The sequence below is a fragment of the Odontesthes bonariensis genome, chromosome 1 (genome assembly GCF_027942865.1).
Source record: "Odontesthes bonariensis isolate fOdoBon6 chromosome 1, fOdoBon6.hap1, whole genome shotgun sequence".
Lineage (NCBI taxonomy): Eukaryota > Metazoa > Chordata > Actinopteri > Atheriniformes > Atherinopsidae > Odontesthes > Odontesthes bonariensis.
The window spans coordinates 38,369,096-38,441,184 of NC_134506.1; the positions used below are offsets into that span (position 1 = coordinate 38,369,096).

Below are 72,089 nucleotides of genomic sequence, written 5' to 3' on the forward strand. Positions count from 1 at the left end.
GCTAACTGTTCTTTTTTTTCAAAACCGTAAGATTAAAGTTGTGTTCTTCATTATGTCCTTGTACACTTTGAAAGGCAATATATTGGTGCAAACATTTTAAATAATTTACTGTAATGACTGTCATATACCCTCCAGGTAAACAGCTATCCCTCTTTTTTCTGGAATGCAATATGGGGTAAGCTGGCAGATCAAAACAGGCTGCTATCCAGCCATCACAACATGATATGGAAGAGTGCACCTTATGCAATGAACAACTTTTAACTTTCGTTTTGTAGTAGCTTCTTGTAATCTTCCATCCCATCCACTGAAGCAGTTCATTTGTTGAACTCTCAAAGACGGGCCCATGTCGTCCAATCTAATAGAATGGAAACTGTAGCTCAAATTTTTGAAAAAGCTCATGTTTGTTATTGTGACTGAAAGCACAGTGCAACTCATTTTGCCTGCGCTGACCAGTGTCAGTAGGTGAGCATTAAAAATGGACCAGTGACCAATGGAAGAAAGTGGTCTGGTCGAATTAACATTTTCAATTACATCATGTGGACTGCTGGGTCTATGTGTGTACTTTACCTAGGTAAGACATGGCACCAGGATGCTCTGTGGGGAATAGGCAAGCAAGAGGGGCCAATCCTTTGTTTTGGACAATGTCATGCTGGGAAAATCTTGGGTCCTACCATTCATGTAGATGTCACTTTGACATATAGCATCCACTTTTACTTTATTGCTGCCTAGCTACACCCTTTCATCGATAAGCAGTGGCCCTTTCATAAAGATATTGTGTCCTGCCACTGTGCAAAAATGGTTCAACAATGAGTTTAAGGTGTTCAGTTTGGTGCCAGCGCTGCCCGGTGTTGTAATTAGCATTGCCATAAGGCTCACGGTACCCCGTGCAAATCTCAGCTGGAGCCTTTCTATGTGAAGTTTGCATCTTCACCTCCATAGTAAGATTGTGTTTTCTTCAGGTACTTTGTCTTAGAACTTTATATTTTTCATTGACCTCAGAAGTGAGTGTGAGTGTGCATTGTTGTTTGTCATGTTTGTCTATGTGTTGGCCCTAAGATCGACTTGTGACCTTTCCTGGATGTAACTCCACAATTCTCCTCTGAAGGTAGCTGGGATAGATCTAACCAACTGAATTAAATAAAGTGGGCATGGAAAAGGACTGAAAGAATGACTTGGATATGAATTTCTCCAGATCTCAATTCAATTGACCACCTGTGGGCTTTGCTGGATGAATAAGTCTAGTCCATGAAACTTACAGGATTTAGAGAATGTGCTGTAGAAGGCTTGGTGCCAGTTACCACATTATACTTTCAGAGCCTGGTGGAGTCCATGCTTTAATGGATCAGGCCTGTTTTGGTTGAAAAAGGTGGTGATGAAGTTATGGCTGATTGGTGGGGATAACGTATGGAAAGGTCAACTGGCTTGACCTCTGGACATTTAATCTCGTAGGATTTCATGTCTTCCATTGTATAGCGTGTAGACTCTCTTCTATGACCTACATACGCTCTAGACAACCATACTGTGACAATAATTGGGATGCTGAATCACTTGCAGCATCTAGCCTGAGAAAACTTTGTTATTGCACATTGACAGAAACGAGCTTGTGCTGGGCGTGGAAGACAAGCTCGGACAAGAGCTCACCCCCACATGCTGAGTAATTCATGACGAATGTTGCAACTTCATGAATCTGCCAGGTGACCTGGGGCTACAGCTCTGCAGTGACGCATCAATTTCCGTCAAATACCAGCTTGTCATAACAACTATTATACAGTATACAGTACACACTACCTGCAGGGAGAAGATACTGAGCTGAGTTTGTGGTAAAGCTTTTATAGCTAAGTCAAAAATTGCTGCTTACAAGTTTGAAACCAAGCCAAAAAAAGAGGATTTTCATTTCTGGCTTTTTCTGTTGCATGGGAATGATGTAGGATGGAATGATAAGGAAGCATAATAAAAAGGGTGTGTTGTTTCATGTGTTTCCAGAACCGCACATAATTTATGCAAGATTATGTGATCTTGAGCCGTTTCCAGTGAATGTCATCCACAGACGGTGTCTGTTTCCATGGAACGCTCTGTCACAGCGTGTTTTTCCCACAATTCAAATTTAAATTGAAATGCTTCAAATTAAATTTCATAACAATTAATCATTGATTATCTGGAGCTTTGATTTGTTTTATGATTCTTACCTGTCACGACAGACATGAAAGCAGATGATCTTATCTTATAACCCTTTCCAACAAACCTTTACCGGATTTTCATTCTCAATATTTTTTATGATTCAAATATAATTCTTGCCTTTATAGTTATAATGTATTCGATCTGTTCATCTGATTGAATTATTGTCATGAAATGGGGATGCCTCCCATTCCTTTATTCATATGAACAAACAGGCAGAAAAGGAGGAACTTTGTAAAGTTTAAATTTTTCTGAGATTCTGACATTAAAAAATTTAAATTAGGAGTACTCTTCTCGTATTCTTCGGTATTTGATTTCTGAAATAGTTTGTTCTTTCAGGTCCATCTTTTTCTGTTTTAAACTTGGTTCCTTCTAAACACGAGATCCAGGAAATACTACTAAGAAAATAATATGTTTTTCCTGCTTCCTTTAGCCATGCGATTAAGTGGCAGTTTTGGCTCTTTTAAAACTGTCCTTTCAGTAAATACATTTGATTTTTATTATGAACATTTTTAAGCATAAATTGTGTCAAAGATTTACAGCCTCATCTGGGGCATTTGTTGTTAATTCACGGAAACTCCCAAATAAGTCTATTTTTCCTATCTGTATCCTTTGCATATTGTCACGCTGTGCCTGAGGAAGAAGGGGGAAAAAAGCGTGAGTACGAGGATGAGGGTGTGTTAACAGGTGTGCCTGCCTTCCTGTGTGTGTTTGTGTGTTTCAAGCCATTGTACTGACGTGATACCTTCCCTCTGTTGTGTATAAAAGGCAAAGCCGTGATTAATCTGTTACAGATCTTAGAATTTAGTGTGTCAAGAAGTTTCTGCTTGCTGTCTAACTCAAGCCTGTGGCTCCATTCACAATGAAGATGAGGGTTCTTCATTTGGTTTTTCTCGGACTTCTTGCTGCTGTCCATTCAACACCTGTTAATGGTAAGTGGCATTTTAAAGAAAAGTTACACGATTTTAACATTTTACTATCTTTTTAAGACTTTTAATAACTTGGGGGCTTATAACGATGTGGCGATGTGACAACAAAGGATGCAGATACCTGAAGTTTCCGTCATTTTCATTCGCTGTGAGTCTGCACTTACCTTGCTGCCACCTAAGATGCTCTATGTTTCAGGTCTAACTCTTTCTGTAAGAGTCGTATTTCATGGTTTGTGGGCAGATCTCCCTGGCACCTCCAGAGTACACACATAGTTCTTTGTAAAGGGTTGTGAGCTGCTCCAAGAGGTGCATTAATGCTTTTATCTACATTACGGTGAAACCAAAGATCAGCACATAGATGTTCCACCAGTTTAAACAACTGGTAACTTCATAGGTGGAAACACCTGATCTGAAAATGACTGAGTAGAAATGCAAAGTGGAGATGTTTGATTTCATTCTTAGGGCATTTCTCTCTAGCTATCTTTTAAATCAACCCAGGTTACCTCTTATAATAGTTAATAGGGAAAAAGGTCTGTCATTGCAACTGTTAATAAACATATAATAAGTATTATCAGGTAATTGTCATAAAAATATGAAGTAAAGCCATTATAAATAATACTTTTAGACTTTTTTTCTGTATTATCAATGTAAGCACACCAAGATAGCATTATCCTGTATAAAATTGCCTGATAAAAAGAAAAAGCCAAACTTCTGTCACAAGATTTGTATTTATCTTGTAACAGTGCTCTAATCTTTGCTTTTTTAAACTGAAATAATTAAAAACACTTTTAGTTAGAGCAGCTCACAAACAGTTGTGAGTGGTACTTTGTCAAACAGGCTGGAAACCACTTGAAAGTTGGATAACAACGTATTGTATTTTGCAAATTCGCTATGTGCAATATTTGATATATAATGGAGATAAAGTAGCATAAAATGGCCATAAACCTCAAAGCTCCACTCAATGCTAAATGCTTTATTAACATCGCTTATTGTGAGAATGTCATTGTTGCTCTGATGTATTAGGTGTGTCAAATATTGTAACTGATGATTTGATTAGGCGTGCCTCTCTTTGGTTTACTGATGATTAGTCACACAGGTTAATCATTACTGTCTCTCACACCTTATCAAAGTAAAACAAGCTTACACAAGAATTTTTGGGGAAGAAAGTAGGCTCTGCATGGTTCAGTAGTAATAAATCAAAGGAGCTCAGTAACTTTCCTTTACACTCATGTCAGGGCTGGTTGGTAAATACTTAAGTTGATCCATGGATTTTTCTCTTTGTCCTATAGTTGCAACCAAGATCCCTGCCGAACATAAGGTGGACGTTATCCAAGAGGTCATTACGGACGGGTTTCTCATCTTTTATCCTCCCACAGCTGAATCACATGAAATATCCACAACCACTCAGACATCTGTGAGCCTCTTCGATAATTTTTTGACTAAGGGGGGTGCTGAGTCCTTCATTGATAGCGCCGTTGAGTTTGGAAGTGGAGATTCCACAACTCTAAGTAGTTCACCTGCTCAGAGCTCTACTTCTACAAAGGAGCCCACGATGAACAGGATCTTTTATCCTCCCACAGCAGAATCACATGAAATATCCACAACCACTCAGACATCTGTGAGCCTCTTCGATAATTTTTTGACTAAGGGGGGTGCTGAGTCCTTCATTGATAGCGCCGTTGAGTTTGGAAGTGGAGATTCCCCAACTCTAAGTAGTTCACCTGCTCAGAGCTCTACCTCTACAAAGGAACCCACGATGAACAGGATCTTTTATCCTCCCACAGCAGAATCACATGAAATATCCACAACCACTCAGACATCTGTGAGCCTCTTCGATAATTTTTTGACTAAGGGGGGTGCTGAGTCCTTCATTGATAGCGCCGTTGAGTTTGGAAGTGGAGATTCCACAACTCTAAGTAGTTCACCTGCTCAGAGCTCTACCTCTACAAAAGGGTCCCCTATGAACAGGATCCTTTATCCTCCCACAGCAGAATCACCTGAAATATCCACAACTCTCAGTGTTTCTGGTTCAGAATTGAAAGATTCTGAACATAAAGAGTTGGAAAAAAATGCTGCAAATACCTTGTTGACCGTTTCCAAAACAGAAACTACTGCAACAAAACAAGTTCAAGATTCAAGGGGTAAATGTTCTGTTAATGAACACAAGTTAAACTCGTAACCAATACAATAGTTACAATCTTTTCATTCTTGGCTGTTAAAGAACTGTGTGTAATCTTTTGTTGTTGTGTTTTTTATATTTCTTTAGTAGGGAAACTGGAAGAATCAGGACACAGCACACCTGGTGAGTCTAGAAAAAAAAACATTTCCACATGATTAAACTCTGGGTTGAGATATTTATCTTAATTAACAACTACTCTCCCATATGTCCAGACTGGATCATCATCCTGGGATTTATTGTTGGTCTTGTAGCACTTATCATGCTCTGTGCTGCCGTTGCTACCAGAGACAAGTAAGACTGGAATTTTGGTATAAAAAAAGTATTTTTGTAAGTTCTCTTAGGGTTGATATGAATATTTTCTGTTTCTCATTGTGCAGGTGGAATGGGACAAACAAGGCACCTAGGGATGAGACCAAAACTAACTCCTCTAACCAGATGAGGGAGCTAGAGATGCAGAGCATCCTACACAAAGAACAGCCCCGCGAGAATGGAAAGGATGCAGAGTATACAGTTTTATCTGTGGAGGATCTTCCAGGCACATTTTCATCTGACTGAGTTCAGAGGCAGACCTTCTGAAGACTTGACTTATCAGAGAACCATAAGTCTGTGTTTGAAGCAGATTCATTTGATCAGAGAAACAAAACTGTGCAGACGGTTGAGCGGAAGTTTAATGTGAAACTTCAGAGCTCTTAGTGTTGTCTTACAGGAATTACTATCTATTTATGTCTTACTGACTCTCAAAAGTTCTTAATAGACATTTACCTTAAGGGTACAATATTTATTGCCATATCACACTGTTTATTATTAGTGAGACCGAAAACTGGTCAGGTAAAAATGTCATTTATTTCAATTCAAATGGAACCGGAGAGTTTTCCCAGTTTTTTTTCCCACCAATTTTTTTTTTTTATGTATATATATATATTATAAGGAATTCTTAAGGTTTAAACTGACAGAACTGTTAATGGACTAAAGAAAAATTCTGTAATGAGTTTAGTTCAAATGTATTTGTTACAGTGTATTTTTGTTGTAATATTATTGTTATATCTTTGTAATAATCTTATGGAAGATTGTGTTAAGAAGTGTAACTTACATTAAGCTCTGTTGTTTTCACATGCCCATTATAGAAGCTCAGAGTACTAAAGAAAGCTCAGCCTGCTAAAAGCTCTTCTTGACACCCACGCCGCACTTCAAATGTTGTAAAATGCACTCATTGGACATTCAATTGCTTCATCGCGTCCCACGTTTTACTAGGAATAAACACAACAGCAGCTCATCAACAAATATTTATTTGTCTTTCATTTTAATATTTACACACAAGTATTAAAACATTTACACACTTCGAGTCCATTTTGTTTTTTTTGGACAAATAATTTTGTGTTTGGGATAATTTATGAAGTACAAGTCCATTCAAGTCTACTTGCATTTAATCAGTCAATGTCAACACAGTTCTGCATCAGAAGGAGTGCCAGACACAAGAGAAATGTTTAATACATTCATGGACTGATGTGTACACAGAATCAAAGCAAAAGATAAAAAACAAAGAAACAGTTGTATTGCCTAAAATTTCATAGAAGTCATAGAAAACACCCCACTAGGTCAGTTGACTAGGAATATTTTCTAACAGAACAAATAAAACATATGGGAACGTGGTGTAATCAATAAATAATGAGATTTTTAAATAGATCAGGGTATGCTCCATATTCATGAGGAAAACTCTGTTTCTAGGTGGCAAAGCCACACACTGAATGGGTTGTCAAGTTTTAATGTGTGGACATATTGTAGCTGCCAACACCAATATTCTTGCACACCAAAGTCACCCTCATGGTCTCAAAACCTTTGAAGAATAACTCAAAAGATAAAGAAATGTCGTGATGCATCCCTTGGAAATCATTAAGAAACAAGAGATACACCTCATGCATTTGTTACATACTAATTTCCCAAAGTTCACAACCTGTTGATACACCTGGCCCATAACAGAAAAAAAACCCACATAGTACTAAGACTGTTAAATACTCTCTCTATATGTATACATATGTATACATATGTATAGTCTTTATATAAACATTTAACAGAGTAAAAACAATTATGATGACAAAAATATCAACTCTATACATTTGATTTGTACAGTTATCTAAAGAGGGTATATACACAAAGTGCAAGCAGGCACTTTAAACATGAAAATATAAGCTGTTGCTCATATGAAAGAAAGATAAATAATCCAGTTTTCACCTATATTCTGACAGAGTTTCTACACTGTGAAACTCAAAACCATGTAAAAACAACATCCAGTGACCTTGTTGTTGCAGCGTCAGATTTATGCGAGTGCTGGAGGCAGAATTTAGTGCGCACTTGCTAAACAGACGTGACCATATCTTATTAACTCTAGATTCAATTACAAGCTTGTTATTTATATGCAAATCTGCTGTGCAAACTCTACAAAATCTAAATAATATCTTGTGGGGAAGGCCCAGCCACCCTCACTTAGAATACAGCAAAATTAGAAGGTGGGGCTTCAATATTTTTTGCTCTGCTAAAATTGGAATCTTAATATTCTACAGAAATGATTAGAAATTTTTTGTCCACAAAATGTTTTTTTCATCATAGTGACTGCACTCTGCAGGTGACATCTTCAAGGCAAGGTTGTCATATAGCAAATAAATAAACAGTTTGAAGTAAAACACACAACAAAGCACGAGCCTGCTGAGAGTTTAAGAGACAATCCTCTCCTGTTTTCTCTCATTGAACCGGCAGCTTTCTTTTCTTTGTTAATCTTCCCCTCTTCCCCCCAGGAGCACACATAATGATCACACACAATTTCCAGGACACAGGCAAACAGACACTCAGTGCTTCACTCATAAAACAGCATACATACAAAAGCAAATAGACAAATAAATAAAGGATTAGGTAAATACAGTAACTAGGAGGGCACCCTGCATCAGTTCTATTTGGAGCTTTACTCTCTGCAACACATTCTGTTCTTTTAGAGGCCACTCCTTTACTTAACTCCTAAGCTTTGCTTCTTAGGCTTGACCATGTGCATGACGTTAGGGTGTAATCCCATAAGTCAAAAAGTCAAAGGTAAAGCAATACTTAACTGTCCTGCACGTGTTTTTCTCAGTTTACAGTACAGGAAGACAGAGCGTTTCAGAAATCACAAGTACACTGTTGATAATGACAAATGAATCCATAATGATGTGAAGCCTGTCAGAAGGATTAATTAGATTAGCCCTGTTTGAAAAAAAGCATTGCAAAATATAGAAGAATGTCTCTGTCGACAGGACAAAAAGCATGCAGCAACCACAAGTAGGGCCCTGAGTGTCATCAGTTTGATTCTTCTGCAGAAGGGCATGGAGTGCACAATCATTACAGTTTTTTATGTACTTCATACAGATGCAGGATCTTATACAAGGTGCTAATATAAGATTTGCTCCAGTGGCTACCCAGATGGGTAACAGAATTCTTTCAGTGACTGGCCGACGGCTTGTTCTTGCAGTACGGTTACCCTTCGGTGTTGGCCTTTCTTCACTCTGTGTCCATGTTTATATGACTCTTATTTTCTTTTTTTCCCTAATTTTTTTTTCTTTTAGTTGTGTCCGCAGAAAGTTATAGCTGGTGAAACTCAGGGTAAGGTGCTGTGGCATCTGAATCTGCTTTATCCGAATTTCCATGGTTCTTCCTCAACAAGAGAGAACTCTGGAGTGTTGCCATTTTTGCCCATGGTGACCTGTAAGCAATTATCAAGAACATCTAACTATTTAGGCCAAGGCACCATCATTAAGAGAGGTTCAGAGGTTGGGAGCAGAGAAGCCATTGCTTCATTTCATACAGGCCATTGACCATGGGGCTAATTTTTAGTGTTTGGATCCCCAAATATAAAGAAACATGTCATATCATACACTGATAGACTGTTAGAGTGACTGTGTTAACATGACATTGTACTTTGTTACTTACATTCAATGAGAACATTTTTATAGTTCTCCTGAGTTGGCCATGTATTTTATGGATTCTCTCCCCAACCGAATTACAATACTCACACTCATTAAAGAGGCAGTGAAAGATCAACAAAACTTTGCTGTTTGTATAAAAGAATTTGCTACAGGAAAGGATCTGAGACAGGCATTTCATGAATGTAATGCATCACTTTGGATGACATATGGTGAATCAGCAGTCTTTATGTATACCACTAACTACAAACCAATTCCTTGACAGGATGTCTAATTATTGAAAACTGTGATTTGGTTAGGGCCGCCATAAATACATGTCCAATTAATTATGCAAAAAAAGGAAAAATAAAAGAAGGACATAACACGACAAAATACAAATTAAATGTAACAATGCACAAGAAAACACATTGGGTATGATTGATTTTTTTAGAAATAAACACTTTCATTTGGATTTTGTGGCTTTTTGAAGATGATTAAAACCATGTGGCAATATAATACTGTATAAAGATAACAAAGTTTGCTTTTGTTGAACCTGGTATCACAAAAACTGCTTCTCCATATGGCCTATAGGTGAATAAATAAATATAGGCATATTTATTCAGATTTTTCACCATGTTTCAGAAAATGTTTTCAATAATGAAAATATGATATTCACTATTAGCAAAGACACAAATCACAGAAAAGAACACAGACACAAAAAGAGAGACAAACACAGAGCTGTGGGGGGTTCTCTACATGCATGTCTCTATGTCCGTTAATGTGAAATGTACCTTGCAGTCGTCTATCAAGATTGAGTTGTGGTGAGCATATACAGTCTGGTTGGTGTTGTTTTCAAAGAAGGATTGAGTCTTTGCCATCTCAAACTCATCGATCCGGGCCTGTTGGGCGTCAAAGCTGTCAAGCTCATCTTTGGAAAGGTGGTACACGATACCTGCTCCATAGGAGTCCCCAACCACATTAACAGAAGTACGGAAACGATCCCTACATGTTGAAAAACAGAGCATAAAGATTAGGGAAATCATTGTGGATAAAAAAAAAGAACATCACTGGAACAATAAACTAAATTTTCTCTGTAAATAGTCTTTTTTTTCGTTTCATAAGTGGCATGGCTCTAGACAATACACTCTGATGGTTCACCATCATCGTCGTTTAAACTGAAATATTTCAAAATGTATTGTAAAAAATTATGTACATTGATTCATTGGCCCCCAGAAGGGGAATTCTGATGATTTTGGCGATGCCCTTCACTTTTCTTCTGGAATCACTGCAAGTTTTTGTGTGAAATTTAGGGGCAGCTTGGACGAATTGCCCATTACAACTGATTAGAAATTTGACTGACGCCCCATTTAGTATTTTGACCAAGCAGCATCATGGCATCAAAATAAGCCTCTTTAAAAAGAAACAAAGTTGTTTTTTGAGTTTGATGCCACACATATTAATGTGTATGCACCTAAATTAAAGTGGTGAACATGGCACATTCCCAGTAATACTCACAACTGCCATGCTTTCCTTAACATTTTTTGATGCGCACATTCAAGTTGCACAATTTAAAAGTCATTGGAATTTCCGTATGTCATGAACAGTTTTCCACCCGTTTTAGCTAACAAGTGGGAGCAGTTTATATTCTGCTGATGTGTGTCTCTCGTGGTAGTCTTGTCATTTTACAAACATATAGCTATCTGTTATAATGAACAGTAGCGTTCTAATAATTCCACTGAAATTGTATAAACGTCCACACGACTAACGTAATTTGTAATGATTACGTTAGTCGTAAAAAAAAACAAATGTAACCTTTAAAAATAAATATATTCAAATTCAAATATTGTCTTTTTTGATGCTCCTTTTGCTATGAATGAAAAGCCTTCAAACGTATCATTATTAAAGCCTTTTAGTCATTTAGATGACAATAGATTTAGATTTTTTTAAACTAGGGAATTTGTTGAAAAAAAATGACAAGATGAAGGTAGAAGGGGCAAGACATCAAGTGTTTAAACAAACTCGAAGAGAAGAAATCAAAGTTAGAGCTTTTGCATGGTATTAGAATGTGCCACTATGCTTTGAATTGTCATGACAGTGTTGACATGGAACTCACAATAGCCAGTCCACAGCGACCAGGAGGCTGATGTCCTGAGTGGGCAGCCCCACTGCTGTAAGGATCAGAAGCATGGTCACCAGTCCAGCACTGGGGATACTGGCTGCTCCAACGCTGGCCAAGGTGGCTGTCATACTAAATAGGAGACAAATTCAACTCTCAATGGGAGGGTAAAACACAAGCTGTAAAAAATGTAATGCTGCTGCATTTTCACACTTTGAACAGTGTTCACACTGCATTTTTTATTCTGAGAAATTAAGTAGTTTAATGATTAAGCCATCAAACTCGTAAGTATCCGAGTGTGCAGTGCCTAACTAAAGTCAAAACACATCTTTATCACTTTATGTTCATTAAAAAGGACAAAGTTTTGTAAAATTACCAAAAATAAACAAGGATCTCAAACCATATTTCAATATGCATATTTAATGGAGTCAAGATGTGATTTGACAAAAAGAGATTTGTAATTTAGCTAAGGTAGACTTAAAACACAGTTAAAGAATAATTTATCTGCTGTGGGACTAATAAAGAATTTTATCGCTTCTTATGTCTTGATAGTTTTACCGTGGAAATAAATGCTATGAAACCTTTCTGTTGCCGCATTCTTACCTCACAGTAATTATCTGACCCCAGTCAAGCTCAATCCCATTCATCTGAGCGATGAAGATGGCAGCCACAGCTTCGTAAAGCGCTGTGCCATCCATGTTGATGGTGGCGCCCACCGGGAGGACAAAGCGTGTGACTCTCTTGTCAATGCCAAGGTTATCCTCTAGGCATCGGAACGTGACAGGCAAGGTACCAGCACTGTGGCAAAAAGAAAAAAAATGCTTTGTGATGACAGTCACAGACAACATACAGTATGATTCAGCAATTCATTTACCAAACCATACATGCAGCATTTGTTGCAAATCAAAATGGTATGAATTCATTTGTCTGCATGAAACTGACTAATGTAGTCTAAAGCTTTCTTGAGTTTAACTTTCGTGAAGAATTAAGAAACTTCTGGCAGAATGCATTCCCTGTTCGTCTAAATTTCGTGGAGATGACAACAGGTGTGACTCATCAGTTATTTAGTTTGTTTTGCCTGAAATTTGGTGTTTTTTCGGTGAAAATTATTTTTGGTGAAAAGATAAATTTCACAAAATAGAACCAGGGCTGTGCAATTAACTACAGTGAAACACTGCACTTGAAACAATACCAATTACCATTTTTACTTACACTTTTATTGAGTATTCAACTACACAAAAATCTCACACAATGTTCAGACTTTGAATCATACTATTTTTAAGAAAGGAACAAAAGCAGAAGTCCCTCTTACCTGGATGCTGTTCCGAGGGCCGTGACCCAAGCCTGAAATATTCCCATGAAGAAAGTGAAGGGATTTTCTCGTACTATCACAAAATAGATAAGCGGAAGGAAAATGCCTCCGTGGATGACGAGGCCCACTATCACAGTCACCATGTACATCCCCAGCTGCCTTGCAACCACCTCCAAATCAGCAATGGAGATGATCTTACCACAGATGAGGCACGCGATACCAATAGGAGAGTACCTGAAGACAGATACATTGTGCACACAGTTAGTTTTCTGTTTGTTTGTTTTTACAGTAGTCTCATTATAATGATGAGAACTGGACTTACCACATAATTGCACCCACAAGCTTCATAACAATCTCATTCAGGACGTTGAAAAACTCCAACATTAGCTTGGCCTTCTCTCCCATTTTCCCCATAATCACTCCAAAAGCAACAAAGAATCCAATCAAACCTGTACAAAACACAAAAAAATGCTTATTTAGTATGAATAAAGGACTAATTCTCCATGGAATTATTCTGACACCAGTCTACATCTATATCTTCTAATCATGGATATGCTTGTCATGCAGGAAATTCATATATAAAGTAAAAGACAACCAATGATTTTTTTTTGAATTATTGAAAACAATTCCCAAAACCAGGGAAACTAGTTATAAAGTTATTACCAAAAATACAACTAAAAAAGCAAAATAAATATCTATTAAACTTTGACAAAATATGAAGGGTTTTCTTTCTTGCTATTACATAAACAGAAAAATGTGAAGTAAATGTTTTTTTTCCTCCAACAACCAACTTATTTCAGTTGTACTGTGGGTGTATTTTCAAACTTTTTGCCTACCCAGGACATTCATCCCACTCTTGAACTGAAGCGACCTCTTAACTATGAATTGCGGAGGTGCTTTGGTTCTGTTAGAGGGCACCTGTACTTTGGTGGTTACTGTCTGGATCTAGAAAAGAGACACGAAAAAAAAAAAAGGTTAAAAAAAAGAGTGAGGGAAACAAACAATTGGAGGTGCTTGCATTTGAAAAAGGCACCATGTGGAAAATCCTTTGCAAGACTCCTACCTGCTGGAAGCAGGACTGCACCAGGTTTTCTGGAAAAAGATTCCTGATAAGATCAAAGAGAGCATCCATGCTGGACACATCATCATTTTTCTTCCCCTGTCCGAGATTGGCTTTCAGCTTGGGATTCCCTGGATGAATGACCAGCACTAAGATCACTCCGAGGATAGCTGCAATTACCGTTGTCGACATGTAGTACACCATGGCCCTGGTGCCCAAACGGCCACTGGACTTGGCATCCAAACCAGCAAGTCCTTTTGGTACAACAAGAAAACAGGGTAAGCCTGACATCCAAATATTCCAAAATTGACTAATAATGGTAAAGTAAGAAATCTAATAAAGAAAAATAAATCTTTTTTTTTTTTTTTTCAAATCTAACCATCTCAACTGATCATTCTGGTGTTTGTTGGTCTGTGAAGACACTGCACATAATTTGCAAAAACACATACTTTTTGCAAATATTTCTCATGATTTGTTCCCAAGAAGGAACAAGTAGGAACAAATGGATATAAAATACTAATTATGTGGTAGTGAGTATAAATAAATATAATTTACTGCAAAACTTGGCATTTTGACAGAAATAAATCTGCATCAATCTGTTTACCTTTAAATCAACAATGTTTCCATGCAAAATGTATTCAACATTAGCTGAGAAAAATCATTTCTAGAACTCATGCTGTATAAAAAAACTAGTTTTGTATGTTGATTAACAACGTTTTTAATGTCTTAAGTAAAATTTAGACCAAATCCTGTCAAGCAAAGTTGTCTTGTAATTGTAATTTGATTTAAAGTTATGACATCAGCAAAATACGTCAAATAAGTTAGACCAGGTCTGGAGTAATCTACACAACTGTTATGTATAATAGACAGGAGTGTGCGCTATGTATATATATATATATACATATGTACGTGTGTGTGTGTGTGTGTGTGTGTGTGTGTGTGTGTGTGTATAGCATTCTATATCAGTTGATATGTTCCCAATACATTATGTAATCCAATTTTGTTGTTTTATTTTGGGACCTTTTTCACCAAAAATATTTCACTGTGGAAAAACAGCAGCATCTTTTTTCATTTGAAGAATACACACAACTATACTGTGCACCCATACACAAAATGAAAATCTTAGAAACTTTTCTGTTTGCCGGATAGAAAATATACCCACTCTCTCATTTTTGCTGTTTTAACTAAACTCCCAGCTGACAACGTGTACTGTGCAACCTCATTTCAGGACAGATTTCAGCACACTGTATGCAGCTTTTACTGCATCTCACCCACCTGTGACCAGACTGGAAACAACAAGGGGCAAAATAAGCATCTTTAGCATCCTCATAAGGATCTCTCCAGGGAAGGCAATGATCATTACAACATCAGGAGGGAGAGGTGATATGTGACGCAGAAGCATTCCCGCGATAGAACCGAGAAACACACCTGTCAAGTTGAGAAAGCACACATCAGACAAAGCCAGGTCACACTGAGACATGAGATAGAAAATGCAAATACTCATGAGCGCACACTTGTGTCCAAAAGAAACATGTTAACACATATGTAAAAAACAAATTATCAGATAATGCTAATTTGAAACGTATTAAACATCACAACAGGTCACAGTCACAGTACTTATATGCTTATAGATTTTGTGACAGCTGTGTTTGTGTGACAGATAAAAACCTATATGACGAGATACTAAGTCAATCAAACAAAGGAGTCTAATTAAAATTAGATCATCTCCAGTCAATTTTTCTTCTTTTTTTCTGTTGCGCAACATCTCTGCATTTGTCAGCAGGTATTAAGTTGAAAAAAAAAGATAAATGAAAACAATGCAGTCATTTTCATGCAATAGTTTTCCTCTCCTTCAATCATATTATGCCAAATATTAAATAATTTTTTTTTTAATTCACTGTGTTTTTAAATGCAACACGATCCATATTACCAAGATGAAACCTAAAAAAAAAAGATGGGGTAAACTATCTTTAAATGGTATTTTGTCAAATGTTTTGGCTCGATGCAGCACAGCACCATGGCTCAGAAGGCTCGATATTTCAAAGGCTGTAGTGGCTCTCAGTTGAGCTCCTGTTTTTTGTAATGGGAGGGCAGATTTTCCTCTGATGTTCCACTTTCCTCTTAAAGCCCAAGGACATGCAGCAGCAGCAGGTACTCTACACCGATTGCATATTTAAGGCCTGATGATAAACTCCTGGTTCTCATCTGGTTTAACAAGTTGAATGAACTACATAACTTTCAACAGAAAGTTTTAGGGTGTTTTTTTTAATTGGAGGGATTGTTAGGCTTGTTTATTTTTTCCAGGAAATGGACTTTAATGGTGCTGCGGCTTATTTTTCAGGCAGCTATCAAAGACTGCATTCTGCAGTCTATTGTGAAGGCTTAAAGAAATAAACAAAACCTTGGCTGAGAAGAATGGGAAGATTCTCAAAACCTATCTAACGTAAATCCATTGCAGTCCTCTGAGCCTGTCCGGCAAGTTGTTTCTCTGTATTTTCTAAAAAAAATGTCTAAACAGACCATTCATACACTGTGACAAGCTGAAATAATGACATCCCTTTCAAGAGAATTCAGGTCGATCTAACTAATTTGTCATTCGTGAATGAATTAGATTACATCTTTGATTGCCTCCCTCAAACGGAGAAGAACATAATGGTGAATACAATCCGATCAAATTAGCAAAATAACATTTTATTAAATATATAGCAGTTCACTAGAGTTTTTTCATCTTTGCACCTGCTCCTCTCCGTTCTCCTGGTGAGCCACAGCTCACGTGGAAACAGTGTAGTGTTTGAATTGTGCATCCTACCCCACTGAGTCTCTGAACAAGATATATGAGAGTAGAAGATGAATGGGCCACTTGTGGACTGAGGATGATGGCAGGAGTACAAACTTACCGAGGATTGTGAGAGTGAGAACCATGTTCTTCATTATCTTATCACAGAAACTGCTACATGGATACTCGGGGGTGGCCACGATTGGCTCCAGGTGGTTCTCGCCCATCCTGACCTCCACTTGCTTCTGCATTTTGTTGGCACTAAAAAAGATGTAAAGAAAGGAAAAACTGATGCTAATAAGTGACAGTATAATTTACACTTTAATAAACCTCCATTCTTTTCATTTCAAATCAGCAGACATGCTCAGTAATTCAATTATTTTTTCTTTGCCGCTCATCAAAGATGAAGAAAGTGAGCGTCGTACTGTAATATGATGCAAAGGCAATTGTCGCAAATATAAAGAAAAAAAAAGGTTGCGGTATGGAATGGTAAGGAGCACAGGAGTTTGAGTCCCACCAGCACTGTCGGATCAAACATAATTAGCTCTGTATGTGGTGGCGAGCCTGTGGGATAATGCTTTTGTCACTGTGCCATCCACTCTTACAGGTTGGTCAAAGCACGTGTGCACGTGGTTGTAGACCCTCAGGGGATGATGTGAACCTCCTATCCTATCCAGCAGCTCCAACATGCACTGTACTGATTACTTCAAAGAGGTGAGAATAGAAGAGGGAAAGAAGAAAAGAAAAGAGGTGCCAAAAAAGGTATAGTTGTCATGTGGTGGCATTTTGCTGAAATATCAGCATTGGGGTTGTTTTTTTGTTTTTTTTCCTATTGTGTCATTTGGCAGTTAATGAAAACACATGCACATGATTAAATTGCTCTCTGTTGTGCATTTAAAAAAAGTTTCAGCATGGCTTTTTATAATTATATGTGACATTTATAACCAATCACCACAGAATCAATATCTTTACTGATCCTTTTCATAATTTGCATTTAACATAAATGATCCTAGTTTTATTTTTTTAAATTTGAAAAAGTTTTTTTTTACTCTCATCCTCACCTCTGGTTCTGTTTTCTGTTTGTCAGCATACAAAAGTAATGCTACTTTGAGATGTTCTGTGTTAAATCACAGATATTAGTACAATGTCCTGCATTAAAGTTGCATGAGAACCTTCATGGACAACCACATTTTGAATTTAGGCACTTGTAAGTGCTAAATGGTGTGTGATTCAACCTTATATTCAGATGATATTGCATTCAGGTATTATGAGGGGTGTCCTCAGAGGTTTATAAAGTATTGTTGGGAGATTCTGAATGTCAATTACAGATCACAAGCTCATCCATCTTACTATGCAGGTCTTTATCTCCAGCCTTATCGTGCCTCTGAAGCAACAAGAACATCAGGTTTGTTGGGGTCTGACTTAAAGCCTCTTTAACGAAAGATCAACTCTCCCCTGAGCAACCTTTAAATCCCTTGTACATAGACGTACACAGTTAAGTAACAGCGAATCCCTGGGGTCATTTGGACAAATTTGACCTTGACAACTCGAACACCTGGAACATCAGCTTTAGGAGCAAGAATTACAGAATGATACAGGTTTCTTTTTGCAAAGCTTGTAGATCAACAGAAACCTTTCCTCTGTTAAAATTACTTCCTGTGGCGAACAATTCACATCAGACACAAGAAATAAGCTTCAGATATGTTCACTCTATAAACATACTGAAGTTTTCTATACAGATTCAGTAAAGTATATGATAATTCAGTATATGAAAAGAGCTCCTTTAGCACAAGACATTAAAGAGAACAGAGAACACAGAAGGACAAAACAGCCGCCAAGTCAATCAAGCCTGTCTGATAGACAGTGCTTTGGCATTAATGAGACTTAAGCCATTTAAAGAGGATAAAATTAGCCCTCCCAACGCACAAGTGATTGAGTTACATAACAGAAAAGGGGCTTCCGAGGAAAAGTCAAGGTGTCACCACCACTTGTCTGAAAGAGTTGTGCAGGACGTAACTAATTTCACATCCAAACCTGAACCGTAAAACCAAAATTTCATAGTTTTCCTACACATGGTAAATAAAAAAAACTGGACACAACAATTAAGATTAAAAAAAAAATGCTTATGAGTATGCAGTATTCAGCAATGTAGTACTAAATGAAATTTGTTTAGAAGTTGTTAGATAGTAACGAGTTTAATGCTGTTACCATAAAAAGTAACAACCAAAGATCTGTGGATTTGAGGCGGATTCATCAGGGTCAAAGGGCAGAACAGCACAGAGAGCAACAATTAAAAAAGACTTATTTTAAACAAAGGCATCATACTCGACTTATTGTAGATGGAGAATTGACAGCAGTACGCCCTCCAAGGATCTATGTATCTGGATATAACAGACAACAGCTCCTGTTGCATCACAGATGATGCAAGTTTCTGTGAGAAATTTACTCAAGAACTGCTCAAAGCACATTATTTTTAAGGCACCTCTTCAGTGACAGAGTTCAACAGACTACAACCACAACAGTACATGTTATTAATAATGCTTACCAGCTGTTAAGTATGTTACACGGGACTGAAACTGCACTTGTGGGAAGTTACTACACAGCCAATGGTGCCAGTGAAAAAAATAAAGTCATAGCTCAAGCAGCAGTAAATCCAGTCAGAATCTTCAAAAAGACTTTAGTCCTTTCAATTGTTCAAAAAAAAAAAATTCAGCAGATCACTTTCTCTTCAGAATTTGATGTATATCCACAATCACAGATGTCTGCTCTTTCAGCTGCAGGGAGGTGTGTAGAGGTAAAGTGACAAACGTGGAGGTCTGACACAAGGCTCCCAGACAAGAAGGGTGGAGTCAACCTGCTAAGATTAGCAGGGGAGTGGAGTGAAAATCCTTGTTGGTAGCTTTCACTTTTTCTTTTTTTCCACTTTGTTTTGTTTATCTACCCTTTGGCAGTTTATGTTTTGATTGTTGTGAGACAATCATCCGATTTCCATGTCTCCAAGGTGACATCATTGCATCGGGGGACATCATTAGTATGAGATCAAATTAGGCCATTTATTAAAGTTACATTTACAAACAACAAATTGAGATGTTTTTCAAAACCAATACTGAGGTTTCTGCAAATTGATCGATCTGTAATATGATATTCTATCCATCCATTTTCTATTCAGGGTCCGGGGGGACTGGAGCCTATCTCAGCTGTCATCGGGCGAGAGGCAGGATATACCCTGGACAGTCCATCACAGGGCTCCACAGAGAAAAATTAGGCAAATGACCATAAATTCTCATAATCATTCCTAGGGTCAATTTAGAGACACAATTAACCTGATATGCATGTTTTTGGGTGGTGGGACTAAGCCAGAATACCCAAACAGAACCCAGGAGAGCTCGGATAGAACATGAAAACTCTACATAGAAAGGCCCCAGTTGGGATTCAATCCAGGAACCCTCTCGCTGCACCACTGTTCAGCCCATGATAGCATCCATGTTGAGTTTCACTGAGTTCAAATCAGTAAAGCAGAGACTTTGCATATGACAGCAAAAAAATGCAGCAACAAGGGTCTTAATGTTTGAGTTATTTGAAAAGGCAAATTTGTTTAGTCCAGCTTTGTCATTGAGTGGCCTCAGTTGCTGGAAGTGACCACAGCCTCTTTTTACTCACAGAGTGCCATAACCATTGTACAATGAGTCGCTATATGGAGTGGCTATGACAGCATTTATTTTGTTTGTCCTAGCTGTTCAAGTTATAATCTAATGAAATTTTTTAAAAAACAGGTTGCAGTTGACAGCTTTATAAAGTATACATTTGTCAAACTGGTTACACTGAAATGCGTGAGAAGACTCCAGCTACTGAGCTGTTTTAAGAACATAAGCAAGGAGTGGAATGCCAGACTAAGAGAGCACATGGCAAAACATTTGCCCACACAGTTCCGTGCAAGTTGCTCCGTCTTTTCACCCCGCTGCATCAAGTCCACCTCATGCTGCAACACCTGACAACACAAGGCCACGCTTAGACAGCAGGTGTCTATAATTATCTAATCTGTCCTGAGCCATCCTAATTCCAGCGCACACACACACCAACATGGATCAGACACACTCAGGGAAGAAGCCTGCAGCTTTTAAACTGTCAAAAATATTTTTTAAAACTATTTGAAAGATGTCGTCACTTTGGTGCCTCAGTTTGGGAATAAGAAAAATAAGAAAACAATGAATAATAACCTGCAATGCTGAATTTTATTGCGGTGTGTGAGATGGTCTGTGTTTGTCCTCATGTTCCATCACTCCAAAGCATTTCAGTCCAAAGCACAACGAATCTTAGTTTTAACTTTTACCAAAATGCAGACCACAAATGTTTGCAGGAGAAGGCAATCAGACACAACAAAAATGTTGTAGTATTCTGACGAAACTTGTGATGAAAATGAGGTTGTTCATTTTTGTTTACATGTCCATAAGGTACATTTTCATCTTACAGAAAATATCTTGAGCGTGATCAGCAATCAGCACTATGATCAGGGATTTCTGCTTTGAATCTGCGGAGCACCACTGCTTTAGCTATTCAGCTATTTTATATCTACCATGAGGAACTGATAGATAATGTGAATCCACAAGGACAAGTTGTGAGGAGTAGTTAGCATGAGAGAGGTGATTGGGATTGGGCCAAATCAGGTTCTGTTAGCCTTCATGTCTTCTCTAAAGATGTTAAACACCAAATGTGTATTAAATTTATTTGGAGACATTATAATGTTCCATGAATTCATCCATCCATCCATCCATTATCTTCCGCTGGTCCGGGGATCGGGTCGCGGGGGCAGCAGCTTGAGCAAAGAGACCCAGACGTCCCTGTCCCCGGCCACTTCCTCCAGCTCTTCTGGGGGGACCCCGAGGCGTTCCCAGGCCAGCCGAGAGACATAGTCTCTCCAACGTGTCCTGGTTCTCCCCCGGGGCCTCCTCCCAGTGGGACGGGCCCGGAACACCTCACCGGGGAGGCGTCCAGGAGGCATTCTCACCAGATGCCCGAGCCACCTCATCTGACTCCTCTCGATGCGGAGGAGCAGCGGTTCTACTCCGAGCCCCTCCCGGATGACCGAGCTTCTCACCCTATCTCTAAGGGAGAGCCCATGAATTCAATTAAATTCAATTCAGTTTATTTATATAGTGCCAAATCACAACAAATGTCCTCTCAAGGCAAGCCAATTAGAGTCCAATTCATTGTAATCATAATCCCATCACATCCAATTAATTAAATTCAAAATGAGTTCAATTCATACATACAAAGCCAATTAAAAAAAAAAAAATTCCCTGGCTAAGGAAACCAACCAGAGATGACTTGGGTTTGCTGTCATCATTTTTCAGGCAGCAGCTTTGTGAATATTTCCCTGAAACAGCTGGATTTTAATAACAAACTAATGATAAAATCTGACACTGTCCCAATTATTTATCTGGGTAACATCTCAATCAGACATATTCATTAACTGAGTTCATTTTGTCATGTGTTTTCTCTCTGTCCTGCTGCAGATTCCCGTTTATTGCTACACTGAGCTGTAGCCAGCAATTGGCGAGCAGCCTCAGCTGGGCCACCCAGCAAGTCACCCTCCTACCTGGCACCAGCTGCCAGCCTCTTGCTGGAACTGTTTGAGTACAAGCAGGTATCACCTCACATGAGAAAAGCCCACGAGCCCACGCTCACATTCAATGCAAGCAAATTATCAACCCTGATCATTATTAGCTGATTGGTCTTTAAAATAGGAGCAAACAAAAATCTCAGAGTTGAGAACACGCCGAAGCCAACATATCATCAGGTCATAAGCTGATAACATTGCCAAGCCAAAGTGTCATATTAATATTCATGCATATGTTTCTTATATTGTTGAAAGTGTTAGAACGTGAGTGTATTACCTTTCTGATACTTCCACTTGCACGTGACCTTGTATAATCTACTTTCTTCTTTTAGAGAATCCCTCTCTGGTTCATACATGTACTGCTGAGTTACTCCAATATTAGAACTAGTCGTTGCAGAGATGTGGGTGGAGCACATTAGCATATCCATAGATCCTAAGATCTGAAGACCTAAAGATCTTAAATGCTGTTGTAGGTTCCTTAAATTGTTAAAAAGCTCAAATTGACTTTTCTTTAAGGACCACATATGAGTTTTTTAGGGGAATAATAACAGCCGGAGTGGGACTTTAAAAAAAAAAGGGCTGCTTTAAAATGAAAGAAATGTAGAATTAAAGTACTGGCAATCTACATTTAATCTGTGATACTGTACATCGATAAGAGAGGTATGTTTGGGATTTTGACTGCTGTGACATTTGTGTGAGTCTGTTGGGAGGCCAGCATGGTCGGTCCACACTGAAGCTGACTCGCATGCGCTTCAGTTGTAATTCCTGGCTGTTGGAGTTAATGTTCAGCATTTAATTGAATGGGTTTTCAGCATTTTTATGGCTTGTTCTTAAGATAAACATACTCAGGTGTGCACACAAGGCATCATTTTTTTCTGATCTCCAACTTTACTGCACTTTGAATTGAGTTTTAGCAAAGAGTAACACATACACAATGTAACCTAAAAGTAGATTTGTTTTCTCAGGATTTTTGACCAAAGAACTGGAGATGTTTGACATCCTTAATTTCACGTATCTTGCTATCAACTCTTGCTTGTACCTGTGTAAATGAATAAGTTTGTGCTTTTATTAAAATGTATGGGCACAAATCAACATTTTCATGAATACACATTTTAAGGCAGAAATGTTCTATATTACAGATTCAAATTTTGTTTTTTAAAAATTACAAACTTAGATTTGTACTTGAACTGTACTGAATCCTTTTGAGGTTCTGTATTTTTTTCTGTCCTGTTGGTTCTGATATGTTACTTTGTCCTATACTGTACAGTCGTAAGACATACTATTTCCAACATGGTCACTGCCTAAAAACCCATTTAAAAAGGTGAAACCAATGTTTTACTATAAATATAACACTGGAATTATAACATTAGTGAAGGTGTATTTCTTGACATTTCCCTGTTTTCAAATCTCAGAGAGGTTTTAGCAAGTTTTTTTGGAAACAAATTTAAAACAAATGGCAAAATCAGTTTTAGGATCTTAAAATTGGCCCTATCTCCAGGGTGGAGAAAGGTCTAAGATATACAAGAATTATCTTAAGCTAATTAACATGCCTAAAAGAGCATGATAGTCAGAATATTGTTTTGTTGCCGAGCAGCAGATGCAGATCAGGCTCTGAGTTATTATTGTATTCATTCCCTTATATTATATCTGACTTTGGAGTCATAGAGTCATACCGTGGATGTGAAAAATCCAATTGTTGGAGAAAACCCACACACTCTTCGGTTGTGAAAATCGCTGTTTGATATTCATCACATTTCTGTAGTTTATACCCCAGTGTAGGTTTTGATGTACTGCAATTTTCAAGTTAAACAGTGACCCACAGTGTATTCCTCCTCCAGAGAAACGTTCAGATTAGAAGGTCATGGTTTTATGCAAAATCTCATGACATGCACAACCACAATATTATCCTTCATATCTTGTAATCACTACTCTTGAAAGCAAATTTTTGAGGTATTATTTCTGTCTCCGCAGAATAAGTAACACTAAATGTCACTGCAGAAATTCTGGTTACTGTTGACTGAACGAAATTAGTCTCTAAAAAGAATATGTGACTCAAAATCTAATTAAGATGAAGGATCTTTGAATCGTACTGACAGCTGCAGTGTGTAAATTACTGGCCTGCGTAGATGTGCATGATCTGTTTATTCTGCGAACCAAACTAATACTAATCAAAGAGCTCGGCGTCCTTAATGAACTAAGTAGAAGGTATGAAGCAATTAATGGTCGTCATTTGTCCAATGATTTTCCCTCCCCATTGTGTTTTTCATCAAGCTGATGGTTACACTTAGATCTTCACAAACACTTATCTAGATTCTTTAAATTTAAAATGAATATGGCACAAATAAAAATAAATCCCGAAGACTTTTTTTTTAAAATTAAACCTGGCACCTTTACACCATACAAAACTCTAATCACCAAAGACAAATTAGCCAAGCAAGACTTCAAAGAGAGCTAGCTGAGCTGACTGCCAATGATTCGATCAATCACATCCATCATTTCGTAACTATGAGGGAATGAGATCAGAGAGTTCAAATGACGGACAACTTTTTCCAAATTTCCGCTTAACCCAGCAAACTTTTTCAGTTACATCAGAGAGATCTATCTTTTTATATGTTTTAAATGTTTTGGGAGTTGCTCAGGAATAAATAAAATGCTCATGCGAAAATGACACATGCTCATTGAGTGTCATCACTACCACAATAAATCCACCATGTTTTGCATAAGCTTAGACTGAAATCATGATGCATCGCTGATGATCATGATTTGGGGATGATTTTAATGGCATCTGTCTCACATGAGTGGAATATGAAAGCCAGAGCTCTGCTCCAGCTCCTGATTATGGGAGCTAACTGCTCTTACTTATGCAGGAGATGTACAATTAAAAATAATTCAAATTGGATAAGCAGCTCTTAACTTGCTCTGCCATCATGCCTCCACTTGAAAATGAAGCAGAAAAGGAAATGCAATTTTCTACTCAGACTCATTTAAGTCCTCTTGTCCCTTCACGCACAGATGACACGCACAGATGACACACACAAGCTAAATAAATCAGCCCAGTTGCACAAGAAAATGTGTAAAAACTAAAATTGTCCACATGTTTAAACAGTAGTAGTAGAGATGGTTACATTTTACTTTAGGAAAGCATTCATGCCACATAATGCCAACCAGTAGCCTAGCAGTGTATTTATTAATATTGAAGCCTAACCACAACTGCAGCTGACAGTGAAGCTGAAATGTGAAAAGCCCTTTGACAGTATTGTGTTGGGTGGGGCTCAAACTCGATAATCTGGTATGACTGTCGGAGATGTAAACGCAGCTTAACCTGAGGACTTACTTCTTATGGCAACAAACATTTATGTACACCCTCTAACAACTCTTAAAATCTGGTCTACATCTTGTAATCCAAATTGTTTGAATAAAAGGCAGCTGGACATCTTTTTTATTGGTTCTTGGGTTTCCATATGACTTCTATTTAAGCATTTAAGATTACCATGACCTGGATGACCTGGATGAATGAGAATCTAAACAGACCTTTTACATCTTGTGTCACATCAGTTAGGGACATATGCAGCTTTTTTCCCCCTTCAATTTGCTTTCTTTTCTTAAAAGGCTTCTTTTCTTTATAATGAATGGATATGAGAAGCTAGGTAGATGGACCAGTAAAACCTCTTCTCATGAGCATACCCAAATCCGTACGGCGCATGGAATTTTATGGTCCCACGCTATAGGGTTTAATTAAAACTAAAATACCACTTTAAACAGAGATATACACAAACACAGTATATGGTACAGTATTGTGAAAAACCTCCCCTGTACTTGAATGACTTAAATCATACAAATACCTCGTAATCAAAGTCATTTCTGTCTGTGGTTCTTCTGAGTCAGTCTTCTTTTTCACTCACCCTGAGTAGAATAAGTTTTACAGTTTTACATAACTAACTTGTGACACAATCAAAAATAGAGTTCCACCTACATTGTTATACGATTGAAAATTTCATCATGTTTTGGGATAGAAACGCATGTTTGTCTTTGAATAGAAATGCCAACTTTAGTACACATTGAATCCAGTTTTCAGAGAAAGATCACAAATGCATCTACATCTTATTGAGTGAACTTTTCGAACTTGTTTTGAAATTTAAAGAATTAGATAGTACATCTGCACTAAAAACTGTAAAAACCTGAATTGAACTGGCTTGGTCATGATTGCCTTTTTCAGCAGCACTGATTTCATTGATGAAAATGTCCTATCGACACTGAAGGGTATGATATAATATTGAACGAAGCATTCCTTAAAAATAGTTATGAGAATATCATGGATCCATTACTAATCTGATAAAACTGTGGGAATGAAGGGAAAATGTGCAATTCCAAATGCTTTATCTACCTCAGCGCTATGGAAAATTAGATGAACTAATCGATAAATATTTTTCATTGCAACATCACAGTACTGATATTCCAAAGCCATGGTTGGGACCAAAGTTTCTCTGGCAGGTTAACAATAGAAGGTGGAGGCAGTGCTGGATCTAATTTGGGTCTTTTGTTTTGGATATTTTGTGTCCTCTGGACAGGCTTTGGAGCTTGTTTAAGAGATTCTCAATCACTAATTTGACTAATTGCTCCAATCAACGTCACAGGAGGACCTTCTTTCCTGGTAAGTCAATCACTTATATAACTCTGTCTCCTATTGACTTCCTTCTTTTTCCTAATTAGATTTTATTTCCTTTTTTTCTATTCTTAATTGTTGACCATTTGAATTTGATTGACTGAAATCCCGAGTCTTCAGTTCAGTGACGATGTGTTACACTAATGCTGACTGGTTCTTTTTTTGTATGGTTCTTTTTTTGTATGTTTGAGGAAGAAAACAGTGTCATCATTTTCATGTCACCTCTGAATACAACGAGCGGCTAAAATTACATGACTATTCACATATCTTCACTTCTCCTCAGCTTTTTGCCTCTTTTCTGCAAAGCTGTTAAGAGTCAGGCAACAAACAGGCAGCTAATGCGTCATTTCCCTCCCCATGAACAATGAAATAAAATGATGAATAGTAGAATTAAATATGGATTGAAAAAAAACAGCAATTTTGATCAAGCAGGGAAGCACACAAGAGCCCTCTGCCGACCATTCGCCCCTTGTAAGTAACCTTCCCTGAAGTACTGAAAAAGAAACTGTATGGTGTGAAATCTATCAAGTTAATTTACTTGGGATTAACTGTCTAACCCTTCAGGGGATTCTTTTGAACTTCATCTTCTTGCGGCTTTGTCTTGAGTTGTGGTGGGGGTCGATCGCACACAGCATCATATCTTTACTGATGCACACGTGGCCCGAGGCAAGCGGTGTTGCATCGCTTTAAGAAACTGTCACATCCACACAATACGTTAGTTGACACTCGTTCCCGGCTTGAGATGTGAAGTCATTAATCTTTCATTTTGACAGTTTTTATATTTCAGCTTATTTCAAGACTTTGTGGTGGGATGATTTTCAGTGGAAGCACTGTGCCAGCATCCTGACGTGACCTACATCAAGATATCCACCCAGGAGTGGGGATAGGAATACAACCAAGCACCAATCATCACACTCAGGTATGCTCAGAATGGGGTCACATCATCTATGGCAAATCCTCTCTTAAAACTATATTTAGAAGTCCATGTTTAACTTAACAGCTATCTACAGTATGAGGAATGCCATTCATACAAAACATAGTCATTTACAAAACAAAAGAAGGAGTTTTGACCACTATAAGAAAGAAAAACGATATAAACGGCAGGCAGAGTTGTTCTCCCTAACATTTTGAATTCCTTGTATATAAACCTATTTTCTAGACTCCACATCTTCTCATAAAGGAGGCATACAGTAAATATTCATTTCTAACATTCTCAAAGGGAAAGTGCTCACCTGTTGAAGTCCTCTCTTTAAAATCTGTTCGGCTTTCCTGATGAATTTCCTTTTAGCTGTGTGTACAATTAAAGCAGCATTAGGATGAGCAGTTTTTGGAGAGGAATTTGTTGGTAGCACTAGGTTTCTCCAACACTAAGGTGAAGAAATCTAAGCACGCCAAACAAACACCCTGATGCGCACACAGAAGGTGGAGATTTGAGATGAAAGGTCAGTACCTCCTCTCAGGTGTGGGTGGGATGTTCTCCCTCTTAAAGAATGAGCTGACCTTCAACGTTTTTAGCATCATAGAATCATGTTACAACAGAAAGCTCTGGACAACATTAAGACCGAAATGCAAGTCTCACTCAAATGTAGAAATTATTAAAGGTTTTGAAACTATTTAAATCTGCAATGCATTACTTCCATGCATTTCCTATAAGGTTATTTATCATGTTTTGTCGAGAAATGCTATTATATTTCACAACTATGTGTCATCTTGTGTATAATAGACATAAAGACCTTGAATTGCAGATCGGCTTTTATCTTTGCAATTCACCTTGGAAGAGGCAGAGACTGAGCACTGAGCTACTCATTGTCTAATTGGCCGGGCTTTACAGGTGTCCTGCACAAAGCCTGGGTGAGCACATCGGGTGTCTCTGTCGCAGGAGTGAGAGCTAAGTTTAGCAAATCCTCTCAGAGTGTTTTTCAATGACAGCACACGTTGAACAGTCTGCAGAGGAACTCACGAATGCGGAACATCACATGCATACAGGCTGCAGACACACACGCTCTGTGCATATTTACCGTGACAGGTGAATGTTCGGTTTATACTTGGTGTAATGCCATGCACATGCACATATGCATGGCTTGGAATTGCCCACAGTTACACTGTATTGGGCTGTTTCGAAGAATGTTAACTCCTTTCTACCAGATTAATTGAATATTATCTTTTATTAGAAATTTGACTGTGCTAGGGCTGGGCAACGATTACAATTTTTAATCTAATTAATCACATGATTTCCCTGATTAATCGCATTTGTACACAAAATCCAAAAATGAATTCAAAAGTAGTGTATAGCTTTTAGCATTTAGTTTTATTTTAAATGTGCTGCCATATGAATGAAAGTGCAATAACATTTGTCGTGCAAACACACTTTTAACATCAGCATCTTTCTGTAGTTTTTATGTAGAAGCCTCGCTCCACTGTCTGTTTCCTTGAATGACTTGCTGCTATCAGTTGTGTGTTTTTCCTTTAAGTGATATTTTAGACTGGAACTACTACGCTGAGAAGACAATTCAACTTGGGAGTGTTTACAGATGACTTTGGTTCTGTCGACTCCGCCGTCTGGAAGAACTTTAAAATGAAAATGGCTGAGTAAAAGTTCCGTACCCTTCTCCATGTTTGGTGGATCCGCCAATTACTTTGTTTTCCGGTTCCGCAGCAGACAGCAACAGACTTTTACAATAATAAAATAAATAATAAAATAGAGGTGGTCTGTGGCGTAGTGGGTTGAGCAGGTCCCCCATGTAGAAGAGGCTGCAGCTGGCCCCAATCCGAGTTCCGCATCGGACGGCCCTGTGCTGCGTGTCGTTCCCCCTCTCTCTGCCCCCTGCTTCCTGTCTCTCTGAACTTTCCTATCCATTAAAGGCACAAAAGTCCCAAAAAATTATATATAGAAAAATAAAAAATTAAAGTTAACGCGCGATAAAATATTTATTGGCGTTAAATAACTAACGAGTTAACGCGATAATAACGAGTTAACTCGCCCAGCCCTAGAGTGTGCATGCAAACTGAATTACAAAGGTCCTAATTTCGACAGAGAGAGAAACACCTACAGTCTGCATATTTGCAGAAATGTGTAGCTGACTTTGCAGATAATGGTTTCTTCTTCTCTGAAAATGTTTATCATATTCAGAGTCAAGAAGCCTGAAGTTGGCAGAGATTACACGGCTTGCCAAGCTAGTAAGAGAGCTGGAACTAAGAGAGGGAGACAAAAACTCTTTTTTTTTCAATGAAGGACAGATTGAGGTAGTAGAGCTGACGGTGGATAACAAATGGTAAAGCTACATTTTGGTTTTAAGCCACAATCTAGAGATAGACAGAGACAAGCAGGTCCAAGAGATTATCAGTGGATAAAGATTTCGTGTAGTTTTTCTTGAAGGTGATAATGTTATCAGTTGAGGATTAAGATACTGGACAACAAAAAACTCTATAAAGAGTATCTGTTAGACTTTTTTATTCTAGAGGTTAAAAAAAATGTAACATTCAAAGATCAATAAGTATCATGGTGAGTTATTTGACATAAGGATTTGTTGCATGTGCAGACAACAACAGTAATACAGAACAACAACACAGAGAAGAGCCTCTTTAAAGGCAGTTTACATGATCACATGACACTTGGTATCCATGTGGATAGAAAATCTATTCTATACAATGAAAATATCTACTTGATGTTTTCCTCTATCCAATCTCGAAAGTTTGCAATTTTTGTCTGAACTGTGTAACTGTGTTGGCGGCAGGTGTTTTTCTCATAGATGAAACTTTCCAAACCAAGCAGCTGCCAGCCTGCGCCCGAGGCTTCCTGGGTCTCCTCGTGGCCTGACAGGACTCCCTTTGTGGAGGAAAACATAGGCTGCACAACTGCAATGCCAGGAATAACACTGGGACACGGTCTTTGAGGACTGGGTGGCTTGCTCATGACACAGAGTGAGTTGTCACCGATCACCGTGGTATATGCTCCTCCTTGTGCAAACTCCCTTTCACAATGAGCAACATCACTCATCTCGACAACTTTTGTCTGGCTCAAGGTTGTACGACGGCTAAGGTGACTGGGATTGTTTGGCAGAATCCACCTCGAAGTGTAAGCCTCCTGCACTGTCACCTCTCCGCCTTGCATTTTGGGTAGACACACTGGCAACACATGCTCACTGATCTTGGCCTTGTCCTTTAGTTTAAGCACAGCCAAATCGGAGTCTGGAGCAGACTGAAAATGTGGATGGAGCAAAATGTCTGAAACCTGTCGGGGGGCAGATAGAGAGAGTGATAACTATGGACAGAACCCAACACAGCCTAAAGTATGTTCCAATGTTTGTGTGTTTGTTTGTTTTTTGTACACATGTAAACATCAGGTCATATTCATCATGGTTTGCAAACACTTCAAATCCAAATCAAATAGAGCTGAGTCCAATTTAAGCTTTAAGTACATATATCAATGCCAAAGGATTTAATCTGGCACAAATTACAAACAAAAATTTATCCATAAGATTAAATGTAGTCATTGCTTGATGTTTTTATCTTTCTTGTTTGTTAGATTAAGTAGTCATGGAAACTTTTGAGTGCTATATGAACATAACAATTTATAAAAAAGATATGAAGCAATTAAGGTAATATGCATTTCAAAATGGTTTTAGGATTCCTGTATGAAAATGAGACTTACAAAAGATATACATTTTAATTGGTATTGTTGATGTTACAATTTACGACACACTGCAGAAATGATTCTGTGATCTGTTTTGTAGTTGGACTCTAAGTTCTCCAGAATAAGAAGAACAAGAAAGAAAAATGAAATACATGAAAGGTCTTTGTTAAAAATGATAATCCGGTGGTAATGTTTTAAGACTTGTTAATTGTGTTGTACCCTGAGGTGGTGCGAGCTTTTCAGCAGATCCCTGGACGTCTGAGATTTCATCCCTATGACAACCTTCACATGAGCAGGATCAAAGGGCTGCTGATTGCCCTTGTCGAGCACACACTGAGCCGCCACCAGGACTCTACGCTGGGCGACCAGAGCCCCGCTACATGCCAGGGACCAGAATGTGGACTCCTCTGAGGCCCCCTGCTGGTCCAACACCGTCCCTCCAGGGGACCCGTGGCTGCTTGCAGTATGATCAGGAAGTGAGCGAATATAAATGGCTGCATGCCACGGCCACTGAGTGTCTGAGAGGTTGTGTCTGCTAAAAGTGTCAAATTTGCCACAAACTGTGGAAAGTAAACAAACAGACAAGAAAAAGAAAAGACATCAAAATCCAAGCTTCATGTCTGCAAAAAGGTGCAAAATTAATTTCAACATTTTAATCTATGTGTGTGAGAAACAGATTGAGTTAATTCCCTCAAATCTCAAACTCTTTTTTTTAAGTGAGCCTATAAATGCTCGTTTGAGGTCACAGTGGCCACACGTATGACAAACAGGATGATGGTAAATTCCAAATTAGTTTCACGGCTTTCCTAAGTGAGAGTCAAGCTAATCTGAACGTGTTGAATGGAAAATGAAAAGAATGGAACAAAAGAATGATACTGAATTTCAACGACTGAATTAATCCAAAGAAATACTTACCCTTCAACTGATGAATCATTTGAAACATATTGACTTAACTGTGTAAATTGGACACTTCTTCAACACAGATATTTAAGATTTATTTGGTGCTTTCCATCATTGCACATCATTGCCATTTGGCAACCATGTGCCTATTACACACATTTAAAAATAAAAAATGTTTAGAATAAAAAAGTTTTTCTTAACATTTTGACTAATAAATGCACTTTAAGATAATCTTATAATGTTTAAGTGATAACTAATGCAACACAAAGATCACTTACAGTATAAAATTTCTCAAATATTTTCAGACACCATTTGGTATTTATCAAACCAGACCAGGTTACATCATAAAAACAACCAGTCTCACAGAAAAAAAAAAAGAAAAACGTGAAATAGTCATAAAAAGCTAAATGTTACACTGATCTCACCTGGTGAGCAGGAAGCATGGACCCCACTCCACCTGCCAGTCTTCAGACAGATGCGCCTTGTGCTCCCTGTGTGCCGGTAGAGAGGTGAGGAACACTTGTATTCGATGCTCGTGTAGACTGGGTGAAAACCTCGAGGCATCCGCTCCGAGGCTGTATCTTCGTTGGACTGTCTGCTCAGTGTGAGCGGAATAAAGCCAGCTGACAGCAGGTCATGCATGCTGTATCTGGGTAAGAGATGGAGTCTTTGGTCTGAACTCTCTCTGTGGAAAAGCCATGCAGTTTCTCTTTATATATCCTCTCTTCAACATTGGTGTATAAATAAATTTTAAAAAAGCACTGCTTACTCAGTGATCTTAGACACCTTCTAACTTCCTGAAAACTTTCCTGAACCTTTAACCTTAATTTGTCAGCAAATGGAGCAAACTCTATTGCTACTTTCCTATCAGTTAGCTGGCTGCTATCTACTTCCAAGGCTGTTAATAAACCTCTATACTCTCCTTGAGATAGAAATGAAAGTCAGACCTCACAATCACTTGGTGCTATTTTCTCTCCCTCCGCGCCTGTTTCACGGTTTAGACCGTGCAGACCGAAGTGCAGACCGAGCAGTAAACACCGTGAAACAGGCGCGGCTGTAGGCAGGTGGCAGCACACAGTGATACGAAGGGAGAGAAAATAGCGCCAAGCGATTGTGAGGTCTGACTTTTTCCTGGAGAACGATTTTGTGATGCAAATGTATCACTCTTTTGAACGCAAATTGTTTTGAGAAGCAAGATGCTTTATTTTTTTGACCCCAGCCAACTAGCCGGACTACCTTCGTCAACGCCAAAAAGAGGCTGGAACTCGGCTCACAGGACGCAGCAGGGAGCAAGTCAATGTTCATAAATGATATTGCTAATATGGGACATGTCAAAAGAGGCGAACTATCCTATTAATTGCTAATTAATTAAGAGACTCATTCTATAAAAAAGATAAACCTCTTTGATGGTACTGAAATCCTGTAGCCTCCTTAAAAGTCATTGTGTTCTGTAATTGGTGCCCTTGCTGGCAGCATCAAAAGTAATTTGGTAGATACTAATGTCTTCTGCTGTCACTGATCTCATCCCAAAAATCCATCCTAAGAATGGCTCCAGTTTTTGGGATCACTTTTTTGTAGTTCTTCAGTCAAAAACCCCATTCAAAAACAATAAGTTTCATGAAAATGCAATGCACAATAACACAATCAAAACTAATTGGGTGTCTTTTTAGTGTGCCACCTTTCAGTAAATATCGACGTTGCAACAAAAAGGATACCTCAACAGTTGATGCGGCCCTACAACACTTTGCTGCACAAGTCCGGACACTTTAGGTTCTCGACAGACTGTAGAGGCAAATCAAGCAGGTTACAATTCGTAGATTAGGATCACTTTAGGATTCTCATTTGTCCCAAATATTCGTTTCAGTAAGATAAGAGATTGGGGTCCGAGATAGCAGACACATTTTAGTCTGATCTGGTCCCCTTTTGGCACTTATGGCTTTGTAATGGCTTTGTAATGGCTCACATTTGGGCCAGATATTCTACCAGAGGAAATAAGAAGCATTCTATGCAAACCTGTCGGGAACAAACATGCAATTTAAGAAAAATTCACACGTAAAATAGTTACCTACCTCTTACACATTTTGGTTGTCTCCCACTCCAGGATCCATTAGAGAGGCAGGTACTACGATAGTTTCCGATCAATAAGTAGGGTTTTTTACAGAAAAAATCAATTGTCTTTGCACCTTCAGTTGTGTCTGCAGGTCTGTGGTAGCCATGGGGCAATTTAAATGGAGGCGAACACAAGACTGGGCTTGTGTGGCCTTCATATGGACAGAGGAGAAAATACACAAAAATATCTTAATACCTAGCTTTTTTTTTTTTCCAAAATCATCAGAACCAAATTTTAGAGAGTAAAATAAAATACCTGTTTTACACAAGGGAACAGTCTCACTCCATGTTCCGTTCGGTAGACAGGTCCTCTGCTGTGAACCTGTCAATATGAAAGGTGAATGGTATCAGTAGTTTACAAATACAAACTCTGCTTTAGGGCCATTTACAGGCAGCATGTAACCATTCATTGTTTTCTCTGGGGGTGCACATGTTGCATTCTTCATGGTTGAAACTGTGGAGAAATGTTCTGGTTGTGATAAATGGCAGATTAATCTTTAAAGTTAAAGTTGAGGCAATATAAGTTTACAAAAAAGTTCATTTTGGTGAATGCATGGTGAAGGAGAGCACAGAAATAACGAGGCATTTGTCTTCACGTGCTAGTAGCCCTAATCTTTCGGGCAATCTGATCACCCCAAGATAGCTTCATGTTTTATGTCATCTCATTAAAACACCTCCAGTTAGATTTTTAAACAACAAGTTTAAGTAAGATGTCAATACTGCACACCTCAGCTCAGCATTTATTAGATTTTCTTAACCGAGCTTGAAAAAATACCTTTAGTTTTATCTCTATGTGACACCATTAATTGAGCTTCATCTACATAAATGAGACCACCCGCTCAAGCTGCTTTTAAAACACTCTTTGTCATGAAAATGTAATCGCTCCCGGATACTTCCAGAGAAACCCTGAGAGTTAGTTCTTCAACTTATTTGCAGATGCACCACTGAGAAGTGCCTCGGCACTTACTGATGCCGTACCAATGGGATGCAAGTTGGAGACATGATTAGCTTCAAAGACAGCAAACTGAGCAGAGGAACGGGCCTGAAAAATCTTTGTCATTGACTGTTCGTCTAACATCACAACCCTAACAGAAGGCGCAGACTGCACAGATTCAAAGAAATGAAAGGAAAAGTGTCCTGGGGCGTCTGTTCTGCATTATGTATGTAGAGGCCGCAGAGTCATCTGTATTAAGTATTCATGGTACCAGAAGGAAATACCTACAGAATATCACAAATATGGATATGTCAAACTGAAAGTGATATCATTTGTATTGGAAAAGCTGACAAGCGGCTGAAATAAGGACCTGCTTATGTTATGAGTTCAATAAACCACAGCTCCCTCTGTGAACATTTTTTAATGTATTATGTTGAGTGTTTTGGTATTTCGTCAGCATGTATAAATTCAGTGTTTCAAAAATAGCATTCACATCACTTAATGCGATTATACCTGCCTGAACTCTCCTGAAATATGATTACAAATCCATCAAAGCTATTGTAGCCATCTGAGGTGAAGAGAATGTGCAAGTAGTTCCCAGAGCTTTTAATTGGAGGAGGCAGCTGTTTCCCACAATACCGACCAATCACTGGGGAGCTCAAATCATCGCCGTCACGCACTTCAATATAGTCATAACCACAGTTGTGATCTGACTCCAAACTGAGCGCTGAGAACCTGAGAGCCATGAGAGCGGAGAAAGTTTGTCAATTATTCAGAGATTGTGACATAATATTTCAACTTTAAAGACTTAAAAAGTGGTCTTCTGCATGGAGAATTTGGAGGTCAAATTATTTGCTATCTAACTTTCTTCTCACCTTTTGATTTCACAATTCAGTGATAACCTAAAGAGGACTACAACTATCTACAATTTGTGATCTTTACACTGGAGTTTATGTCAATCCTAACCCAGAGAGTGAAAGTCATCGTTTTTACAGCCTACTACTTGGATTCACATTCATCGATGTACAGCTTTTTAAATTTAGATTCATTAAACATATTCTGTTTGATAAAATGATGTATCATTAAACCCAAAAGACCAGGAAAACATGCTGCCATTTGACATTTTTGGAAATTTAAAATATGTTATATATACACATTAAGGAACATTCCAGACAAGTACTACATCACATTCAACAAGTCCATCCATCCATCCATCCATCCATCCATCCATCTATTTTCTATATCCGCTTAATCCAATTCAGGGTCGCAGGGGGGCTGGAGCCAATCCCTGCTGCCATTGGACGAGAGGCTTTTTAACAAGTCCTCCAGCTGAAATGATCAAATAGGTCGTCTGTTCATACCATTAAATATGACCCGTAACAGCTTACTGTAAAGTACCAACCCTGTAAGCAGCAGGAGACATATGACTCATGTGGCCATTTCTGGTAGTACACAGTGGTGGTTGAAACAGTCACCTCACGGCAAGAAGGCAGCAGGTGCGAATCACGGCTTAGGCCCTTCTGTGTGGAGTTTGCATGTTCTCCCTATGCATGCGTGGGTTCTTTCCTGGTATTCCAGCTTCCTTCCACTGTCCAAAAACATGTATGTTAGGTTAACTGGTGATTCTAAATTGAGCATTGTAAAATAGTCGGTGGTCTGTATGGTGAACTGGGCCAACACAGCTATTGCCTGACAGCAGCTGACATAAGCTTCAGCCCCTCACGGACTCTGAGTTGGATAATATGGGCATAGAAACGGATGGATAAGTGTTTCCAAACTCAAACAAACATCGTTCCCAAGTTTTCTCCTATAAGCATTAAAGTCGCATACCTGAGCTCGATGATGCGGCCCTTTTCCACTTGCAGTGTCCATTCACATCGGGTGTTTGCAGGGTAACTCTCCAGGACTATATGACCCTGAGCTCGCTGAATTATCCCTCCACATACTGCCCCCCCAAAAAATAGAAATTACTTTCCTAAAAACAACATTACCATTAAATGTGTGTTTGTCACAGTGGCACTAAACGTTCTGAGAGCTGCAAGCCGGACCAGTAATGTGGCATGCTGTGTGAGGCTGCAGATAATGGCCAAAAAATGATGAGGTAATCAGATTCAATTGGGCACTTCAATAACCATGATGCTTTATATCATGCTGTTGTTCATGCTGAGGTGTGCTCTTCAGAGGACATAGAATGGCTAAAGAAGATGTAAAAATTCTCCCCACTGATATTATTCAGTGTCTTTAGTATTCTGCCTATTTTGTTTAAGTGCTATTACTTTCAAGGGTTGACGGCAGGAGAAGTTACAAAAGCTTAGTCTTACGTAAATCTAATTACAGTGTCTGACTCAGTGGCATTCACGAGACAATATGCCCTGGGCAATCAAAAGTCGAGACTGGAAAATACCATGATAGTGAGTATTACAAGTGGCGACTTTGGTTTCCTCTTTTTGAAAGAAACATAAATGTCATTGTTATTTTCCAAATAGAAACTGTCTGCTGATTTTAGCTGTAGCTTAGCTAAACTAAACAAAAAAGCACTGTCACCACCAAGTGTCTGTGTCAGGTATCACAAATGAGCATATGACAATAGGCCTCTTTTTTTGTTGTATTCATTTCTCCATTTTTTTTCTTTTTCTTAATTCTGTTGAATCTTTATTTAACCTGGCAACTCATTAAGATCAAATTCTCATTTACAATGTCAGCCTGGCTAAAGGCAAAGCTTGTTAAGGAACTCCTGTAGCATATCTTCATAGATAGTGAAGTAGTCGACTGTATGTGGTAATTACTCTTCCTTTAAGTAAATTAAGAGGAAGCTCTTTACAGATTGTTTTCTAATACAGCAGATATAAACCGATTTTGAAGTTTTTATGATGAATAAAAGATGTTTTAAGCATCCGTTAGTTTTTCAAAGACCTGTCAGTCAGTGTGAACAGAGTAAATGAAATATATCATCACTTGGACATATGATTCAGGTGCAGTTGTTCAAGTCTTCTTAACCACCTGAAATTTCTGTAAAGTATGATCCTTGTTTCCTTCCATCAGCAATGAGAATCAGAAAATATTAATTCAGTGTGTGGCAGAATCAGGCGATACAGTTATACTGCATGAGAGAAGTATGACTCACTTTTACAATCCCCTCCACTCCAACCTTGACGACACTCTGTACAATACTTTCCATTGACAAAGAAGTCGTCATTAGCTTTCCATGTTCCATTGTGGCAGGTTTTACAGTTCTCAAACAGACTGCAGCCTGACAAGGACAAAAGAAGTTTTAAGTGTTGTCTTTGACACCATGATAAGCTCAAATATTTCAGTTTACTTCAGGACTCGTGAACATTGCTGACATTATTATAATGTGTTCTTCAACAAAATATCATCCAATAGAAAGGAAATTGTGCATTTTTTCTCCCTGTGGGCAGCAAATGCTTGGAAAACAGAAGCAGGTAGCATAAGCAGTACACAACAAAGAACAGTAAACAACTGAGGCATCTTATAGATTCTGACAGGTAAAATGCACTTCTACATGACAGCGCAGGTACACCTGGGTGGATGATGCAGGGGTCACACTGATCCAGAGCATTCCGGCAGCAGGGAACCGTGTAGCCCACCCTCAAACCATTTGAGGGACACCGACACTGGATCAAGTGGTACTCGCAACATGGCCGACACATGACATTCCACTTGGAGCTCGGGCATTTTTCTTCTGTCAGAGCTGTGGAATCAAAACAAAAGCTTCCAGCCAACAATGGAAACCTCTAATATCTTAAAAATAAAAATAAAAAACTGAAGAGTGATGTGTTTAAGTGATCACTGAGGACCAAATCTGTGCTTTTAGGACATTTGAGTGTTATCTGATTCTGCAGATCAGAATTCCTTTTGCAAAACACAAAAGCAGCATTTTTCAGTGACTGAAAAACTTATCCTGGCAGAGGATTTTTCTAGCAGCTAAAGCCATGAAGCTCAAGCTTAGATGTAAACAGTTTGTAAAACTAAATCCTCACCAGAGACACCAGCTTTTTCTTTCTACATCTCAGATCGAATCCTGGTTGAGTTAATGTCTAGTACTGTATTTTGTTTTCATTTTCTAGTAAGCATGCAGCAAAGCAGGGAAAAGTAAATCTGGCCTGCAAGACTACAGCCAATTGCCAATATTAGCCAATATTCCAGCCTTGAATAACTCTGGATATCTGTGTTAAACACAGTAAAACACAACAGCATCCAAAGCATGTAATACTCACTAATTTCTCCAATATATATGTGCTTGTGTCATTTTAATGAGGCACAAACTGTGTGTAGCATTAACTGTGGCATGTTTCCCACAGAAGAAGAAGTGAGTCATTCTCATGAAATAACTTCACAGTTAGTCAGCGACAAAGTCAAGCAGCTTGTTTCTTGTTAAACATCAGCAAAATTTACACAAAGAGCATTCAATGTGATGTAAAGACTCTCAAAAGCAGCAGGATTCATAAGGATGTTTGTAGTAAAAGCATTTTACTCACCATGTACCCACCCTGTTACACAGAAACAGAGATTTAGGAGGAGGTAAAAGAGTTTAGGGCCGACAAGAGTGAGCAAGGGCATATTCCTTGTGAGGAAAAAGAGCACGTTAGCTACCAACTCAAACTCTTCCGATCTGTTTGAAATCCAACAAAGCAATATACGTCAGATTTCCAGTCTCAGCATAATGGATAGGGGTCCTTAACCCATTCCTTCCAATGAGTTTTCGTTTGTGAAAGCAGATTTAAATTGTTTGCTGCCAATCAGAACTCATGCAGGTCACCAACAGGTTTCTGTTTCTCTTCGCACATTATGAGTCCTGAAGCACCAAATAGCAACAAGAGAGAAAAAATGGCAGGCGAAGTGGAAAGTGCGTTTGAGGGTAATATGGACATGTTAATGTGAAAACCAGTGAGGACAGAAGAGGGGGGGGAAAAAAAAAAAGAAAAAAAAAATCAGTAAGAGAGGTTTTATGGAAAGGAAGAAAAGAAACTCATTTAATAATAGGTTTTAAAAACAACGCCTTCATGTTAATGCCTTGATGGAAAGTAACTTAAGTACCTTCCCTTTTCTGCTACTTGAAACTTCAACTCAACCAAATTACAAAGAAAATATTTAATTCTCTTTTCCCACAACTTTTATATGAAAGTTTAATTTACTTTTAATGAGAAGTGCATAATATCACAAACTTTTAAAACACAACACACTGTTAAAGATTAGTGTCGTCGATTTGGGTTCACGTCTCAGATGTTAATGAGTTCACGGCTCCGTTAAATGCATTATTTTCTCTCGTGTTTGAGTAAGTGTTCACATTATCTAATGTCACACTCAAAATCAGAGAGAAGATAAACAAAAGGATTAGAGAAAAGGTACAAAAAGTGAAACTGACATGTAAATCAGTGTTCTGTCTGAGGATAAAATGATATACGGAGTAATTTAAACAAACCCACCATCCAGATACTGGTGACATTCTGATGATTCAAGATGAATAATAGATAACGATTTAATGAATAATTCATCAGTGAGATTATAAAGCAATCATTTCACTTTAATACTGTCTTCATTTTCCTGCAAATACTTTCTTTCACCTTTTTATGTAAGACTTTTAGTAGTTTTATACTAGTAGTTGTAAATGAATAACGCTGCTTCTACAACCACAGCAAGCCACATGTGTTCACTACATACTTCATCATACATCAGCTGTCATACAGGCCATGACAGGCAAACAGCATGTTTAACAGATTACAGATGTTCTCTTTGATGGCATTGTGAAAAGTTTGAAGTCTGTCTCCTCACAAATGCCTGGAGCAATAAGACTCATAAGATCAGCAGAACCTAACCTTTTTTTTTTATGTCCAGGGTTTGTTTTCCATTACCAAAGCTTTTACATCATTTACATATACCTTTTCCATGTTTTGATATCCATTGTCATTTTCTCTATTCGAGCAGGCTGAAAGCAGAATGTCTATAAAAAAATAAATAAAAATTAAGCTGGCAATAGCTGTTTTGTTGAATAGATTTGAATATTTTTGCACTGTTTTTTTCCTCATTCTAAAGTTAAGTACCATAAAAACCTTTTTTTTAAATTACCATAAAGCCTTTTTCCAAATTAGACACTTTGAAAATCACAGTTATAGATTAGAATATATGAAATGAGCAAATAATTCTTCAGATTTTCTTCAGATCATCCAAAAGATGTTACCTGGAAGAAGTAAGATATTTATACAGAACAGTAACATTAAATACATGATTCTATATTCATTGTTTTGCCTGTTAATATGTACTGCTAAATGAAACACATCTAGCACACGTTTCAACAACATTTCTGCGTTTGCTCTCCTGTTTTGGAATCCAAACAACATTCTCGTCTCACAGGTCTCATTGGCACTATTTTATGCATGCAGTTGCTAGTTCTTTGCTTTGTTCTTCGAATTAAACCTTATTATTCTAACAATCCAAAAGAGAGAAAAAAAAAATTTGCAACTAACTGCTGATTGATGAGCAGAGACATTTTTCTTAGTGCATAAGAACCAAAACTAAAACTCCACATTAATATTCAGTATCTGAAATTAAATCACCAGTTAGCCAGAATTGCCGCCATGAATGGTAGCGTTGCGTCGTATGATCAGTCATATGTCACACAGTAAATTTACAAGATGTGACAGTGTTCGGAAAGGGTTTACAGCTACCTTTGCCGCCCTCAAGTGGCCAAAATTCACTTTATGTGGGTTAAAAAAAACGGCTCTTATGATCAGTATGAGGGCAATAAGCTGGAAGAAGTTTTACAACTGACAAAATCACTCAGTATGAAACTCTCATTGCATGCTGAGAGTGTGTTTCTACACACAGCAGGCAAATAGTTTAGTCTGGCTGAAAACATCACAGCAGTAATTAACTCTCCTACCAAAGAAGTGACAACCACATCTTTCCCATCACTTCGAGTTGACAAATATAAAGAAGCATGAGTGACTGCTTTTGAAAGCGGAATCTTTTGAACTATCAATCATGACTGAAGATTTTGCCTCATCCTGTCATACTGAACCTGACGCGGGCAGAGATGTAGGGGACAGATGAAAGGTGGGGGTTATGTATTCCACATTATGACACACTTCTGAAAAGTTTCATTAAGGTCACAAGGCCAAACTAACTCTTGAAAGGAGTTCTTGACGGCAGAGACCAATGGTTTTAGTTCATGTAATTATCCACAGAACTCTGTCAGCTATTTTTAGCCCCTCTAGTTGCTCAGGGAAATATTCCATTTTGAGCCAGGAGACTGACTCATCCAACCCTTCTTTGACATTCGCGACCTTCTTCAGCTCTGTCCAGGGGCAACAACTGACCTGCCCTCATTATGAATAGTGAAGCATGGGCACCTCTCCCTGAAACACACTGTACCACTCTAAATGAGGCCCCGGAGGTACTATGAATCAAGAGGAATATATGCAGTTTAGCTGAGGAATGCTTTGTATTTCAGGCAAAATGTCTATTTTCATTGTTTACTAAAATATAATAAAGTTAGAATGATTTGTGGGTATTTAAGATATAACTGGAAGAAGGGTTTAGAAAACTTAGTGTCTTCTATTCATAACTCAGATCTCATGATTGTTCAAACAGGAGGGGGTATTCCCTCTTTATTCTGAAGTTATTTGGAGTTTATTCCATGTGATATTCCAATTTTGACCAAGCTAGTGGTCATCTCCGCAAATGCAAAAACAATAACACAAAAATTGTCTCTTCAACCGTTTCTCCGGCAAAGGTTGCAAGAAACATTGGTGTCGTGATCAGTGTCCTTCTCTGAACATGTCTTCATCCGTCTCATTCATATCAGTTTGCATATTACAGTATAAAAATATCAGAATCATGTCTGCTTCAGTATACCACCCAAGTCTTTTCTCTCATGTCGACAACTGGAATTTTAACAGGTCTCCCGTCACGTTAAAAAAACAAACAAAAAAAAAAAAAACTTACAGATGGTTCAGAGTGTGGTAGCGCATTTGGTATTTCAATAAAGATAGCTCAAATGAGAGAGTAACACACAATCATTATGTGTACAATGATGACAGATTGAAGAACAAATGATTGGATGAATAAGATTAGAATGGGATTGAAAAGTGTTTTAGACTTCAGTGCAGCAACCTCAATAAGTAAACCCCAGAGTCTCGACACTGGTAGTGGCCATTGGATGAGGCTCCATCTTGGGCTGAAGGAGAGGGTGAAGTCATGGGCTGTGTTCGAAACTGCATACTACAAACTGCATACTACATACTGATCGATCAGACAGTATGCAGAGTGTTTACCCACAATGCATCTCGCTCCTGCCTGAGCCAAAATCAGCCGGCCTGTAGCTGATTTCGCTTAAGCTCTAAACTCTGTAAACTTTAGGAACATTTGAAACATTTTCAGGCGAGAAAGTAGTCGTTTAGATCCCCAACGTGTTGAAAATCTGACAAAATACCGGCTATTTACAATTTTGTTCCCACGAATTCGGCGCTACTAAAGCTAGCCGTAGTGAGCAACGCCCTTCCGGTTATTTTCACAGAATAAAATACCCGTTGCCTTTTATCATAGGGAAAGCCATTACGATACAATTGGTGCTTTAGTTTTGAAAACAGGAAGTGAACCTACCCTCGTTGTAGCTAGCTTGAAACTGCCGTTTTGACAGGAAATGACGATCGGCGATGTCACGTTACGTTGCATCTTGGGTAGTTTGAGTATGAGTAGTAACCTCATGATGCATACCCAACATTTCAGAGAATCTAGTATGCATCAGGGAACTTCTCGCTTACTCAAACCCGCTTACTAACTCAAAAAGTTAGTATGAGTAGTGGGAGTAGTATGCGGTTTCGAACACAGCCATGGAGAAGGTGGGATGCGTGACACACAATCTAGGAGGAAAATAGCAGCAGAAGTGAGATTTAAAAGGGAACAGAAAAGAGACTGATTGGCTAGGAGAGAAAGGAAGCAGGATGGCCATTGGTGGTGATAAAGTGGTGATGTGATATAATTAATGTAGAAAGTCGTGACAGCTTGCAAAAAAGGAGTGGCATATGAGTAGAGGAAACCCAAGAGATATGAAAGAGTGAATTAAATGTATCAGATCTTCCCAACTGAGCTTTCACAAAAGCTTCATTTGAATTAGCAAAAAGAACACACATCGCTCCATTTCTTATAAAATTCCACTGGATACCTCAATCAAATTCAAGTCTTAATGTACGGGCCAGGCTTTCTTACAGCACTAAAGCTTGAATGTTATTCCTCAGTTGTAGGTGTCTGCTAAATAACTAAATATGAATCTAAATACATTAAAGCTGGGCAGTGAAACCACAATATGTGGTCAAAGATCTCCATGCAAATTAAATTACCCTTCCTAAGACATCAACAACAAAAAAAAAAAAAAAAAAAAAAAAAAAAAAAAAAAAAAAATATTCATCAGTAGGAACAATAAAAAAAAATGGCGAGTTTGAAGCAATCTGATAAGAAAAACAAGGTCACACTGTTATGGTTGAAAAATAAAGTAATGGAGGATTCACCACACTACAAATGTACATAGTGACATCAATAGGAAAAATATAACATGACCATTTGTTACCAGGGTGTGGGAATAACTTATGAAGTTGCAATCACAACTTTTATCATGAGAATACAAGAAACAACGGGTTCCATTTCTTGTGACCATGCATTATTGAATCGTGGCCACAGTTGACTGGAAACAGCTGTGGTAAAGGTCTACTTGTCAGAATGGGTGGCTGCGAGGCGTGAAAAGGACACGGATGTGGACTTAAAAAAAAAGGAAACTAATTTTTTTCCACAAAAAAAAAAAAAAAAAGGTTAACATAAAGCGTGGCTGAGCCAGACACCAAAACTAGACTGTGGAAAACAAAACATGACTATGACTTGACAAAACAAAGAACATGACTTGGCTTGGCATGACTTGAAAGTACTGAACTTAGCTTGACGCCGGTGAAACGGTGTAGACGCTGAAGGTGCAAGGATCTGACAAAGTGCAAGGGGAAACCTGGAAACTAAATACTGAGGAGGGTGATTGGTGAGTGAGTGCAGCTGAGGAGAAAACTACAGGTGAAGTGAATGAAGGTGGATGAGCAAACAGAAACTGTGGGGAAAACTAAATACAAGACGACTAGAAAACTCAGGCATGAGGGAAAACTAAAACATGGCAAAAGTAACACTAAACATGAGATAGAAAACTAAAATATGAAATAAACTAAAACATAATAAAACACAAAACTAGGTACTCAAAACATGGGGAAAACCCCATGGACATGACACAACTAAAGCCTCAAATAGACGGAAACTCCAATTCTTTGGAGATCACGTTCATGAGTCGTCTGCAAACGCCCCAAAGTGCATTAAAAATTCAAATTTGATTCATGGTTATATTGATTTGTTATTCAACTTATTGCTTTCCTTGTAAATTACTTCTGTAGTGAATTGGCATCACTTGAATTAAACAAAATTTTTTTTCAATTATTTTAAAGCCTGTGAAAAAACGGTTTTACAAGTTAAAGAAGTGAATTCCGAAACTTTTACTCTTTTTATTTCCCATTTCATTATTTTGTGAATACCCTCAAACACAGCTGAAACAACGATAATCATGTCTGTAAATACTAAGCATCACACATTTGAATTAACACAGATCCAAGAACTGAAGTGAAAATTTATCACAAATCACCACGATCAATGTTTTATGAACAAGGCACCTGTCTCCCTTACAAGTGATTAATAAAGCCATTTCAAATATGGTTCAGTTACTGAGGCTTTGAGCTGCAATATTTTACATTTCCAGTCCATATACTCGGTGCTGAACTTTATAAATTTTCTAGGAAAAACGTAATTACGCTCATGGTAAAATGAAAATTTGTGTTATCTAACATCCTGTTTGACATTTTCTTTTTTTCTTGATCCTTATCCATATCTTTGATCCATATCAAACATCTCTTTTCCTGTGACCAACTTCATCATGTGCCAAGCACCGGCTGCATTTATACTTCTGTTGAGATGTTTTCTTTTTTTTTACGCTTAAAACAGACTTCTCAACGCAGCATGGGCTCCCAGAGCCCCATTTGCAATGTGCCAAACATCATGACCATCATTTTTTAAATCATTCCTTAGACAGAGATGGGCACGCGCACATCGTCACGCTGGCCTCATGCGCCCTCTGCATAACACAGCGAGGTAACTGTGTCAAAGCTCTGCCTTCGCCAAATTTGTTGTACTCATGAATAAATAGGATCTTCAATTCATTTATCGCAGGTAGTGGGATAGTTCGCCTCTTTTGACACGAAGCTGTATGACATCCCATATTAGCAATATCATTTATGAACATTTTCTTACCCCCTGCTGCGTCCTGTGAGCCGAGTTCCAGCCTCGTTTTGGCGTTGATGAAGGTAGTCCGGCTAGTTGGCTGCGGTGTAAAAAAATAAGGCGTTTTGCTTCTCAAAACAATATGCGTTGAAAAGAGTAATACATTTGCATCCCAAATGAGCAGCCTCCTGCCGGCAGCCACCTGCCGACAGCCGCACCTGTTACGGTGTTTACTGCTCGGTCTGCACAGCACGCAGTGATACGAAGGTAGAGAGAAAATAGCGCCAAGCGATTGTGAGGTCTGACTTTTTCCTGCACAACGATTTTGTGATGCGAATGTATTACTCTTTTGAACGCATGTTGTTTTGAGAAGCAAGAGCAAGACGCTTTATTTTTTTGACCCCAGGCAACTAGCCGGACTACCTTCATCAACGCCAAAACGAGGTTGGAACTCGGCTCACAGGACGCAGCAGGGGGTAAGAAGATGTTCATAAATGATATTGCTAATATGGGATGTCATACAGCTTCCTGTCAAAAGAGGCGAACTATCCCTTTAAGCTCCATTTGATAAAAATTATGTAGAAACTGTTACACATTTTATTTGAAAAGAATGCCAGAAATCATATTTCTTTTTCAAAAAAAGTATATTTGAAAACAATAGTGTCATAATTTAACAATCACATCTTAAAGCACAATCTTTGCTCATGATAAGAAACATCTGCTTTTGTCTGTTTTGCTGTTACAATTTAAAGGTTGCTTTGAATTCAACCAAACCTTTACGGATAGGTAAGAAGATCAGTTACGATACATAAGCTGCCTCACCTTAAACTACAAGTCAGGAGTTCGTGACAGACGCAGTTAAACATAGCAGGATGCAGATGCTGTCCGTCCTGCTAACCTTTTATCTGTCCCTCTTTGTTTTGGAAGGCAGTAGACTTAACTTTATTTATGTTTTAAATCGGTCTCAACTTAAAAAACATGTAGCAAATAATGGACGGTTTATAGCTGTAACATCTGAAAATGCTGATGGGAGTGTTTTCTTTACAAGAAATAAAGGCCCATCAGTCCCTCTACAGAACTACAGAATATCACAAAATGTCCGATCCGAAGGCAAATGTTAAGACACTGACATGATTACCTTAATCCAAAAAAATACCACCAACCTGAATGGTTGAAATTTTTTTTTTTTTTTTTAAACAAAAATATTGGAAATCTGGGTTAAATAACAAGGATACAAAAGCTCTGATAGGTCTAGGACCAAAATACATCAGTGACCTCCTGACCCAGTATGAACCCTCCAGACCCCTCAGGTCATCTGGATCCGGTCTTCTATCAGTTCCCAGAGTCAGAACCAGACATGGAGAAGCTGCATTCAGCTTCTATGCTCCACATGTCTGGAACAAACTCCCAGAAAGCCTCAGATCAGCTGAAACACTCAGTGGATTTAAGTCCAGGCTGAAGACACACCTATTTTCAGCTGCATTTGAATAAATCTCCAAATGAAGCTTGAGTTTCAAAACTTAATCACATTTTAACTACTGATTTTATCTATTGTTCTTATTTCTTTCTTTTCTGTTTAAAATTTAAACATTTATTTCTACTGTTTTAATGTATCTGTAAAGCACTTTGAATCACCTTGTTGTTGAATTGTCCTGTACACATAAACTTGCCTTTCAAAAGTTTCTATTTCCTTATGATACCACTATCCTCAATGTGAGTGAAAAAGAAATATTCCCCTCATGAATAAAAAGTACTTTGTCTAACTTTATGCACTCCAGACCATAAAAGATTAAATTCTCAGTAGTCTCATTTCAGAACAATTATAAAAAAAAAAGGCCCCAGAAAGACTATAAATATCTTTAAACCATTTAAACAAACTCACGCATCCTTTACACATGATCATTCTAAATGCGACTGCATTCTACATTCATGTACCTCATGAATAAAAGCTGAAGCTTTCTCTGCTGAGTTACTACACTCCTATGCCGCCTTTCTGCCCTGAGAGTAGTTTCTCCCTGGCCGAGTCCTGAGTGTCTTTTTGTGGAGTCTTCTGCATTTCTCGGCTTTTGACCCATGTGTAGGCCGATGAGCCACAGAGAACCAGCATGTTACTGGTCCACCATAGCAAGCTTTTACTGGATGAGTTGTACACCACTGCAATGACTGTCTGCGCGCAGGCCTTTGCCGTTCCCGAGACGTTGTGCGAGAGCGGGCTGGTGAACTTGATCTGGAGGCCTGTGACGTAGCCGATGGCGAAACCAAACACTCCACCCAGTGTCATTATTCCCCAAAAGTTGAGGTCAGTCAGGCGGCTGAAATGGGCCACTTTGCCCAACTCCCCGAACACGAGGATGAGCGGGAGGAAGAGGACGCAAGCGTTAATGTTGTTGTAGTAAGAGAGCTTCCAGATGCTTCCGTCCACAGCAGGCATCACCTTCTTAGTGAAGATGGCATTGAGAGAGACGCAGGCGCTAGCCAGAACTCCAAAAAATACACCTGACCAGGAGAGAGAACCTGCCAGGCCTTCCTGGTCCACACCAAGCCAGAATCCACCTGAAAAGCACACATAAAGGTCTGAGATATCACGGCATCAATCAAGCATTTTCATAGATTTTTAGGGCAGAAACACTTGACTCTCTTTTACTTTCAAATATGCACTGAATAATCTATTATTTGTAGACTTAAAAAGGACTTATAACACTGAAGCATTTGAGGAAACAGATGTATTTACTTTGCAGCAAAACTTTGTAGTTAAATGTTTTCTTTCAGAAGTGTCTTTAGTACCGACACTTTCAGAACTACAAAGACTTTAAGAAGAGGAGTTTTCCTTAGCAGCTCATCCAGAACGCTGCTGCTGGAGTTTTAACCCGGACTAAGAGATCCAGGGGCGGATTGGCCGTCTGGACTTCTGGGACTTATCCCGCCGGGCCGGCCGGCCTAAACATAATGTCAACGGCCCTTGTAAGCCGACTGGCAGTACGTGGCTGGCAGCAGCAGCATTCACTTCTTCTTCTCCTCCCTGGTTCCCGTACCGCCCATATGCCCCCAGTATGCCAACTAGTGGCAATGCACAGAATACAACAAAAGGCTTTTATACGCTTTTAAATCTGCACTAGCATTAGGAGGTGGGTTTCACTTGACGTCACTTCCGTATTTTTCTAAGCGCGTGAACCCAGGTGGTGGGCAACCTGAGCTGGAGCCCATTGAAAAAACTGTGTTTTGTCTGCCGCTTTTTGCCCAAAATGCCTCAGTTTTGTGCCGTTTTTGGATGTTGCTTGCAATCGGTCTAACCGAGAGAAGGGAAAGGGTTACTATCGAGTACCTAAGGTAATCGCCCATAGAGGTGAGAAATGGAAAAAAAACTCACAGAACAACGCCGTAAAAAGTGGATAGTTAACCTACGTTTACAGACTGGAGGGGCTGAATCTGCAAATGCTCGTGTCTGCGGTAACCACTTCGTCAAAGGTATGTGGGAAATCTAACTGTCTAGTAGTAGTGCAGTAAAGTATTATGTTGTTAAATGCCAATCAACAGTAATGTAATACGGGCTACGTTTGGGCTTTGTTTTGAAGGCTGCCCCAGCGCGTTGTTAGCTACTGAGTCAGTGGACTGGGCTCCGACGGTCAAGCTGGGTTACCAAAACACAGAGCTAAGACACCGTCATCGGTGTTTCATGCGATCTCTGAGAGTGGTTGATCTAAACAAAACAAATTTGTCAGAATCTTCACGTTTCAGTAGTATCCACAAAGTGCTAACAGCGCACATTAGCTCCCAAGTTCTCGACAACAGAATCGCTCACTCTCTCTCTCGTGCATTAGGCTAACAAAGACACAATGTCAGCATTTGGATATTTGGATCTCGGCATTTTATCAAAACATGAATGCCAACATTCACAGCTCGGCATTCAACATGTTAAGTTCTGCTTTACTGCCCAGCCCTGCACTACACACTGCATTTTCCATTGGGATAATGCACCATAAACAAACAAAACAAACTTACCCTGGCGAACACCAAAACACAATCATTCTGTAGACGTTTTACTCCGAGTTTGCTGATCCATCCGCTGTGGTAATAGTTGTATGCTTCCAAACTTTTGTGGGCCTTCATCTGTTGCTTGGTGTAGTAAGACGTCTGGAGAACCAGGTAGCTCGTCATGTCCACAGCCTCTATTTTCGGCAAATTGTTCCGGTTTTGCGAAAATTCGGACATTTTCATTAAGTATGTGTCACGCCCAATGTATTTCTCAACTAACGCCAAACATCTTTCCCTATGTGCCGGCTCCAAACCACTACAATATTCACTCATCTCCATATTCTCCATGTTGTTGCTATGCTGTAGTCCAGCTTCCTGCCCACCAGCTGAAATTCGTGCGCTCCCGTGATGACGTAACTGAAACCCCCTGTTACAATAGATTTTTTTTTGGTATGAGGCCGGCAAGGGAAAAATTGTCCCGGTGGAAAAATACTTCCCAATCCGCCCCTGAAGAGATCTGAACACATCACAGCAGCTTTAAAATCTTTACTCTGGCTTCCAGTCAGTCACAGAAGAGATTTTAAAAGCCTGCTGATGGTTTACAAATCCCAGAACGGTTTAGGGCCAAAATGCATCTGTGATATGTTCAGAGAATATAAAGCCAGCAGAGCTCTTAGATCCAAGGACTCAGGTCAGCTGGTCCAGTCCAGAGTCCAGACTAAACATGGAGAAGCAGCATTTAGCTGTTATGCTGCAAACAAGTGGAACAAACTGCCAGTGGAGATTAAACTTTCACCAAATTTGGACATTTCTGTTCTCATGTGTCTATGCATGAAATATCTTTTAACTTATCTAGACTGTTGCTTGTTTTTAAATTCATTTAAATTATTTTATTTGTTTCTCTTTATATTATTTTATGTATTTTTAATGCTTCTTACACTCCCAGCTGCAATGCTTTTATTTTATGTGAAGCACTTTGAATTGTTTTGTACATGAAATGTTACCTGACTCCCGCCCTCTGGTATTCGCATACCATCTGGGACGAGCCCACAACCGACATGATTTCAAATGGGGCTATTTTTTCTAAAACTCGTGCATGTGATTGGATGAAGAATCTGTCCGTCATCTTGACTGACACGCCACTTCAGCCACTCCCAATGACTCAACCCGTGACGTAGCTCAGAGCTCATAGACATCATATGTGTTCTATATGATGTCTATGTCAGAGCTTACCTGACTCCCGCACTCTGGAGCATAAATGGGCGGCCATAACGCCGCCCATTCATCCAAAGTCCCACCCAGCGATTAATGATTGACGAAACACATATGACTCCCAGGCCAGGCTCCTCAGATGGTTGTGTGAGGAAAGGGAACGCCCCCGCGTGTAGTTGGTGAACGCAGCCAGATGACGTGAGTCAGGTTACATGAAATGTGCTATACAAATAAATTTGATTTGATTTGATTTTGATTTATGAATCCGCTTCCGGTCACAGCTTCCTGCTTGTGTCGATGTCGTTCTTTCCAGGTAAACGAGAAATAGCTGAAAATCCAAGAGCCGTCACCAGCCATCCACGTTTGGAGGATAAGGCAAACGCACAGTGCAAAATATAGAAACATTTTTCTTATGAAGCAGACAGTGATGAAATCAAACTGACACCACAGAGCCCATCTGAAACAGGTTTAAAAGCCACACAAACAGTAAAACCAAACTTCAGTTTAATTAGGCTTCTAAACCGTTCAGCCGTCTTACATATTTGGGAAAACTCTCTGTTTGCAAACAAAACACTCTCATGGGTAAAGTCAGAAATGCTCAATGAATACTCACAGTAAAGCCTGTACGGGTGTGACGAAAATAGCTGCCATTACTAGAAAGTGACTTGTGTCAAGGTGGGATGTTGATTACTAATAAACACGGTTTAATTGAGGGGTGTTTGGTTGTAAATCTAAAAGCTTATCATCTAAAGAAGTCTCAGTAACTTCAGTGTAACTGACACGACATTAGAGCATGCTTTCATTACTTTTCCTGATGCCTGATCTCTAATTTGGCAGCTATTGTGGAGAAGTCATAATCTTTGCATCGTGACAACACAAAGTCACCAAAATGCAAAATGCTCTAGAAACTAAAGACCAAGTCCGGAACCTCGGCGTGCTGATAGACTCAGACCTGACCTTCAACAATCATATCAAATCAGTCACCAAATCAGCCTTTTATCAACTTAAGAACATATCCAGAATGAAGGGTTTCATGTCCCAAACAGATCAGGAGAAGCTGATTCATGCTTTCGTCTCCAACAGACCTGACTACTGTAACGGTCTTCTGACTGGACTCCCCCAAAAGAGTCTCAAACAGCTGCAGCTCATTCAGAACGCTGCAGCCCGAGTTTTAACCAGAACAAAGAGATCACATCACATCACCCCAGTTCTCAAGTCTTTACATTGGCTCCCGGTCAGATACAGAATAGATTCTAAAGTTCTGCTGCTCGTCTACAAATCACAGAACGGTGTAGGTCCAGAATCCATGAATGACATGCTGGTAGAGTATAAACCCAGCAGAGCTCTGAGATCTGCTGACTCAGGTCAGATAGTGGAGCCCAGAATTCAAACTAGACCCGGTGAAGCAGCTTTTAGCTGTTATGCTGCTCACAACTGGAACAAACTACCAGCAGAACTGAAATCAGCCCCAACTGTAAGCACTTTTAAATCCAGGTTAAAAACATTTCTCTTTCGGTGTGCTTATGGTTGAGTTTATATCTTTCTTTTTCCCCTCTTCTTTGATTGCTTTTAACAGTGTTTTAATTTGTATTCAATTTTTTTTTATTCTCTTTAAATTGCTTGTTTTTATGCTGCTTTATGCTGTTCTTTTAAATGCCTCGTCTTTATGTAAAGCACATTGAGTTGCCTGTGGTATGAAATGCGCTATATAACTAAAGATGCCTTGCCTTTGCTCTGGCACAAGTCAGGAACCTCATCACGTTACTTCTTCTTGCGGATAAAGATTTGGTTCATTTTGCTTTGCTCCCAGAATGACAGCAGCACCACGCCAAAGAATCAAGAATCTTTATTGTCACTATGCAGGCATAATGAAATTTAGTGCAGGAGCTCTTGGCTTTGGATACACAAAAATATTAAAAAACACCTAAATAATATGCAAGAGAATAAAAATAGAAATAAAAATAGTAAAAGTTAAAGTAAAAAGTCACAGTGCAATCCGGTTGTCAAAGGTCAAAGGGCAGAGGCCGGTGGGGCAGCAGGTAAGGTTTTAAGGACCCTACAGGCTGATCATAAATGCATGGGGACACGGGGTGGTACGGATTTAAATGCAACCCCTGGGGTAATATTAAAAAAACAGTGTCGGATGCAAATCAGTTTCAGGAAAAGAGGAAAGTTGACCTACCCAGTATGACACCACAGCAACTTAGAGCTTGAAGAGACGTGGTTTGTTTCAGGATCACATAGGACAGCAGCACATTAAACACCGTGCTGAGAGAACGGCCGACGGTGTAGAAAGCCACTCCGACATGTTTCAAGCACAGGTTGTTAAAGGTGATCATGCTGATGAAGACGATGGACAGTGGCAGCACTTCCCGGGACGTCTTCAGGTCAAACGCGAACGCCGGGAAGTCGACGGCTCCCGGACACATCTTGGACAGCAGCTGCATCAACCAGCACAGCCCGACGGTCACCACGCACTGGTAGAAAGTGACAAACAGCGGCGCGTCCAAGTCTCGATTCTCCAGCAGATAGTTGTTGAGGAACACCATTGTTATCGAAACGAACCAGTAGAGAGCAACCACCGCCGCTATCCGGACGGCTCGGAGGAGGAAGGGCTCTCCGTGTCCGCCCGGGCTCGCCTCTCCCGCACCGGTCAGAGCCATTCTCAGGATGTGGGACCGCTTCAGCTGTGTCCTGTTCATGATTTGCACAGAAAAAACAACAACAACAACCTTGATTGAAACTGGAACCACAACAACAGAGGCTGAAATGAAAATACGGGTCAACGGGATGGACTCATGACTGCTGTGTTCCGCCAGCGGCATCAACAGACAAGACTTCCGATCGGATTTTTCAAAGTAAAAGCGAAAAAAAAAGCAAGATTTATCCAACTCTGTGTAAACAGTCCATTCTCATCAACAGAGCCATACTTTCAGCACACGTGACAAGGAAAATGACTGATTACAGACCAAAGTATGTCTCTATCATCGCATGATGAAATTAATTTTTGTTATTTTATCTGGACTGTTGCTTGTTTTTAAATTAATTTACATTTTTTTTATTTGTTTCTCTTTATATTATTTTATGTATTTTTAATGCTTCTTCCACTCCCTGCTGCAATGCTTTTATTTTATGTAAAGCACTTTGAATTGTTTTGTACATGAAATGTGCAACACAAATAAATCTGATTTGATCTATTTACTCGCCGTATCTGGCGTCTACTAAAACTAAACACACATTTCATTCTCACTCCATCCCTCTTCTGAGAACACGTTCCCCCTCTTTCAGTTGTATCCGCCCAAACCAGGATTATCATAATGTGCGTCACTACTTCCTTGTTTAAATAACTTTGTTTCAATTCAAACAGTCTTAACATTTCTATGCATAAAACGTTGCCTATTCTTTAAGAAAAATAAACCTATGCTCTTACGCACCGACGCCCCCAGCTTAGTGGCAGTTCTTTAGAGCTTAACAGGGGTACTTATTACCTTCATGCAAGAATATGTAAGACTTTTAATGAACTATCACTAACGAAAGGAAAAAAATAAAGAAAAAAACATTGCTTTTTATTTGGTCCTTACAGTGGAAATTTAAAAAAGTAAATGTGTCCCACCTGAAGTTTTCAGTGAAGTAATCTATGAAGATGTGTCTTCCTGTCCTTTCCCAGCTCAGCTGCCTGCGACTGTGCAGGTGGCTTTTCGTAGCTATGGTCGTAGCTGTCGTACCTGGCTGCAGACAATATGGCTGACAACGGCGGCGCTGCCGTAGTGGGAGCAGTTGCCTACGAACGTGACTACGTCACCATCTTAACGGAAGTGATTCCGAAAAATTAAAGTCCAACGTTAAAGCAGCAGAGACAAACATTTAAATATCTAATGACTGTAAATAAAAAGTTAATTAACTAACTCAACAAGTCTTTAATCCAATACAATTTCTTTTTGATATCTTAGGAATTGTTTGAATCACATTTAACAATTTTGTTCTAAGATTCTGTGTGTAATTTAAATACCCTGTTAGATACTGGTAAATGACCTTAACCCTTTTATTAGATTAGATTAGATTAGATTAGATTATACTGTATTTATCCCACAACGGGGAAATTCACTTGCCACAGCAGCAACACAGCAGCAACAACAGACATGAACAAGAAATTTAAAAAAGAGAAATTTAAAAAAAGAGAAAAAGCAAGTACTAAAAAGTAAAGTGACCAAAAAGTAAAGTGACCTAGTATAAATAATATTGCACATTGTGAAGTTGAAATGAATGAAATATAAATAAATACGGATGAAGAAAAATCTCTATACGAGTGGTGGATTATCATGGAAAGGCAACAACATGATCAATGGGTGCATGTGTTGAAAAGTCTGACAGCTGCCGGGATGAAAGACCTGCGGAACCTCTCCTTCTTGCACTGTGGATGTAAAAGTCTGCTGCTGAAGGACCTGTGCAGGGATCCCACAGTGTCATGGAGGGGGTGAGAGGAGTTGTCCATGATTGATGTCAGCTTAGCTAACATCCTCCTCTCACCCACATCCTCTATGGAGTCCAGGGGACAGTCCAGGACAGAGCTCGCTCTCCTGATCAGTTTGTTCAGTCTCCCTTTGTCTCTGTCCGCACTGCCCCTTCTCCAGCAGACCACAGCCTGGAAAATTGCTGAAGCTACCACAGCTATTGACAACCTTAAAATGAACCAGCTATTGAAATATTCTATGGTAATATAACAAAGAAGTTGATATTCTCAAACTGACTCTGGCAGTTTAACCCAGAAAAATACAGTCATTGTTTTATTCAAGTTTGCTGTTGGAGCATCAGAAATCAGAATAATTGTATTCATACAGTACATTCTATGTATTTCAAGTCAGGAGAAAATCTCCATCTTAGTTGTCCCTGTTCTGTCTTCTATCATCTGACTGAATTGACTCATCTTTTTTGGAATGTGCAGGTAAGATAATATTCAAACAGCAAGAACTCTGATATTCAATCGGTAGCACCTTGTGTTTATAGTTCATGACAGCAGGTGGCAGCAGATGATCATTCAGGGCAGGTTGCATCATCACAATTGTGTGCACACTAATCATGTAGCTTCATATAGCTGCTATAAATATTCTGGGGAATGGGGATTTCTCATGAATGCATTTTTATTTTATTTGACAGAGAAGAAAGACAGGTGAATGACAAAAGGTCTCAAGCTTATCCAAACAAGGGAAGTTAAGAGTAGATATCAAGAGGCATTTAATTCCGATTAATGTTTTGCATATTTATTTCATTTTGTACAAGATGGCTGTTGAGGATTTTAAACCACAGGAAAATTGCCAGCTTGACTTTTCCTTAGACCCAGTCGTCTGTCTCCATCCATCTTCTGCATCTCCAGACCTCAGTGCCTGTCTGCCTTTTTCATGGATTGTCTAATGCATGACCAAAACCTTGATAAAATGAAGAAAAAAAAAAAAGTTCCACTCTTGCTTTACTTTACTGACCAGACTTACTCACTGTCAAACTCCCTGTCTTCCTGCCATCATTGTTCTCCTCTTCCACAGTTGTGAGCTTGCTCAGTTGCTGGAAAATTGCTTTGAGTGTTGTTTGTTGGTGTTATATTTTCTGCTACAGTACACAGCAAGTCACTTGGCTGGTGTACCGCTGTTTGCCGCTGAGCTGGTAAGCTACGCCTATGGACCCGTATATGCTCTCAGCAAGGATTTGATGCCACCTACTTCCAACAACACATGGGTGGTGTTTGTGCAGTCACAAACACATACATCAGTGGGTGTCCAACCCCATGGGCTTCTTTGTGCACAGGTTTTGGTACAGGAGAAATATCTTGCTGTCGTCAAGCCAACATTCACAAAACAATCTGCCTCACTGAACCTATACAGATGGGGAAAATTTCCACTTTTTATCATAGAGCAGAGAGATGGAAGAGGACAACATAGGTGGTACCTTGGATGATTGAAGGCGCCACCTGGAGATTTATACATTTTCCACAAAACTTTTGAAGGTAGTGCTTATGTTAAAAAGATGAAAATCAGAACAATGACGAATGAAGATTAATAGAATGCTGCATGTTAATTGAGAGCAAACATTAACAAACAGAGAGTCAGGATTACAATATCACTATTTTTCTCGTTATAATTTTTGAAGATTATTGAAGCTTTAACAAAAAAAGGTCTTAGCTGAAACAAACAAATTAAAGCCACCTTTACAGAAGGCTAAAATCAAAGATAGCTGCCTCTCATACCTATAGCAAAGTGGAACACAGTAATAACTCAAAGATTAAAGCACAGTGGGTTAAAGTTAATTGTGTAACAATAACAAAGATTTGTGAAGAAAAAAAAGAGCATCTGGGTGTTAAACTGTTGCCCCTTATATGTGGTAGAAAATGGATGGATGGATGAATAGCTGTGCTTTTATTCCCTTAGAATCAACCATTTATATCTCCGTGTTGTGGGTCCTTCTACACAGGAAAGAAGCCATGAAACTAACATAGGAGATATGTAGAAAAACAGACAGTGGAAAACTCACAGGTTGTGAATGTTGTTCTGTGAAAAGTTTCAGGGTTAACAATTCAGAAGTGGAGGATCGTACTTTTTTTCAAGCAAGATGAAGCAAGGAGGTGTGAATCGACCTTGTGAAGGAAGTGAAAATATGAATGGAAGTGATTGTGTCTAAGGAAAAAACATAAAAAGAAAAGAAACAGTGGTGTGGCTTCTTCCAGATGGAAATTGCTGACGAAGAAGAAAGTTCTTTGGAGCAGTTGATTGTTTCCTTCTCGACAGGTAATTTAGCCAGTAGAGATGCAATTTGTTGCTAGATTGTGTGTGGATGGCATCTGAGACAGCTGCTATCACCATCTTTATGGCCAGATGTGAGTGATTGTTACACACTGTTCTTTTAAGCGGACACCAAGTCCTGAATGCTAAAGTAAAAGATTAAAGATTTATCTTTTTTGGACAGATACTTGCACCATCTTGATCAGGATGTCAATAGACGGTGTGAAAAAGACAAATCTAGCATTCATGATGGTAATTACTAGTTTATAAAGTCTTGTTTAGCCCCCTCATAACGTTGGATGTCTCAAACTTGCTCTTGTGAAACTAAAGCTTTCAAGCAAGTAGCAAATCTGACTCTGAATGACCAGAACTTAAACTCTTGACCAATTTGATATAATGTTTTTTAAGAGAAATATTCATTAATCCATCAATAAACTTTCTATACCCCCCTAATCCAATTCAGGGTGTGGAGGGCTGAAGAATATCCCAGCTCCCACTGGACGTGAGGTAGGGTACAACATGGATAGGTTAGCACATTAATAAATGTTTACTGGGGTATAAAATTAAATGTAAGAATCGGCATTTCCTTATAGATTTATATAAAAACAGACTTCTTTTTGCAACTCCTGGAGTCCATTAAACAGAATGTGAAAGGCACTTCTTCATTGGGTTCAGTTTTCAGACGGGAGGCTACAGCCATTTTAGTGTATAAGAATGTAATTTTCTATTGAGCATTTTAAGCTTCTTCAACAAGGAGTGCAAATAAGTTGTGGTTTGTTGTCCATGTAAAGCCTAACTGACTCTATACTAGTAGCAATGGCAAATAAAACAAACAAACAAACAAACAAAAAAAACATTATCTGTAAAATTGCCTGAGAGATGGAAGGAGTGTAAAGTGGCTTTTGTGTTCAAAATTGCACCTTGAATTGAAAAGAATGCCCAGAGTTGGCTTGACATTGAACAATGTTAATGGGTTCCATACATCCTTAATTCCTTTCAATGGATTGACTTTCTGTCAGTAAACTCCTCTGCTTTTAAAACATTCTCTGGGTCTCTTGAGTCTCCTTGGCATGAGTTTATTTCCTGCACCTGCTGAATTTCCTTTAGACTGTCTACACTGACACACACGTTTCCACTCTAAGTGAAATAGATGACACGCACCCCTTGATCCTCAATAAAGCTGACTTTTTTACAGACCTGCACAAACTTCTGCTTTTAAGTTGTTAAGAGTTTGAATAATAACCAATAAAGGAAATAAGTAGGCTTTTCTTACACTAAAAGACCCAATCCTTTCCACCAAAACGATAGGTTTGTAATATTAAAGACACCACTGCTGAGAATACTGCTAAATGGTTGAGCCAGTGGCAGTGCTGTGTTGGTCTATAGGTAATTGCTGTTCATGGTGAATCTCTCTACAAATTAGGTTAATACATATGAGGCCGACAAGGGTGAGCTGTGTGGTACAGTCCACAAGGCAGCCTAATTTCTTGGATGTAATCCTTCCTTGTGGAGCAAAGTTAGTCTCCCAGCTACACTGCTTTCAAGACTTTGATCTCCCTGCGGTTGTAACAGCCTCTGTTTTTCTCAGCCCTGTGAGGAAAAAGAAGCAAGAGAAAAGCTTAATGGACAAGTAAAAGACATTATCATGGACAAAATTCATGACAATGTAACATTGGATGATACATTTTCCAAGATGTATGTAAAGGATCAACATCCAGTTTTGAATAGGTGCTGTTAATGTTTACAGTACACGTCAATAAACAGCACAACTTGTGCCTGCATAAACTGGTAATTGGGTCAATCTTTTGATGAGTTGGTAATATAACTGCCTACTTTACTGATGCAACCATTGAGTCACATTATCCATCACGAAATATGTAGAAAGAAAGAAATTTTGTTCAGTCAAATTTAGTTTTGGTCAGATGGTTTGATCCTTGCTTAGTTGAATGTAGCTTACACTGTAAAGGAAAGTAAAGCAGTCCATTCACTTTTTTGTTAATCTTATTTATAAGATAAAGTTACATAATGAATGTCTGAGTTTAAGAATTTATGTTGCTAAAGATGGCCAGCATTTCAAGGTTATCAGCTGAGTGCATCTAAAGTTACTCCTAAGGTGTAAACTAAAGTGAAAAGTCTTTTATTAGACGGCACTTCTTTGGTCATCATGGTACATAAAACATCATAACCTTGTAAGACTTTTTGAAAGGACATCCTCATGAAAAAATAAGATCATAAAGCATGAATGAGCTATCCCTTCAGAATTAAACAGCGCCATAGAGTTATTAAGTATCCTTTTAACTATTCAGTACACAGTAACTTATCGTTTCTCTTAGCTTGGCTACATAAAATAAAGCTGCAGTTTACATGTAGATGCCCCATTTATCTGGGCTTTGCTTGGCAGGCTGCCGTGGAAGCCAAGTTTTTGTCATAAGAGACCAAGGTGATTGTGATGACTCACCCTTCTGGGGGAACAATGGTGACACTATGGAGAGGCATGATGACAGTGGTGCTGACAGTTTGGTTAGTGGAGCCTTATATACGGTACATCTATTTTTTCCATGCATTGCGGTAGAACCCATCCCAGTGGGTATCAGTTGAACCCCAACATAGGTCACCACCAAACAACACAACAAACACTCAAAATAGGACAAGCAAAACCAAGTCCAAGTAGAGCAATGTGTTGTGTGTGCTAAAAGACAGAACTATGTTGTATTTAATTGTGTTGGATTGGATTTTTTGTCTAAAATCGGAGCCCAAGTAGAGAGGGTATTTAAGGTGAGCCAAAGCCAACACCTCCTCTGACACTGTGATGATAAAAATAGGCCTAATACAGTGTCTCATACTAGTTAGTCATGCTATTTCTCTGCATAGCTGAAATCTAACTAGCTAACCTTCATCACACAAATATGTTTTTTTTCTTGATGGCAGGATAGAACTTGGGTAGTTTATTTAAACCGTACATTGAATTGAGTCGTGGGATAAAGAAGAAAATCACTATTTTTGTAAAGACCAACTCTGAAATGGGGCACTACTGCAGATCATCTGCTCTGTACCTACTCTGAGAAGCACAGTTTTAAGAGTAAAGTTACCTTCAGAGGGCACCTGGTATATTGAGTCATGCAATGAGTTACAGTGATAGAGTTGAGGATCCCCGCCAGTGCCTGGCTCATTTTTCACATGGGAGATTCACACCCCTCTATCAGAGAAATCTGAACTTAACGGAAATGCTGATATACCGCTGTAACAGCCGCTTTGAGTTCCTTGCTAATGTGCTCATGCAGGACATATGAGACTGTAAGTTGCAAACTTTAACAATGATGGTAACTAAGTCCACAGCTGGGGGGTTACGGAAATATTCATTATCTGCATTGTGCGTTTCGATTTCCAAATCTAGACAGTTAATTTTGGTAAAAATGAACTCAAGTCTGTGTGGCCCCACTAGTAGATTTCATTTGAGCTGATCTGAGATTGTAAATCAGCCTCTCCAGTGCACAGCCCAGCGTCCCAGAGCAGTGAACACTGCTCATTTTCTTATGATACTGAAACCTGATTTTTATATACTTTATGACTGTTATAATGATTCACTTTGGCTGGGTGGTAAATAAATTTCTCTGTAAAGTGACAAACTCCCATCGTATATTTGTTCCTTCTTTACTCTGACTTTAAGGTTAGATTTAAAATAAGTGGAGACTGTGTTTCATCCATCCTGTGCATCTGTTCATGTTCTGTACTTTTCACGACATTTACACCAGTTGAACTTGAACTGAAGCCACTGCTCAAATCTTTTGTGTTCTTTCAACAGACCTGCAGTGTACTTGCTAGTCATCACTCCAGATGCATCGTGCCAGCTAATCAGATCAAGTGTTGATACTGGTAGACGTCAAAATCAAAATGTATTGCTTCTATACGACTGAGAGCAAACATACATAAAAAAGGTGTATGTTCATCAAGAAATTATTTTTAATCAACCAAAATTATTCCACACCAGCACTGCAACTATTTGTAGTCCATACTGCCATACTGTGTTTGAACATTTAAACTGTTATTGTATAATACCTATATGGCCATATACTGTAACTATATGCAGCTATGCAAGCCACTGATTAAAGCTATGTGAGCTGCACAAGGCTTTTTAATGATAAACTTCACGATACCTTTGATCTCTGATAAAAGTGATCAAAGGTATGTCAACATTTCCTTCCACCTTTTGAAAATCACTGTATTTGAGTGAGAATGTATTCTACAGCATAATGTTGCATTTTAAAATCATAAATATGAGCAGGTTTGTCTCTTGTAAAATCAGAAAGATGTTTAATCCTGTAAGCCCTCACAGATCGGTGGATTAGAAGACACTATCAGTGTCAAGATTGCTAACAAATTGCTTTTTAGTTAAAACATCCATTTAATTTCATGATCCAACTAAAAGAAAAGTGCTAAAGGGCAATTTCTAATTCTCGTGGCATCTTTCTGGCGAAATTGGTTATTTTTAGTGAATCAATTGAACGTCCTCCATTTCACAAAGGACTGAACACAACATAAAACAAACATGCGGGTACAATACAAAGGTCACCAGCAGTTCACGTCATTGAGTAACTCACTGGTTTCAGCACAGCTAATGAAGCTTAAGTGGTTATGTACTGCCCATTTGTGTTTTCATTTCCTTGCACCGCTGCACAATGGCTTGGTTAATTAACACCATTGTTTGAAACTGTTCTCACACTAGCTTAGAAATGCTGTTAGAGGGTTGACTGAGCCATTTCAACTTGATCAATAATAAGACTTGTCTGCAGCAGCAAAGAATTGCACTCTTGTGTTTGTTTTGTAGTCACTCATCCCTTTCAAGTGTTTATTTTTTCCTTTGTTTTTCCCCTCCTTACTTTCAGGTTTATTTTATGGACATTATCGAAGATAGCAAGTCACAGTTGCAGGCTCAGATTGATAAAAAGGTAACAAATGTTTTTTAAAGATTTATATCACTGACTTATATTGGCAATGTGTTTTTGTCTTCGTTTTAATTGTGTTACACAACTGCATCTGCATTAGCCTTGTAGTGGCAGAGCAAGAATCACCAACCCAATTTCCTGGTTAGGTTTAGGCACTAAAAGTACTTAAGTTTGATGTCAAATTTAAAATACACGGCTTCATATAGCTAGACTAGAACATGTAAAAGTGGTAAGATTGCCAAATTTCATGTGGGTGATCGGGGTTCAAATCCTGACCCCAACACATGAAAGGTACTAACTCCAGTACGGGTCCCTATAGGATATGAGTGTAAGTCGCTTGGGATAAAAGCGTCTGCCAAATGCTTAAACATAACTAAAAACTACTCTGCGCTGATTTGTCATGTCAAGAATCCTTATGAAACACCCCATGTGATGCAACCGGAGTGAGGACAGACTGAAAGCAACTAAATTAATTTTCAGGTTTGGTTTTATTCGTAACAGCATAAATATAAGCCAGGTGATTATGTCACGACCATGATGATACAATTAGACGATTAGCAAAGTAATAAATAGTGATACGAGGTAGAGAGAAATAGCGCCAAGCGATTGTGAGGTCTGACTTTTTCTGGATGGATGATTTTGTGATGCAAATGTATTACTCTTTTGAACGCATATTGTTTTGATAAGCAAGACGCTTTATTCTTTAAGCCCCAGCCAACTAGCCGGATTACCTTCATCAACGCCAAAACGAGGCTGGAACTCGGCTCACAGGACGCAGCAGGGGGTAAGTCAATGTTCATAAATGATATTGCTAATATGGGATGTCATACAGCTTCCTGTCAAAAGAGGCGAACTATCTCTTTAAGATGAAATATAAAAACATTGTTCAAACAGGTGAGACCTCAGCATGGAGGTACCTCATTTTGATCATGTTTTACACTGTAAAATAAATATTAAGTGGCTATTTGACTGTGCAGTTGTTTTATCCCCAACATAATGCTGTTTTCACACACATAAATGTATTTTCATCTATATCATGTTCTGTTAAATAATTAAGCCTATTTAAACTAACACAGACTACTACTCAGCCAGCAGAAAGAAGGCAGATGCCAGTAAAACGGGTGCTGCCCAGCACCGCCACCTCTAACGGGAGGCCAGTGGCTGAGGGAATCCCTGGAGGGAGTCCACCCCCAAGACACGAGTGCCTTTATAAAATATAATAGGCCTATTTATATCTTTTTTTAAAGCCTATTCATACAAATATGTATTTGTCTTTTATGTCTTTTTTTTCTTTTGTCCTAACAAAATTCTGATGGTGCCGCTCAAAAAGATAATTGTCTGTAAATGCTAAAACATCTATGCGGTCTGATAACCATCTCCGATGAATATTTATTTCTCTGCTCAATAATGCTGCACCTTCATCCACGGGATCGTTGTCAAAAGGACATGTTGGTGAAAAAAGTCGTCTCCTACTGTGCCTAATGGACTTCTAGAAGTAGAAGAACTCGCTCTGCCTGCTGAATGAATGAGGAAACAGAGAGAAACTCCAGGTTCATTGAGTAAAACCTGGTCCCGACCAGGTTAGGTTCAAAGAGTCTGTTACTACGGTAACTGAGCGAGAGCTTAAGTTACCTCTCTCTGAGAAACAGGCTAGCGTTACCCCTCTTTCTCTGGTTTGAGTTACCTCCCTTTGTGAAACGTAAAACTCAGTTTCCCTCATTTCAGGGTTAACCTACTCAGAGTTTTCACTAAACCTGCTACGTGAAACGGACCTCTGAAAAAGCACAAGAAAACACAAACAACACTTACTAGTACAACAAGAACTGAACAATGGAACTAGGGTTTGGAAGAAATGTATTCCCTGTTTTTTGTACTTTTATTTTTAAGAAAAGAGCTCTTATTTTACTTTGGGTTATTTTTCCAGTCACTGTAATTGTGATTTTCGGTATATATTCTTTATTGCTTGTGTTGCTGCAATAAATCTGTCAGTTGTTCACCACTAACCATTATCTTAATTACTCCTCAGAACCTTAGGTCTTGGTAGCATAAACTGTATTTCTAACACAAGTGCTACAATTTATTCATACAAACAATCATTTTGTATGACAAGGATAGATAGATGGTACTTAAACTATAATCTAGTTCATCATAAAAGCATAATAAGAGGATAAATCTTACTCTCAAGGCTCCTCAGGGGAAGTTTGAATTTCAAATATCTTGGCCAACTTTTCACGTGCTGCATCATCCGAGGCCTGAAACTCAGTCACCAAGGAAACAAAGTCATCCTTTTTAGAGACAAATGATTAAATAAGTGGGGTAGATGTGCATCTGTGTGCACTCACATTCACTCCGTGTGTGTGTTGTACTGTAGTCAAGAGTGATGGGGAGATTGAGACTGGCTGCTAAAAAAGAAGCAGTGCTTTCCATTCTCTTGTGGCCCAGGCATTTTTTTTTTCTGCTGACACAGTGAAATATTGATGTGGAATAAATTCTCATCTAATTAGAGCAGCTGAATTAATCGGGAAACGTTTAATTAGCAGAGTTTTCTTTTCAGTTGAGGTGAGGTTTTGATCTGAGCCATATGGCAGCTCCCTCTGAAGTGCTGTGGTCCACAGGCTTATGAATATGAACTACTTTTGTTAGCAGCTTCAATGAAAATTTATTTTTTTCAGGGACAGAACTTGAACTGTGTGACAGACCCATAAAAAATGGGAATTTGGAGTCAGGGTATTGCTCCTATTGGAAATATTATGCATGTCTCTTGGGATTTATTTCATTTGACTTCAGTTATAGAAGTAGTTTTGACTTTGGATTTACTCAGTTTATCTAATACAGAAAAAACAGGCCCAGTCAATGCTGACGAAAAGGATGCACTGAGGTAGTGGGATGCCTAACAAAACAGCAATCCCAGCATGAAGCTGCTTCCATATTTATGTCGGCAGGTTCAGTTGAGTCTCATGATAGTGTTCAGATACAATTATTGCTGATGTGGTTGTGGTGGTGGTGCTGGAAGAAAAATTAGAGTACTCCTCAGGATCTGTCCTGCAAATGCGGTTACATTCTGTTGCTCCAGAAGGCCTGATTGTAATGTAATGACTCTGTAAAAGGGTTACAAGGGTTCAAGGATAGCTCTACTGTTGAACTCAAGTGATATCAAATACCTTGAAGCATGAAAACACATTTAGGTATTATTTCTTGCAATTAGGTATTCTCAGCCCATCAACTACTGATGACATACTGCTGGCCTCATGCCAGCTGCAAAAAATAAATAAATAAAAAGAATTGTAAAAATATTTTCTATGTGTATAAACTGTCATTGGTTTTTGTTATCCTTGTGTTTGGTGTCGTATGGTTTTGCAATCTGTGCACTTTCCTTTGTAAACTGCTCCCACAGATTTTTAAAACCGTGTGCACTGGTTTGTAAATTGATTCACACGAATTACGGAAGGACTCCTTTCTCTTTTAGGGCAAGGAAAGCTAATTTGCGTGTAGTGTTTACAAACCAGGAGCATGGATTACAAATCTATACGCACAAACTGCAAAACTTGGAGTTTAGAAACCAAGGTTTTTTTTGTTTTTTTTTATTGATTTCCACAGAAGTGTTTTTCCCACATGTGACATTAGGAGAGCTCTGTTTTTGAGTGTACCTGTCTTTCTGCTGCTACACTTCTGTTTAAGAATAAACATTAGGGTCAGCCTTTGACATGCTCTACCTCATTCTCCGTCAACAAGTCATGTGTCATATGGATCACAAAAAGTAACGTATTTCACAGAAAAAAAAAAGACTTTGAAGACACTAAACAGTTTTTTATTCTCTGTGTATTATAATTATAACCATTGTGGATCATAACAAGTAAGAAATGTCACGACCTGACAGACAGTGGACCCACAGAGCAGACCAGAGGCAGACGAGGTAGACGTAAAAGGAGTTTATTCCAAGTCGGTACACGGGAAGGCAGTCAGTAAGGCAAAGGTACAAAATCGCTAGGCAAAGGGGTAATCCAGAAAAACGGGCAAGGAGTCGGAATAACCAGAAATGCAATCAATATCTCGAGAAGTAGAACGCCGGAAAGCTAGCAAAATGCACAGACAATCTGACAAAGACACACTGGGGAGCAAAGGTATAAATAAACAGAACACATGTGAAAACAATGGGCAATCAGACACAACGGGAGTCAAGAAACCTAAAATGACGCACAACAGGAAGTGAAGGAAAAATAAAACAGGAAGCAGACAAGACTATCAAAATAAACCATGAACAGATAACACAGACCCTGACAAGCAAAAGCAATACTAAGATATAAATTTATTAAGATATGAGAATTCATGGAGCCATCGTGACTGGATTAAGTGTAAAAAAGAACATCTCAATATTCAAATTCACTCATTGTTCAGGGCAGACTTGTTGAAGCATGACATAAAAAAGTAATTCCTTCATAAAGCTGTGAAGCAGATCCGAGCAATGAATACCTAGAGTCACTTGTGAATCATATTAAACAGCCAAAAGCGTGGATATCCCTTAATGTGCATACTCATAAAATAAGTGTGTTTGTGAATTTGATTGATGAGATGATCAAGAAACAACCTGCCCTACTATCATTAGACTGTCAGTGATGAGTGGGATAAAGGCAATGAAAGATGACAGAGCAGTCACTGATGCGATTTATGATTTTGGACGTGTTGTAGAAGATGTGGGGGCATTAACTGTCACACACTAAAACAAGTTTAAAAAGCTACAGCTGTTTGCAATGGTTGATTATGTTATCACCCATTTAATCATCCATTCATCCATGGTCTATACACGCTTAATCCTATTCAGGGGTCACAGAGGGGGCTGGAGCCTATCCCAGCTGTCATTGGGTTCTGGGCAGCGTACACCCTGGACAGGTCGCCTGTCCATTACAGGGTCTGTTTAATCATACTGAATATTATCTACACTGGTGATTTATTGACTTTTTTTTTAATGGAGCTTGGGCAGTGGTTATTAAATCCATTCCACAACACGTAATTCACAAAACGGTATATTCAATATAGTTTTACTTTTTATTTAACATTACATTACACTACACTTAGCTGACGCTTTTTATCCAAAGCGACTTACAGCTATTTAGATACAGGGTATTGGTTACAGCCCCTGGAGCAATGTGGGGTTAGGTGCCTTGCTCCATGGATAGAGGTGTAGGGAGAGGTTATGGTGGGATTTGAACTTGCAACCCTCTGATCTTAAGTCCACCTCCCTAACCACTAGGCCACGGCTGCCATAACCTATGCTAGCAACAAGGACAGTCTGTAAGCTTTACATGACAATAAGGGCGGATTGCCAGCTTCTAACTATCAAGTAAGGGACAAATAATGATATGTCAGCAGCCATAGTGTTGTTAGGCATAGTATTGTGTGTTTAGTCTATAGCTCATCTAAAACATAGAAATCACAATTTGGACATGCAGAACAAAAAATAAATAAATTTTTAAATCATCCACTCAGAAAAACATCCATCCATCCATGTTCTATACCTGCTTATCCATCATCACAAATATTTCAAATGAAAATGAGTTGGAAAGATGAGACTCATCAAATCTATCTTTTTCATGATTTTTGATTGATTCAAGCAGTCCCTTGTCTTTTATTTCCTGTATTTTCTCCCTGCTAGCACAAAACTCCTAATAGAGTTGTTCCCTGTTGTCTCATTTTATGAGACAACAGGGAACAAGGAGGTTATGTGAGCGCCCGAGTTTGTCTGTTGGTTTGTCTGGATGTCTGGATGTTCGTCTGGATGTTTGGGTGTTCGTCTGGATGTCTGGATGTTCGTCTGTTTGCTGCAATCTTGCGACCTGCCACAAGGTGGCTTAGCTTGGTTGTTTCGTTGTCGTTGAGGGTGGGGTAGGAGGGGGTGCGCAGGTGGAAAGCTTACACTAACTGCGCAGGGGGGAAGGTAGGCTAAACACAAATGGAAGCCGTCTTTAGGCTGAGTTATACTTCTTTTGTAAACACAAATGGAAGCCGTCTTTAGGCTGAGTTATACTTCTTTTAACTGCCCTTGCGCTTGTGTCTTGCGCTTGTGTTAATGGCTCGAGACGTTTATGCTTCATTTTGCTTTGCCGGCGCTTGCGTGTGCTGCGTGGCGATTCACCGCCAGGACAGTAGGTGGAGTAGCGGCTTTTTTCAATGACAAGCCTACTACGATGAAAGGAAATTCACCGCCAGGACCTGTTCGAGTGGATTCATGCTTCTACTTCTTGTAAATAGCCGGTATTTTGTCAGATTTTCAACACCTTGGGGGTCTAAACTACTTTCTCGCCTGAAAATGTTTCAAATGTTGCTAAAGTTATATATTTACAGAGTTTATAGCTTAAGGGAAATCAGCTTTTCAGGCTGGCTGATTTCGGCTCGGACAGGAGTGAAGTGCACTGTGTGTAAACGCTCTGCATACTGTCTGATCGATGAGTATGCCGTTTTCAAGTAGTAGGCTTGCGTCTCTTGCGTGAAGTTTAGAACATTGAGGTGACACACGCAAGCACGCAAGGGGGGGCTTGCAACCGCGCAAGGGCTTGCGTTTCTTCTTGCGTCTTGCTTTGCGTCTTGCGTTACCGACTATAAACCAGGCTTTTGCCGTTTCTGAGAAGTCGCATCTGAAAGATAGCATCTTAACTTTGTAAACCTTTTCAATCGGAACACGAGCCAGCTGAATCTATGCACAAGTTTAAGCAGACGCATCGCTTTCTCTTGGACGTGGTGGATTACGACGTTAATCGTTTCAGACCATTCACTACAATATATGGGTGGATAAAAAAAATGCGCTTATAAAACAAAGCTTCATTGGCGGAGGTCTGCACTCTCTGAGTGCATTTCTAGATTTCATTGTGGTCAATCGGTTTCAGTGTCACCAATACATCTGATGGCCAAAAATCTAAACACTTTTCCATGTCTGCAGTGACAGATTCATGGAATTTCAAAGTCCTCTAACTGCTTGGACTTATCAGGTGGCATTTTTCTGTCATTCAGGTGCTCGGTCTGCTATCCAAATGAGTTTTTTGCTGAAGCATCTCTATTTTGCACTCAAGTCAAGTCAAGTCAAGTTTATTTATATAGCGCATTTCAGACACAAGTGCAATTCAATGTGCTTCACATTAAAAAAAGGAAAAAAGAAGAAGAAGAATAAACGTAACAAAAGAGAATTAAAAAACTTAAAACACCAAGGTAAAACATTAAATAATTAGAATAAGAAAGATTAAAACTTATCAACATGAATCACAAAAGAAAAAACCTTAAGGTAAGACATTAAAACAGATCATTTGCTTTTAAAGAAAAGGGATTAAATGCTGTTACGTGAAGGCCTCGGAGAACAGCTCTGTCTTTAGTCTTGATTTAAAAATGTTAATGGTGGGTGCATTTTTGACAATTTCTGGGAGCTGGTTCCGGCGCTTAGCGGCATAGTGACTAAAGGCTGAGTTATACTTCTTTTAACTGCCCTTGCGCTTGCGTCTTGCGCGTATGTTAATGGCTCGAGACGTTTATACTTCATTTTGCTTTGTCGGCGGTTGTGTGTGCTGCGTGGCGATTCACCGCCAGGACAGTAGGTGGAGTAGCGGGTTTTTTCAATGACAGGCCTACTACGATGAAAGGAAATTCACCGCCAGGAGCTCTTTGGCAAGTCTCTCTTTGGCAAGTCTCTCTTCCATAGATCTCTTTGACTGGATTCATGCTTCTTCTTCTACTTCTTGTAAATAGCCGGTATTTTGTCAGATTTTCAACACCTTGGGGGTCTAAACGACTACTTTCTCGCCTGAAAATGTTTCAAATGTTGCTAAAGTTATATATTTACAGAGTTTAGCCTATAGCTTAAGGGAAATCAGCTTTTCAGGCCGGCTGATTTCGGCTCGGGCAGGATTGAAGTGCACTGTGTGTAAACGCTCTGCATACTGTCAGATCGATCAAGTAGTAGGCGGTTTCGACCACAGCCAGTGGCTTGCGCTTGCGTCTTGCGTGAAGTTTAGAAAATTGAGGTGACACACGCAAGCACGCAAGGGGGGGCTTGCAACCGCGCAAGGGCTTGCGTTGCGTCTTGCGTTACCGACTATAAACCAGGCTTAAGAGCTGCCTCTCCACACTTCGTGTTAACTTTTGGAATTACCAGCAAATTCTTCTCTACTGATCTTAGTGTCCTGGTTGGTGTATATCTCTGAAACATATCGAGTAGATAGCTTGGACCCCTGCCATTTAAAGATTTAAAAACAATGAGCAATGCCTTAAAATCAATTCTGTATCTCACTGGGAGCCAGTGCAGCGATCTCAAAACTGGTGTTATGTGGTCAAACTTCTTTGTTCTTGTAAGAACCCTTGCTGCAGCATTTTGGATTAATTGAAGCAGCTTTATGGTCTTTTTGGAGAGACCTGTAAAAAGGCTATTACAGTAATCGATCCTACTAGTAATAAAGGCATGGATTAGCTTCTCCAGATCATGATATGACATGAGGACTCTGAGCTGAGTGATGTTTTTTAGATGGTAGAATGCAGACTTAGTAATGGCCTTCATATGATTATTAAAGTTCA

At 39.0% G+C, this 72,089-nt stretch overlaps 3 protein-coding genes and 1 pseudogene across 4 annotated transcripts; 1 reads left to right on the forward strand and 3 right to left on the reverse strand.

The window, feature by feature from the left end:
• Window positions 1-2,894: 2,894 nt before the first annotated feature.
• cd44a (CD44 molecule (IN blood group) a) lies at window positions 2,895-6,833 on the forward strand. The gene is made up of 5 exons (XM_075466646.1): window positions 2,895-3,107; window positions 4,394-5,245; window positions 5,371-5,406; window positions 5,496-5,574; window positions 5,661-6,833. Exons 1-5 carry the CDS (start codon window positions 3,038-3,040, stop codon window positions 5,836-5,838), a joined length of 1,215 nt encoding a protein of 404 aa, XP_075322761.1. The 5' UTR covers window positions 2,895-3,037; the 3' UTR covers window positions 5,839-6,833.
• A 1,947-nt stretch (window positions 6,834-8,780) lies between these two features.
• Window positions 8,781-16,721, reverse strand: slc1a2a (solute carrier family 1 member 2a). Its single transcript, XM_075472148.1, has 10 exons — window positions 16,592-16,721; window positions 14,970-15,122; window positions 13,698-13,948; window positions 13,471-13,579; window positions 12,957-13,083; window positions 12,635-12,868; window positions 11,926-12,120; window positions 11,320-11,454; window positions 9,998-10,208; window positions 8,781-9,007 (listed from the first exon to the last, which is right to left on the reverse strand). Exons 1-10 carry the CDS (start codon window positions 16,719-16,721, stop codon window positions 8,936-8,938), a joined length of 1,617 nt encoding a protein of 538 aa, XP_075328263.1. The 3' UTR covers window positions 8,781-8,935.
• Window positions 16,722-30,308: 13,587 nt separating this feature from the next.
• LOC142383826 (inactive serine protease PAMR1-like) lies at window positions 30,309-43,545 on the reverse strand (annotated as a pseudogene).
• Window positions 43,546-47,270: 3,725 nt separating this feature from the next.
• On the reverse strand, window positions 47,271-55,550 carry slc35c1 (solute carrier family 35 member C1). Of its 2 annotated transcripts, XM_075466663.1 has the most exons (3): window positions 55,443-55,550; window positions 54,012-54,523; window positions 47,271-49,198 (listed from the first exon to the last, which is right to left on the reverse strand). In XM_075466663.1, exons 2-3 carry the CDS (start codon window positions 54,490-54,492, stop codon window positions 48,618-48,620), a joined length of 1,062 nt encoding a protein of 353 aa, XP_075322778.1. In that variant the 5' UTR covers window positions 54,493-54,523; window positions 55,443-55,550; the 3' UTR covers window positions 47,271-48,617. The 2 variants fall into 2 exon arrangements, with proteins under 2 accessions (XP_075322778.1, XP_075322771.1); XM_075466656.1 differs by lacking the exon at window positions 55,443-55,550 and having other exon boundaries at window positions 54,012-54,652.
• Between the last annotated feature and the right edge of the window lie 16,539 nt (window positions 55,551-72,089).

Excerpts from the sequence above, each read along its gene's own strand:
- cd44a (XM_075466646.1), top strand. The coding sequence starts at position 3,038 with ATGAAGATGAGGGTTCTTCATTTGGTTTTTCTCGGACTTCTTGCTGCT. Across the intron at positions 3,108-4,393 it reads CCATTCAACACCTGTTAATG|TTGCAACCAAGATCCCTGCC; the intron begins GTAAGTGGCATT and ends TTTGTCCTATAG. Across the intron at positions 5,575-5,660 it reads GCCGTTGCTACCAGAGACAA|GTGGAATGGGACAAACAAGG; the intron begins GTAAGACTGGAA and ends CTCATTGTGCAG.
- slc1a2a (XM_075472148.1), bottom strand. The coding sequence starts at position 16,721 with ATGCAGAAGCAAGTGGAGGTCAGGATGGGCGAGAACCACCTGGAGCCA. Across the intron at positions 12,869-12,956 it reads CTTGTGGGTGCAATTATGTG|GTACTCTCCTATTGGTATCG; the intron begins GTAAGTCCAGTT and ends ATCTGTCTTCAG. Across the intron at positions 11,455-11,925 it reads GGTCAGATAATTACTGTGAG|TATGACAGCCACCTTGGCCA; the intron begins GTAAGAATGCGG and ends TCTCCTATTTAG.
- slc35c1 (XM_075466656.1), bottom strand. The coding sequence starts at position 54,531 with ATGAACAGGACACAGCTGAAGCGGTCCCACATCCTGAGAATGGCTCTG. Across the intron at positions 49,199-54,011 it reads TTGCTGTGGTGTCATACTGG|GTGGATTCTGGCTTGGTGTG; the intron begins GTAGGTCAACTT and ends TGTGCTTTTCAG.